Source organism: Podarcis raffonei, chromosome 1, assembly GCF_027172205.1.
Source record: "Podarcis raffonei isolate rPodRaf1 chromosome 1, rPodRaf1.pri, whole genome shotgun sequence".
NCBI classification, from domain to species: domain Eukaryota; kingdom Metazoa; phylum Chordata; class Lepidosauria; order Squamata; family Lacertidae; genus Podarcis; species Podarcis raffonei.
The window spans coordinates 46,608,136-46,679,031 of NC_070602.1; the positions used below are offsets into that span (position 1 = coordinate 46,608,136).

The 70,896-nt window shown below is 44.5% G+C and overlaps 1 protein-coding gene and 1 long non-coding RNA gene across 3 annotated transcripts; one reads left to right on the forward strand and one right to left on the reverse strand.

Moving 5' to 3' along the window:
• Window positions 1–18,623: 18,623 nt before the first annotated feature.
• TTC9 (tetratricopeptide repeat domain 9) lies at window positions 18,624–47,504 on the reverse strand. 2 transcript variants are annotated; one of them, XM_053384659.1, is made up of 3 exons: window positions 47,081–47,504; window positions 27,595–27,777; window positions 18,624–19,723 (listed from the first exon to the last, which is right to left on the reverse strand). In XM_053384659.1, exons 1-3 carry the CDS (start codon window positions 47,502–47,504, stop codon window positions 19,644–19,646), a joined length of 687 nt encoding a protein of 228 aa, XP_053240634.1. In that variant the 3' UTR covers window positions 18,624–19,643. The 2 variants fall into 2 exon arrangements, with proteins under 2 accessions (XP_053240634.1, XP_053240643.1); XM_053384668.1 differs by having other exon boundaries at window positions 19,668–19,754.
• A 448-nt stretch (window positions 47,505–47,952) lies between these two features.
• On the forward strand, window positions 47,953–55,351 carry LOC128411984 (uncharacterized). The gene is made up of 3 exons (XR_008329992.1): window positions 47,953–48,041; window positions 51,479–51,799; window positions 55,048–55,351. It is a non-coding gene; the product is annotated as an uncharacterized LOC128411984 (long non-coding RNA).
• Window positions 55,352–70,896: the final 15,545 nt, after the last annotated feature.

Sequence of the window (70,896 nt, forward strand, 5' to 3'; positions counted from 1 at the left end):
AGCGGGAGCGCACCCCGCCACGGGGATTCGAACCGCCGACCTTTCGATCGGCAAGCCCTAGGCGCTGAGGCTTTTACCCACAGCGCCACCCCAGACTTGGTCAGAAGATTGTTTCTTTCCTTTTTTCTTTCTTTCCATACTCTTTGATGTGATTCATTTTTATTCTATACTTTTCTTCTCCTTCCACTGCTTCCCATCTCAGAACACTCCATGCGGCTTAACATTCTCCCCCACCCACCTCAAATTGAATCCAGAACAATTAGTTTTCTTTTATTAATTCCATGAGACCCAGGCTGCATAATCTCACCAGCATTTGCTAATTTAACCTGTCATCTCTTGAATTAATTTAGAAGAGAAAGGCTGTAATCCTAACCCTCACCTACCTATGAATAATCCCTACTGAATTGATTAAGATTTAATCCTAAATAGATATGGTTAGGACAGCAGCCTAAACATTAATATTTCTTGCCATCTCTTAAATTTAAAAAGTACACAGTAGCCAGAAGATGGCGCTCACTGCACTATAGAAACCAATTTATTCTCCTGTGAGCCAAGGTGGTCTGAGCACTAACTCATTCTTTTCAGAATCTCCTAGTAGCTCCCCTAATATAATCTGATTAAGGAAGGAAAATTCACACTTCTCCATCTGACACAGCTAATACCAATGAGCATTGATTCCCCTTCATTTCTAATGAAAATGTGGTGTGGCTGGAATGTGGTTTGTTGGTTGTTGTTGTTGTTTTGCTTTTGTTGTTTTTAAGGGATGGCATCCAATTTCGTTGCACTTGTGCAATGTTGCACGTGTGTAATGACAATAAAGAATCTATCTATCTATCTATCTATCTATCTAAAATCTGACAGATATAAGCCTCTTTAGAGATGGGAGAATGACACTCACTGTCTTAAAGAAAAGCCGAATTAGTTGGGTCGGGGTTCTACTTTCTGTGCAGTAAAGCCTGCTGAGGAGGTGTACAATTGCAGATTTGGGAGGACTTGCAGTTCTATTATCTCTGTGTAAATTTACACAACCAGTCAAGCGCCTCTGCACAAAAGTAGGGTTCGAAATGTGAACACGCCTGTGTAACAGCAGGCAGTGCCTTAGGAGCCCCTCTCGGGGTGAGAGTGAGGGGGGTGCCGCTTTCAAAAGGGCACCCACCACCTGCAGGTTTTAAATAATTTTGTAAAAAATGAATTATTTCGATTTCTGATAAAATTAATTGATTCATGGGCATTTTATTCTTTTTAGTCTGATGAAAGGCTTTTAGTTTATTCAAAATAGCAACTCTAATAAGCTGTGCATTTGGTGAACTGAAAATAATGAAATGATGTTAGGCAGGAAATGAACTGCAGCACCCACAAAAGCTTGAGGGTTGTTTTTTTTTAATCTGTAAGGTTCCACAATACTTTGTGTTGCTCTTTTTCTGTGACAGATCAACACAGCTGCTCTTCTGGAAATGCTTCCCTTCCCTCTGTCTTTGCAAATGGTGCATTGCATTTAACTATGAGAGAACGTATTCATTCTATAAAATGCAGACTAGTTCTGTCCACTACATTTGTTGGTCAGGAGCAGCTTAGAACAGCAGTCAATTGCCAATGAGTTTCTCCTTTCGAGAACCCTAAGGGCTGAGGGTTGGACTAATTGGAAGCAACTGTAGGGGAGCTGGTGCCATTTTAAACTGTGTGAGCTCGGATTGTGGAGGTCTTTCTCATTTTAAGACTTTTTAAAAATATGTTGATGTAGGCGGCAGAAGAGAGAAGCATGGATGAGTGGACTCTGATAACTTGATAAAAATCCACATATTCTCGGGAGAGGGGAAATAAAGCAGTCCTATAAACTGATTTTAAAGGCACTGAAGGGGAAAGAACGGATGAACTCAAGATGATGATGAAATTAGTTTTGGAGATCAGGAAGAATGGATTAAGCGTGATGCATGTATCCAGCATGCATGTATCCTGGAATTAATCTGTTCTAACTCTGTGACATAATATATGGTAAAAACTTACACATGGGAATGAAAATGCCTTGGGGCTGTTGGTATAGAATTATCTTCAACTGATGCATAGCCATAGAAGCAGACTTCTCCCCCCGCCCCTTAAACTGAAGATGCATTCCACCACAAAGTCTGAAGGATCTAAGTTCACCTGAAGGATGGGATGTAAGTCATTTGACCCAAATTTTGACCTCCTTTACAGTGGTACCTCGGGTTACATACGCTTCAGGTTACAGACACTTCAGGTTACAGACTCCGCTAACCCAGAAATAGTACCTCGGGTTAAGAACTTTGCTTCAGGATGAGAACAGAAATTGTGCTCCGGTGGCGCAGTGGCAGCGGGAGGCCCCATTAGCTAAAGTGGTACCTCAGGTTAAGAACAGTTTCAGGTTAAGAATAGACCTCCTGAACGAATTAAGTTCTTAACCCGAGGTACCACTGTACTTGGCTTTGGGAAGGCAGCTTGAGGACTATGAAGAAGGGCATCAAATGTTGCTCAGGGCCGCCAAAAACAGCCTCAAAGACCACATGCAACCAGGCTGCATATTGAACCACCCTGCTCTAGAGCAGTGCCAGTCAAGCCCCAGCAAACACACAGGCCAACTTTTCCCTCTTCTTTTTTTACTAGAGTGGTCATTTTTCAGGGTTGACCCTCCTCCTTGGTGGTCCCCCATACTTATATCTGAGACCAAATACTACAGCTGGAGAGGTTTACTTTGATCTGTTGATAACAAAGTTTGAAATACACTGAACTCTGCATCACTTGGACTTAGGTAGCCTCTGTAGTCAGCTGTTCAGTGTTTCTGCAGTTCTGTATAGTCTGATAAGCAAAAAATGAAGCTCTGCTGCTGTTTGCTGTTTCACAGTGACTGCTGATAAAGGAGCGTTTATCTACAGTATGTTCAGGCAGCCCAAAGGTGGCAAAAATGTGTTTTAGATTGAAGGGATCACGGAGAGTATTCAGGATCTCCAGCTATAGCTGATGAATCGGCAAGGATTTAGATTCTGCAGTAATACATTTTGAAGAGATTGTGTCCATTGATTATGCAGCTCCATTAGACTTTTCACTGGATTATACCTAGCAACTAGGATTATTCGACTGAGATGTTAAAGGAATTGAAAATATCAGGTGTGTAGGGAATATCTATAAGCTTTTCCAGGGACTCTGTGAACTGTTGCTGCCTTAGCTTGAACAAGTCATGTGGAAATCTAATTTCTCTGAGGAGCTAGTCTTTTAATTCCCAGTGGTTACAATCCTCCTCGATTAGGTTTGCAAACAATGTGAATTTGGTGGGCGTATGGAACTTCCTTACTTTTGAACCTAAACTATTTTTCCACAACTACTCCTTGGGAATAAATCAGTTTCATGAATCAGAATACAGGCATATTTCAACTAATACACACTTATTATTTATGTAAAGCGATTGCTTTAGGTTGAGATCCAACTGCTAGACTGACGTTGCAAATTGAGCATCTCTGGAGAGCAACAGCATCCTTGAATATGGCCCTGGTAAAACTGGTGCTTTGCTTTGCAGAAGATAATGGATACTTTGCCTTAGTATATTAGGGAAGTGAGCAAGCAGCAGAAGTTCTAGGACACACACCCACGAATGAGCCATAGTTTTGTAGCAAAGCTAACCTGCTTCCACATGCCACATACACAGTCCATTACATGTGTGTTTGATACTATCTTCATGCAATAGCTCTGCAGCTTCTGCCTTCCCCACCCCAATTTGGAAGGTGACGTGTGGCTGGGGCATGGGTGTACCAGTTGTTTGGGTAAGTTCCAAAAGAAATTTGAGGAATAGAGTTGAGGTATTCTGGCTTTGTCCCTTGGAACCAGGGCTTTGTGTTCCAGTACATACATATGTGTGGTTACATACGCTTCAGGTTACATACGCTTCAGGTTACAGACTCCGCTAACCCAGAAATAGCGCTTCAGGTTAAGAACTTTGCTTCAGGATGAGAACAGAAATCGTTCTCCTGCGGCGTGGCAGCAGCAGGAGGCCCTATTAGCTAAAGTGGTGCTTCAGGTTAAGAACAGTTTCAGGTTAAGAACGGACCTCTGGAACGAATTAAGTACTTAACCCGAGGTACCACTGTATTGTTGTATGCCACTCCTATCTCTAAGAGGTGTGAGATTTCAAGGGTTCTGAGCACTTAGCCAGAGTTCATGTTTCTTTTTGGAATGAGGCACAGTGGAATCTGTGGTGTCTTTATGATATATTGTTTACACATACACATATATAGAACGTGAACCTACGATGGAGGGGTTCACAGCATCAGCAACCCAGAAGAGTCTTGCTTCTTCCATAGCCACAGCTTTGGATTCAAATAGAAATCAAACATTGCTGTCTGACCACGCTTTGCAGCTTGCTGCTTTGCTTCTAGTTCACATCACAGCCCCTTTCAATCCTAAACTCAGGCTTTTGCCTGTCTCAGAGTTGAAAGAGGGACCCCACCTAGTTGCCATCTGGCACAGAGCCCCCTTTCATTTGTAATTAATGGCCCAACAGGAAACTAGCCTGGCTTATATTTTAACACTTGATGGATGTAGGGATCAGAAGGCTTCACTAGATTTTAACGCTTGCTGTATTCAGGGGAAAGGGGCCTGGCACCCACAAACTCATAACAGTATTATTTGAATCCTTCTGTTTTCCCCAAGAAGTTCGTGACAGCCTTGCTGGGATTTTATCCTCAAAGAACATCCCTGTGAGTTAAGTTAGGAATGTTAGACTGAGAAATAGTGTTCTGAGACCACCTAGCAGAACAAGGATTGGATCCCAGCCCTCCCTAGTTCTATGTATTTTTAATCTTTTGTTGGAAGCCGCCCAGAGTGGCTGGGGAAACCAAGCCAGATGGGTGGGGTAGAAATAATAAATTACTACTACTACTACTACTACTACTACTACTACTACTAAACCACACAATTTTAAAGCTGTATTATGTAGTAGAAGCAGTTGCTAGACATGCCCCCCTATCCCTTCTCTCCCTCCCTGCTCAACAAAGTGAAACCTAGATAAATTCCTTAATTGCCAAATTTGTCATCAATTTAGATAATTAAATGAGACTTCAGAAACTATCTTAATTAATCTGTTGGTGGCATCCGGTCGAGAAATGCCTTTAATTTCCTGAGGGACGTAGTGACTGTGTGTAAGGAAATGGAAGATAAAACGCCCACAGGGTTTTGTCTCATAGAGGTTTTATGACAATGTAGGAAAAGATTTGAGAATATCTTAAACATTTCCAAGAAAGTTGGTTTCCAGGTGGAAAAATCTAAATTGGAAACAGAATTGCTAGAATCCAAAACTAAGACCTTGTCAAAAATGTATAACTTGCTGCTGAAATGGAATACTCAGGATGAGACGGTTAAATCTGTAATGATTAAATGGGCACAAGACGTTGGACATAATATTATGTTTGCTGACTGGGAACAGTTGTGGACCACCGGGATTAAATTCACGGCATGCAATGCCTTAAGAGAGAATATTATGAAAATGATATACAGGTGGTACATGACCCCAGTCAAGCTTGCAAAAATCTATCATTTGCCCGACAATAAATGTTGGAAATGTAAGGAAAATGAAGGTACATTCTTTCACCTTTGGTGGACGTGTCCCAGGATTAAGGCGTTCTGGGAAATGATATATAATGAATTGAAAAAGGTATTTAAATATACCTTCTTGAAGAAACCAGAGGCCTTTCTCTTGGGCATGGTCGGCCAAGTGGTGCCAAAGAAGGACAGAACTTTTTTTATGTATGCTACAACAGCAGCAAGGATACTCATCGCAAAGTATTGGAAGACGCAAGATCTACCCACTCTGGAAGAATGGCAGATGAAATTGATCGACTGTATGGGACTGGCAGAATTGACGAGCAGAATCCGTGACCAGGGAGAAGAGTCGGCTGAAGAAGATTGGAAAAAATTCAAGGACTATTTACAGAAATATTGTAAAATTTAAGAAAGTTAGATGGTGTTGGATTGAAATTGAGAGGTTTCTAGCTGCAATGATATATAAGAACATAGACAGGGGGAAAAGGGTTTGTAAAATAAGGTAATGTTACAAGCTGTAATGCTTGAAATGAAGGATTTGCTGAACAAATAATCTTAATTGGGATACAAGAAGGAGAAGTATGAGGAGGTCTGAGAAATTTGTTATTTAAAAGTATGGTTTATGAATTTAATGCTTTTGTTTAATGTTTCTGTTTGTTTTGTTTGTTTGTTTTGTCTAAAAATTGGAAAACTTAATAAATATTCTTAAAAAAAAAAAAGAGAATATCTTAAACATTTGTTTGTGAATGACCAGTCTCTTGAGATATGATCCATTTTCTACTCACTGCTTTTGAGGCTATGGGTTACAGCATTCTGGTAAGTTATGAACACATTAAAAAATATCCTGTTCATTACTTCTAATGTCAAGACAGTTTTTCAGCAGGCATCCTATTATTGTGTGCAATAGATGAGTGAGCATCAGAAGAAAATCCCACATTTTTAGATCAATCTCATCTTGAAGGCCTTTTGTAGCCAGGAAATTTATTCAGAGCGACTGAGTGCAGCAGACCATCACTTGCCTTTAGGATCAACGACAGAATAGCTAAAGTACAAATTTGCTCAAGGAAAAATATATGGAAGGACTAAGTTATATCAGAAATATGCCTAAATCCTCTGAGATTTAGAAGCACAAGAGATTATACTCTGTGGTATACTGGGGCATCAACTGACAACATTACAGACAGGTGTTTTGTTCTTAACCCCCCACTCAGCCGCCACCTTCCTTAGTCCCTGGTAAGTAACTCCTGTTTATCTCACATGAAGCTCTGTTACTTCAAGTAAAAACCATCCCTCCCCCATAACCAAAACCTTAGCACAATAAACTAAATGCTCTGATAACTAGATTAAAACATCAGGATTGGTATTCAGCTAAATTGTACCCTTGAAATTAATGGACCTAACTTGGTTTTAATGGGTGTACTTGGAGTAAAACGTGGTTGAAGACCACCCTAAAAGGACATACTGGGAAATTAGGAGGGGAATTCAATGTAACAGTCTTCTGATCGTTCCATCTGCACAAGTTCCCTCTGTGCCCTGTTCTGGGCGATATTCCTGACCCTCCAGAGTAGATTTGGGGGAGGCATTGTGGGAGAAGTGCAAGGAAGCCCCATTGTGCTAGCATGAGCCCTTGCGCTGGCTACTGCCAGTACGCCAAGTTAGTTAAATTGCAGCCCATCTTGCCAATAAGTGCTGCAAGTTGTGTGCCCTATGCTCTGCATCGTGGGTTTCCTTTCTCTTCCTTGTTCATGAAAAAAGATTGAATGGTTCAAAGTTAAAAAAATCTGATATGGATTTTCATTTAAAAAAGCCAACAACAAGCAGCTGCTTCCATATAATCTGACTGGACAAAGTAGACATACAACTGTACATGTATGTACAGGATCTCATGTAGGACAAATGTCTGATTTGAAGCATCACTGATTTCTCTTTCATTGTTACAGTTTTAAGTGCATGCCTTAAAATTTTCTGAGCAATTCCCCAGTGACTAAACTACAGCACTCAAGGAGATTTAGGGGTTCAAGTTAAAATGGGTTAAAACTTCATTAGTCCAGCTATTTTCTATCAGATGTCACCATTAAAGGTCAAGCAAAGAGGTCCCTGATAGCTTTTGAAAGCTTGGCGGTGAGGTCACCAGAAGGACGTGGTCTCTTTGATTTATTCTATCATTTTGGAAGCCTCGTTCTCTCATTTTATGGGTTTGAAGGCAGTCTGGGAGAGAGATGTGGGAGCTGACCTGGCTATAGCTCAATTGGCCAGATGGATAATGGTCCACAAAACCATTTACCTTTGTGCCAGCTTATATTCAGGAAAACTGTCTTAATTCACCATTGGTTTTACACAATAGTTTATGGCTCATATCCAATGCTCTTGTAGTGTCTTGTGCCGAAGAAATAATGAGAGTGGGTCTTTTGGCACCATTATGCTCATCATTGAAATCCTTCTGGCAGGAGGTTATAAAGGGAAGAGCTGCATTATTCGCAGACAGGTGGTTTTTGACCCTAACATGTCTATTGCTTCTTCCTAAAATCCCTGTACATTCTGGACAGCACAACATCAAACTACCCACATAGCTTCCCAGTAGCTGGTGTTTTCCTTACTCAATGTAAACTGCTAAACCAAACATAATAAAAATCCTTTTATCTATATGCCATTATGGTATAGGGTCATAGCTGTCAACTTTCCCCTTTTTTTAAGGGAAATTCCCTTATTCCAAATAGGATTCCTTGCAAGAAAAGGGAAAAGTTGACAGCTATGGATAGGGTAGGGTTGCCATATTTCAAAAAGTGAAAATCCAGACAGGAAATTCCAGATGTATGGCAACCCCTAGTATAGAACTACTTTAGCAATTCAGGTACCCAGGGTTTATAGCTTGCACTTTATCACTGAGGTGTAAATTGTTTGGCATCACGCACCAGTGTTTCCTGTGCAGCTGTATTCACTCTTCAGTCAACAGCAAAGCATCAGTACCCAGCAGAGACCTTTAAAGGTGGGGAAAGCATTTAAAAATAATTTCTCTCCCTGTGATTACAAAGGTTGCTGCTTGGGTGTCTCACAGTGGTCCTGTGAAGTGTAATCAAGGATTAAAAGCAGTTTTAAGAGGCTCATCTTACAAGAACAAAGCACCATTATTAAAAATGAAAACAGACTTGGGTGCTCATCTGGCATTATTGCCTGGTGTCTGATGTCATAATCAGTGGATCTGAAAGCTCCATCTGTGTGTTCCACTTGCTGCCGCCACTTCATAATTATGTTGCATTGTACACTGCTTTTGTTCGTTGACTCATTGGCTGTTCCTGGCTTCAGATGAATTATTCAGCATCGGAAGCTGTTCTTGTATTCAGCAACAATCGTAGCTTGAGTTTCTGCGGCTCCTTCCAGCTAGTTTTAAATGTGACGGAAAGCAATTCACAGGGTCTTTACTCACCGTTGCTACACGATGAAACACTTTGACATTTTATCTTTTTGGCAAGAGGTGTTTCTGACTACAGAAGCTCTGCATGTTCCTATTGAAGAAACAGGAGCACACATGTTTATTAAGACACTCTAGCACATCACCATCTATCTCTGCTTTTGCTTCCCTTGCTACAGGTGCCTTTTAATGACTGGTATAAATGTGTATATTCTCTTCCAATTAAAAAGCTGCCTGCAGTGGCAAAAAAACCCAGCAATGGTATATCTGTCCCATCCTATTAGGGGGACTGCTCAAGGATTTGCATGCTCAGTTCCTCAAACAACCATCTATGTAGAGCAGGAGGGATGAAGTGGAAGTTGCAGTCAGACTACATCCAAACTTCTGTCGGCCAGTTTTGACATAAGAGCAGAGGCACCCACCTGCCAATCACCTGATGTCATTTGTCATCAGGTGATTATGCTTCAAAGGAAGAATTGGGAGCACACTGAGCATGCACTCCCAAGTCTCCCATTCCAGCCCTTACTGTAAAAATAAGAATCTGGGGCAGGTCTTGCATTTGATGCTAAATGAAGTGCCAAAAGCAAGCCCAGCTGGAGGCAGAGATCACCTGTCCAAGGGAATTCTGATCAGGAGCTCTCATGGGCCGCCATTCCCAGTGGACCTTGTAGGTGATGCCGTATTGAAAAAGTCTGTATATGCAATGATCCAAGAGCCCATTTTCAGAGTCTTGTACTGTTTGCAAAGTGGCAACAAAGACCTTTATGTTTTTAGTTTTTAGTTTTTCTGGCCAGTTTGTGTAATACGTTTTGGGATTTCACACATCTGCTGAAGCAAATGCAGCATCTTTGGGAAAAGCTCTGTTAGAATAGCAGGGACAAGTAATTCAATTGTGCTATATGCACAAGCTCATATCATTTTCCACCAAACTCCCTAGGTTTTGTTTTGTATTTACCACGTCTAATGAAGATTAAGATTCCATTCTCTCTGTAAGAATGCAGTGGAACATTTGGACTGATCTTTCCCCCTTTCATTTCTCTTAACTACCCTGACTAAGTATACAAAATAAAGCAAATACCATGGAATAGGTGGCTACCAGCATGCGCAAAGGATTTTGTGGAAATCATTGCAGTTTTCTCAGCAATTCAATTGGAATGGAGATAAACTATTCCCAGATATCTCATGACTGAGGCATTCTGATTTAGTCTGTGTTGTGTGAACAGCGTGTCAATCTTGCCACCTGTGTTGACAGGACAGTGATATGAAAGCTTCAGTTAAGGGTCCAAACGTTTTCTGTGGGCTACCTCTCTCATCATCACTCCTGATGATTTGATTGATTGATTAAGATTACTTATATGCCACTTTTCCACCATCAGCTGTGCCCAAAGTGGCTTACAACAAACATTCAAAACATCATAATACAAATTTGCAATAATGTGGTGTTGGATTGAAATTGAGTGGTTTCTAGCTGTAATGATATAAAGGAACATAGATGGGGGGGGGGAAAGGGTTTGAAAAATAAGGTAATGTTATAAGCTGTAATGCTTTAAACGAAGGATTTGCTGAACAAATAACCTTAATTGGGATACAAGGAGGAGAAGTATGAGGAGGTCTGGGAAATTTGTTATTTTAAAGTATGATTTATGAACTTCATGTCTGTTTTAATGTTTTTGTTTGTTCTGTTTTTGTTTGTTTGTTTAAAAAATTGGAAAATTTAATAAATATTCTTTAAAAAAACAATAAATTTGCAATAATGCCTGGGGCTGATGAGAGCTGGAGTCCCACCAACATCTGGGGGACAAGACATGAACCACCTCTGATCTAAAGCCACTCCAACTGTAGGGATTGGCTCAGATGCCCTTACCCATTTATATTTCTTGTTCCTGCAGGTGTGGCTTCTATGTCACTTGAGTGTTACATCTTAACTCTAGTTAATGTGTTGTCTTCATTTTGGAAACTGCAGAAACGAAAGCCTTTGTGAATACAGAGTAGTCAAGCAGTCCAGGCAGAGTTTATGATGTTAATATTCATCCACCGCACAGCCACCCCTGGAGATTAATCATCTTTCTTCTTTTGAATATTTCCCATGATATGTTTCTAAATAGAGGACAGAGGGATTCCTCACCCTTGTGAAATCATAGCTGTTCAGATTCCGACAAGGCGCATTGAGCTGACACTTGCTTTTCCCTCTTTAAAGTCTGCAATCCCTTCTTAAAGTTAATGTCTTGTTAGACCATACAATAAGCTGAACAAGCAAAAAGAAATACAGAACTCATCTTCACAGTCCAATTAAGAACGTCTTCTAATTATATTCCCGGGACAGGGGCTCCTGAGAAATAGCAATATCTCCCTGTTCTGAGAGCTAAATCATATCTGCTGATGTTAGCACAGAAATACTATCTGCTGTTAAAAGCCCACTTGTTCTTTCCCCACTTAGTGAGATTGTCCGTTGTCTGCTAGAAGGAAAGGAGGAACTATACTGGCAGTCTGAAATAAGAGTAACTGTCAAGCAATGGAACTCTCTCATGAGTTTGTGGCTTAGATGGTGCTATAACCAAACTTCCAATTTGTAGGGGAACCCAAAACTGAATAAATGTTCTGCCAAGAAAATCTTAATTTTACAATTTGCATGAATTACGCTAATGGTATAAAATGAGCAAATATGAGAATTTGCAAAGTTATTCTGTGATTGCTTTTACCCCATCTCTTCTACTCATGGAGCACCCAGAACTGCTTACAGTTTAAATGAAATACAATACAGTGGCAAAGAATATGAATACAAAATAAAATCGGGGGGTTATTGTTTTCACTTGTAATTGTTGCATGCCACCCCAATCTCTGTGGTTTGAGATTCCAGGGGTTCCCAGGATTTGGTTTCCTCATAATGAGGGACAGCAGAGACTGTTGTGTTTTTATAATGTATGGTTTATTTGCACACACATACAACCTTAGTCTATGATGGAGGGGCTCACAGCATTAACATCCCAAGAGGGTCTTGCTTCTCCCATAATCAGGCATGGCTCTGTCTCTCAGCTGCCTAGCTTGCTACCTGCTTCTAGCTTCTAGCTCACACACCTCAGTTCTGGCTTTTGTATTTCTGACAGACAGTTGAGGGAAGGGGGCCAACCACTTTGATCTCTGGCACAGAGCCACTTTCTTTGTTGCCTTAATGACCCATATTGAGGCCATTTCCACAAAACTTGTCTGGCTAGTCCAGCAATTGGAATCCATGTTGGATCTAGGAGTTAGAAGGGACTCAGGCATACAGCCGACCCTACCCCAAACTTACAACATTATGCTGAAATGTATCTGCCAGCAGTGGAGACTGCGGGTTTCGCTTCATGTGACACTCCAGTGTGGTCTTTGCATTTCCTATGCCTGTAATATAAGTGTGCATTGGCTGCAATGGCCCCTTGATTTTCAAATGTCTCTCTTCTGCTTTCCGTCGCCTGAAAGGAGCGCTACCAAGATACAAAGCCTACTTTGTGCCATTTGTGTCACAAAAAGTTCTGCTGTTTTACTATGATTATTATTCTACGCCGTCATCACCCCATGGAAAAACTGAGCCATGCTGACATCTCTCCAGGCAGCCAAATACACGAGGGAGCTGCTTCCCAGGAGCCCATCTTTGCTCAAAGGTTTGGGCGAGAAAGACAAAGACAAAGTCCTGATTTTGTTCCCTTTTCCTAGAGCTATTGTGTTGTGAAAACACACCAAATAAAATGCTCTTTTTCTTCCTTTGGCAAGATAAACTTTAAGGAAGTAGTTAGCCTTCTTCCTATAGCAGTTGTTACACTTCAAAACACCCCAGGAATAGTTTTTACTGATTAATGCAATGCTGCAAAATGGCTCTGTATGATTTCTGCAAGGTTCTCTGAACAAGCTGACAAGCTGACTCCTACAATTTGCCCAGGAAGCTGACTCTCCCCAAGTTCGTTCCAAGCTGTCTGTCTCAGGTTGTCAAAACCTAGAAAGGAATGAAAATGGCTGACAAATCAGTTACCCTTGTGAGCCATTGTTGCTTGAAAGATGGCATGGGGGAGGAGGGGGAAAAACCCTTTGTGATTAGCATCTACCTCCAGCTTCAAATCCCCAGCTGCCTTTGCTAAGCAAAATCGGGAGAGACATTTGTCCATATGTTTCCTTCTGGGTAAGCTGAACATTAAAAGTTCTGTCAGCAATTACAATGCATTTAAACTGCGTGCTTAATGCCAACATTTGAGTAGGGGTTGCTGAGAATGCATGGATTTATAAATAAGAAGTTGTTCAGAGCAGAAAAAAGCTAACGGAGATGTCTGAAGTTGGCTGAAGCAAGGTTATACCACTGCTAAGGACACATTATCATCTCTATCAAGTAACAGAAAAGGAGAGAAACTTGAATCATCCATGGAAACTGCCCCACCCCTTGTCTTGTTATGAGTTTGGAGGGGGGTAGGCCCAGACCCTTATAATGCTTGGGCCCGCCTTCTAATTCTTGGAATAGCCAGGCCAGCCTGTTAATCGCCCCCCTAAGTATGAATCCTTAGGGAACAAAGGAAATGTCTCTGTTCCAGAGATGGTTCCCTCACTGTCTGCTAGTTAGAAATACAAATGGCCAGAGAGTTGAGAGTTGAGCTAGAAGCTAGATGAGAGAGCGGGAGGATGGCAAGGCAGAGAGAGACCCATGCTTGATTTCTGCTGGGATCCAAGGCTGTGGCTGTGGAAGAAGCAAGACCCTTTTACTGCTGTGAAGCCCTCCATCTTGTCATTTTTCAAGCCCTGAACAGTTTGGGGCCAAGCTACTCAAAGAATTGTCTGCCCCCATATGAACCTGCCCAGATATAAAGAACAGCCACGGAGGGATGGTTAGGTTGCCAGGCAGAAAAGATTTTGGGCAGTTACAGAATTCTCTTCCTAAGGAGATACATGAGTCTTGAAAATAGTTCTGTTTTGCAGTGCTTTAAGGAAGAGAGTAGGTTAGGCAGTTGAGGCTGGTCCATCAGTGTCCATGAGACACTGCCCCATCAATCTCTGCCTTCAAGTCAGCCCCTCCTGGCCTGCCTTCTTACAACCAGCCCAGGAGGTGGAGCTGCCTGACAGTTTCCCTCTTAGTCTCAGTGTTGCACTTGTAAATCTCAGCAGCGAAGAGGATGGGAACAAAACCAGAATGAGTTGGCTCTGCCTGTCATTGGCTCTGGCTGTTGATCTCCTTGCTTTCCACCCTACCAGTCCCAATGTGCGCCAACCATCACTAAAGTCAGGCTTGTATTATGTTTTTCTCACGGCTGTTTAAATTTTACGCTAAACTGAGTGGCTAAATTGAAATGACGTTATTGCATTTTCACCACTTTTTATTATTGTTCTCTGTTTCATAATGTTGATGGAGGTTTTCATCTATTTTTTTATTATCACTTTTTCACACTTTGCCTTGGGGGGAATTATTACTATTATTAGAAAGGTTGCTTATATACACCTCCTTCTTTGGCTGCAGAGGTTATCCCTCAGCATGTGATGGGCTGGAAGGAGCCACTAAACCTCAGGGCCGAGTCTAAATGTGCAGCTCCGCAGCCCTCTGTTGTCTGTGTTCCTTCAGGCTAGTAACATATGAAGAAAGCTTCCGTTGTTTTAAAAATTAGAGTGAGTCTATCACATTGTAATGCATAACAATCTTCATTTCTCCAAGGCCCAAATGGTGATGATGCACCCAGTGCTGGATTGAGGGTGGGGCAGGCAGTTCCCCTGCACAGGGTGCCCAGCTGAGGAGGTGCCAAAAAAGGGGCACAGGATGGAAGGCGAGAGGGACAAGGGCATGTAAAAAAAAACTATTTAGGGTGGGGCAGTCAAATGTTGTCCTCATTCAAGGCACCATATTACCAAAGTCTGCCCTTGGTGTACCTTCCAAATTCCCTTCTTAGCTGCATTGCCCTCTTGTCTAATCCAGGCTTAACTATTCCTGCATCATCCACATGGGAGTTTAATGTGGATTTGAAGCTACTTGTGCCTCATTTTTTTAGTGTCACCCACATGAATATCCCCCTGACCCAAAGGGCAGCCTGCACTTTCCCCTTGTTCAATCTGGATCTTCCTGATCCAGAGACAATCCAATCAGAGAACTGAATCCAATATAAAATTGCATGTTGCCCAGCTGTGGAGGCACTGACACGCCTTGTTTGGACAGGGGCTTCATTGATGTGTGTGGTGACGTTTCGCGGGTGCCGTCTACTGCCACACTCCTTGCTCCCATCACCTCAGAGGAAAAGGTGCTGCATTTGTGGATTAAAAATAAATGAATTAAAACAACTTTTTTGCTGTAGCGCAAAACAGCTGTATTAAAAAATAAAAATTGCTTCCTGCATGCGAAAAGGCAAGTGCAGTGCATGAATGGAGTGTGGGGCAGCGGGGGATGATTATACAGCCTTCAGAAATGTGAGCAGCTTTCAATTAGTCAATCTGCAGAAGCCCAAGACAAAGCAGGACCTCCCCTTTTCTCTCCCTTGTGGATCAGAGGTGCCCAGGCCCCCACCTGTCTGGCTATTCTTTGCCCTTGCAAGGCACTTCTGGGTGGGCTGCTGGTGTGGCTGGGTAGAACATACACTTCTTCTTCTTCTTCTTCTATTATTATTATTATTATTATTATTATTATTATTATTATTATTATTATTATTACCTGCTCTTTTGAACTGATCCGGTAGATCAAAAAATGTGTATTCATTTTTTAATTATTTTTAAAGAATGACTATTTTGTCTACATAGGCTTTGGTGGAAGTTTGTTGTTGCACAATTCCACATACATTCTTTTTTAATTTCAAAAGGTGTACACACGCACAGGTAAACAAATACCTGTGTGCATGCTCACAACTGACCTCAGGTTTTGGGAACTCACAGAAGTTGCAGAAGTACTGCGAGGAGGGGACAACAATGCACAGCATGAACACACACACCAAAAATTAAAGCACTGTCCACTGCTTATCCACTATTTTGGAGACATAAAACTGAAAGCACTTGTGTGGACAGCAGAGCACAAACATGCACATGGTAAAACTGACCCCACATGCACCTTAGTTTTAAGACTACTCAAGCACTCCTGCAATTGCCAGATTTAAATACATGGAAAGGGTTGGGTATTCCTTTCTGCATGGGCCACGTCCTTAGTTTGGTTGAAAGCCAATCAAGTTCTTATTCCTCTCATGCTTTGTCTTTGACGCACCCTGTTACTTTTCTCATCAAACTAATTTTTCAATTGAGTCTTCTTCATTTGCTGTGGCTTAAGAAACAAAACGGAAACCTGTGTGCTTGAATGCGCGCACACACACAGCCAAGCAGCTACCCACACATATATAATGGTTGACAGAAATTTATGCCTGCCCAATAGCAAATGTGAAGTGAGTGGTATCATTACATCTGCAGGTGTTCTTTCATTTCCACCTACGGTAAATATTAATAGAAAAAGCATCAAGTCACGCAATCATCTTCCACTTCAAAGCGAGTAACTTTCCTGTAGTTCACTTCTTTTCTTTGGAAGGCTTGTCAAGACCTGGATCTTTGTTCAGCTAGGCATCCTTCTGAGCAAGTGAATGAAGTCAAGCTAAGAACTTTATGAAGGTAGCCATTTAGAAACTTTTAAAGGGCAATTCCATCTGATAACAGTTAGAAGTCTCTGTGCAACTTGAGTATTGTTGTTTTCAATGGATAGGCAAGGGGAGTCAGTCTCTGTTTGTGCATCTACACTGCCTTCACTCGGGGCCCGTTCCAATCATGTTTTGTTCTACTCTGTCTGGGCAATGGCTTGCCTCTTTCTCTGTATGTCTTTGGTCTCTTCAAACGCAAGCAAATGCATGGTGAAAAAGCTGTCCAACGGCTGTAGCAATTTCACCAAACATCACCTGTGACTCCCCCCTTTTTTTAAGGGTGGGAGGAGTTGCTACATGTGTGTTTCACTGTATCAGGTTTGTGTAGTCAATATTATACTTGAAGGCACTCTTGTGTGTCTTCACCATGTCAAGGGGAAACTCTGAAAACTGAAATGGATTCTGGCATGCTTAAAAAAACAACCCATGGAGGCATATTATTTATCACACAGGGATGTAGGAAGGCATGATAGGCCAAGTGGGGTTTTGAACTCTGGTCTCTCATGTCCTAGTCTGACGCTTTAACCACTACACCACACTGACTCAACTTCCCACTGACAGCTCTCTGCTCCATGAAGAAAAGGCAACAATGTTCCTCGTGGCTCACTGATTCACAAAGCTAAGACAGTTTCTGCTATAAGTGTTGCTAAAAAGAGAGAAAAATCCAACCTTGCTCACCAAAAGTGAGGTCCCAGGTCCATACTGCCACCATACCCTCCAAGTGTCCTGATTTTCAAGGGACAGTCCTGGAATTATGAAAGCCATCCTGACTTCTGATTGGATCCCACAATGTCCTTGTTTTTCCTACGAGTGCTGCTGCCACCAAGCTCAGGGAGCAGGATGAGCTGGTGCTGCTTCTGAGCGGTGGCGGCAAAGGAGCATCCCATGCCCTCTCTATGGCCACTGCTGCTGGCCTCCTCTCTTGGGCAGCTCATAGCAGCTGCTGGAGAGCAGGTGAGGAGGAGGAGGAGGAGGAGGAGGAGGAGGCGGCTGCTGCCCCAGGGCTCAACCCCACATGACACACTGGCTCTGAGGCAGGGCCACCCTGGGCGGGAAGAAAAGAGGAGCAGGGTGGACTGCAAGGAGTCTCGATTTTTTTAATTACAAAAAAAATGCTTTCTAATCTTCTCTGTTTCTAAAATTTATTTACTGGTGTGTGTTTTTCTTTTTGTAAATCTAACAAAGAACAAAATAAAATCAGGATTAAAGGGTTTTCTCAGGATGGTGGAGATGTGCTACTACAGAACAAGGGGCACTGCACAAACCTCAAGAAAAATAAATAGCCCACAGCTTACAGAAGACTGAAAAACATGACCTACAAAATACTGTTTCATCATCGGGATGCAAAGACAGCATGAGGATTTTGACTGGCCTCCAGCCTATAAATACGGTTTAGGCCAATTTCATAGTGTTGGATGTAAAACCTGGTATATCTGTGAGGAGGTACTTGCATGGTAAGATGTGACAGGGACACTTGCCCATAAAACAGGACCGCTATTAACACTTAGCATGATAGGTTTCCGTCTGCTGCTCCACAGGGAGCTGTGTAAGAGTGCTGGGCTGTGCCCCCCAAAAGCATTTTTTTAAATGACGAAGTGCTACAAGGAAGAGAAGTGTGTTTCTATCATTCACACTGCAGAAAATGTCTGAGAGCTGGGTGATTATGACACACAACAGCATTCCACTCGGCAGTAATAAATGTGCCTCTGAGTGAAGAACTACATTTTTAAAAGGTGATTTCCATGAGAGAGAACATTAAGAAAATGTTTAGTTTCCCAATGAAATAAGTGGGCCTAAAAAGCACATGCGCTTAATATTGTAAACGGCCCTGTAGTCCTTGGATGAAGGGCGATATAGAATTTTAATAAATAATAATATTAATAATGGCTTGGGCCAGGAGAGGGATTTGGACGGGAGGCTTGCTCCATCCCTCCTGTTTGGCTCTTTGGATTAAGGCGTCTTCACTGCATAACCGTTTCCTGGCATCAGCATTCCCCGTACGAATGAAAGAGAGACGAGTCAGAGAGGCACTAATACGAGACGGAAGGATTGCAGACTCAGTCCAGCGTACCAATAATAATATTTAGCACTGTACAAACATCAACTAAACAAATCCTCACAACACCCCCTGTGAGGTAGGGAGGCATTCTAGTCCCCACTGTACAGATGGAGAAACTGAGGCACAGAAAGGGTAAGTGACTTGCCCACGGGTGGTTATCGAGATGATGGCAAAATCATAATTTGGTGCTCCAGTTTGCACTGTCTGAGCTGAGACTAGTTACATGGTCATGCTGCCTCTTCAGGTCAAAGGGACCAGGTGCACCTTCCAAAAAATATTATTATTATTATTATTATAATATATGGGGTTGCTGCCTGTTAAACAACATGTATTTGATATTAGTTAACCATTCCACAGTTTCATTCCCCAAACAATACAGTGTCCTTTCACATTCTGTTTCAGGTTCTTCCATATCCCTAAAGCCCCACCTAGTTTTTGGACTCTATAAAGTACTTGCTTAAAGTACATTTCTCCCCAGTGTGCTTTCATCAGAATGTATTGCCAAATAAGCCTCTGTGGGATAGGAGGCCGCTTTTTGCTGCAACTTAAAAATCTGCAGGTGTAGGAAGCTGCCCAACGGGGGTCTGGTTCTAGTGAGGCGGCTGCAGACTCTCAGCCCTCCTTGCTGCCTCTGGATTTGAGAAGAAAGGCTGATCATCCTTCTGTTTGCTGGTGAGTGTGACAGCAGCAGCGAATGGTAAAAGCACAAGGTGGAGGAGATGGCCTTCCATTGCTCCCTTTGAACCTTTGGCCAGAAGTCCCGGAAGGCCATTGGCTGTATCGATTGTGCTTTGAGGGCTTCGATTTGTGCCGTCAAGCAGCCAAAGCCAGAACCAGGATTTTGAGTCTCTTCTTTCTAATACCAATGAACAACCCCACCCCACCCCACTCCAGCTGGGATCAAAAGTAAAGCAGGAAGTTGGTGGGAAGAGACTGTCAGCTAAGGTGGAGCCATGAGAGAGGAAAAGTCCGCTTGAGGGGCGTTCAGGGGAGGAAACATCCTCTCATGCAGTCCGACGCCTTCTCACAAAGCTTCTTTTTCCCTCTGGGAACATCTGCTCAGCTTCATCTCTGTCAACTGGATGTACCGCACGACGTTGGTATCTGCAGGGGGAAGAGGGTCAAAAGACACCAGCTTAGGCACAGCCACCAGTCATATTAGAGCAGGCATAGGCAACCTCAGCCCACCAGATGTTTTGGGACCACAACTCCCATGATCCCTAGCTAACAGGACCAGTGGTCAGGGATGATGGGAGTGTAGTCCCAAAACATCTGGAGGCCCAAGGTTGCCTATGCCTGTGTTAGACCATAGTTGTTAAGTGTGAAATATGCATGATTGAGACATTGGGAGGCCATCAGGTTGGCGAAGGCTGGTCTACATGCTGCAGGGATCACTAGCAACACCATGGCAGACATGTGGCAGGCTCTGTCCTCCAGATTATCTGCTTTGTGCCATAGAACTCAACAGGAGCCGCTGAGAAGTGAGTCCATTCCAATCAACATAACCCCACCCCTTCATCTGCATAACCCCACCTGGTTCTGTTTCTTGGACCTATTAGACTTTGCTGAGTGACTCCAGGTGAACATGTCAGAAAAGCAACTACAGCCTGAGATGTATCCTTCATGGAAGAGAGGAACTGGTGCAGAGCAGTGGGGAGGACACACACACACACACACGGGAGCACAACTCTGGGACTTTTTCCAGAGCAGGAGCAATGATGTCACCTGCCAGAGAGCCAGGATAATTGATGGGCCCTCTTTGCTGAGTGAAGTGAAAACCTTTGCATCTGACAGGTTAGCACAGAGGGAGCCAGAGAAGAGGGAGATCATCAAGAAAAAGCTGGGTGCCTCTTTTCCTTTCCTACCTTGAGCTAGCAGTTTAAATGTGAACACTTCTTTGTGCAATCATTTTCATTTCTAATTAAAAGCTCAAGGTTGCATTTCAGCTGGCTGAAGGTCTTTTGTTAACGCTCACTCTGTTTAACAAGTTGAACTTATGCAGTCAGAAGTAAGCACTGCTGAGTTCAATCAGCCTTACTCTCAGGTCGCTCTGCATGCTAGAACTTAAGAAGACACCTGCTGGATAAAAGCAGGGCTATTTTTCAGCCGGAACTCAATGGAACTTCTTTCCACCACCTCTCAGGTGAGCGCCATTGCCGTTATTAAGAGAACAAGGGAGGCATTCCTGGAGAGTTCTGGCACCTCTTTTTCTAGAAAAATAGCACTGAATAAGAGCAAAGGTCGGTAACTTGTCTTCACAGTGGCCAACGAGATGCCCACAAGCAGGTCCTGCGCACAATAGCCCTTGTCTTCTTGCACCTGCTTCTGAGACACAAGTGATCCTAATAAACTGATCATTATGCTATGTAATGATTTTTTTGTGGTCTGCATTGTGTGTAAGCATGGATTAATGCGACTGCCTGAATTTTTAGATTTTGCTTGGGGCACATCTTGGAGGGCACTGTCATGATGAATCCTTGCACTTCAAATGCAACACCAGCTGTTTTATCAAAATGCACTATCAAATGCCTCCTAGCCATGGTCAGGCTGTACCTCTGGGTACAAGAGGGGTGCTGCCTTTGCACCTTGCTTGCAGGCCTTCTGGAAGTTTCTGGCTGTTTAACTGTTGGAAACAGGATTCTTGATGGACTTTTAGACTTGACAGTCTAACAGGGTTCTTGGGTTCTAGTACTTGCTTCACAGAATATGGCAAAAAATGCTTTCTCTGTCTCTGGAACTGTTTGGAATTGTGGCCTCTGTTGCCTATCTTTTCTTTTCCTCTACCCATGCCCTTCTTCACCTCCCTTCTCAATTTCCCCCCACCCATCTTGCTAGGTAAATGTTAAATGCTCAGGAAGTTATGATACTATGCAGATGCTGCTGCAACCTTGCAGTGTTCCCGGCAAACTGTGCCCTGTAACGTGATCATGCATACAGGAAGGGTGGTTTTAATTACTGAAGTCAAGTGTGCGCAGATTCATTGTCTAAGAAATATGAAAACTGAGATCCTAGCAGCTAACCTTGGGGGGAGGGAGACAGAAGAGAACAAGAAATCTGATTCTCCACCTGCACTCAAGGTGAGCGCCCGTGACATTTTGCAGTCCAAAGTGACAATACTGCATGATCAAAGAACTGTACCCAGGGATCCCTTACAAGGTCTTAAAAGTTCTTGGGCTACATATCTCCATTCACTTTAAAAAAAATTCTGATGACCTTCCCAGTCTCAGTACAGTTGTACCTCGGAAGTTGAACGGAATCTGTCCATTTGACTTCCAAAACATTTGGAAACCAAAGCGCAGCTTCTGATCTGCAGCCAATCGGAAGCCACAGAAGCTGCATTAGACGTTCAGCTTTCAAAAAAAGTTCGAAAACTGGAATATTCACTTTCGGGTTTCAATTGTTTGGGAGCGGATTCATTTGACAACTAAGGTGTTCAACAACCAAGGTATGAATGTATATATTTCAGAACTTCACTGTTGTTTCTCTTTAATGCACCATCTCCCTCTGTCTACTGGTACTGAGGTGTAGCCTGAGAAGAGTGATAATATGGGTCAATGCACCGAGCTGTTAACCAGAAAGGTGGCAGTTTGGGCTCACTCAGGGGTGGCTGTGGGCAGGATTCCTAGATGACCCTTGGGGTCCCTTCCAACTCTACAATTCTATGATTCTATGGTCTGTATATCTAATTCTTTCCTAGCCTCCCTTGGTGACCACCATCATCTTGTCAGCTGGATCTTTGGAGCTATTTTCTCCGTTTAAATGCTATATCCTCAGTTCAAACAGATAAGAGGTATCATTTGTTGGGCCAATAGTGCAGTCTTTGCCAACTTGATACAACAGGGGCTGAGGAAGTTGTAGCCAAAAAGACCTGTGCACATATTGAGTATATCTATTTCCTATCTTAAGTGTCCCAGTTTTTTGTTTTTGTTTTAATGTGGGTATTGCTGTTGTACTGTTTCCTATTTTTGTATTGCTGTTTTCAAATTTTATTGTTTTAATTATCTGCACACCACTTTTGAGAGTCCTTGGATGGAACAGCAGGATCAAAATAAATAACATCATGGGCAATTAGGAAAATCTGTGCATGTTTTACTAGCTCTGTGGCTAATCAGCTCCCTTCAGCACCCTTCATATTAAGGAAAGAAAACCGGATTTGACTCCTTGCTGAAAATTTCAAATACGTGGAACTACAATGTAAGTCATTATACTCCTAATGGATCCTAACCCCCAAATGGAACCAAAGTAATGAATGTAGCTTCCTCTCTTATCCTCTGTAAATTTCCTCATGACATACATTTACATCTTGAATGTATGCCAAGTGAACATAGTGTGCATTAATTGCCTAGGAATGCTAGGAAATCACACATGCTGAAGCTTGCAGCAACCAGATACCTAAATGTGGAGGGAGAAGGGGGAATAGATGAAAGTTCAGCCCAGTAATGTGTCAATTGGAGACCATCAGCACCACAAAAAAGAGAAGCAGTGACCCACCACAGCACATATCCATCCACGTAGATAAATTATCAAAGACATTCTGTTTTCAAGAGCTAGGGGCAGAATAGAAGCAAGTTAACATGCCAGAAGACAGCCTCAGTGCTTGCTAGCTAAAACTCTCTCAGGCAAGTCTTAGCACAGAATCTCAGACTTTTTTAAAAAAACAAACAAACCACTTATATTCTCAGAAGCAAAGTCTGAAAGATCCTGCAGGGCCTAGTCCTTCCCCAGCCACCTGCAAGCCCCTATCCCCGTGAAAAGAAACTCTTCACTGAAATTTTGATCCAGGCTCTTTTTGCAAACATTTCCATTGATAATAGGCCCTCTTCTCTTCTTAGGAGTATGAATGGCTTTGCATTCAGTTGGAGTTGATAATACTGCAACTTAACATCCCTTACCTCTTTTCCATTTGGTTAATGCCTTGCAATGCTGCATTTTTTCATCAGAAAATTTGTACCATTTTATGTGTGTGCTGGGGCACCCACAAGAGTGTTTGCTGGTCTGGGAATGTGTGCTGCAAAGGCACCAAGTGTGACTGCAAGCACGGCAAAGTGGTCACAGCCCACATCACTGCTACAATATTTTGTGATGGCCACCGACTTGGGACAGCTTTGAAAGTGATAGACAGATTTCTTCATGATAAGGCTACCAATGGCTGCTAGTCTTTATGGTCGTGTACTATCTCCAGCATGCTTCCGAACACCAGTTATTGGAGAAACACCAGTGGGGAGTGTTGCTTCTGTGCTCCTGTCCCACTTGTGGGTTTCCCTGGGATATCTGGCTGACCGCTCTGCGAAGAGGATGCTAGACTAGATGTGCCTTTGGTCTGCAGGTCTTATATTCTAAAGGAGCTGACGTACTTGGGAAATAAAGAATGCAAGTAAACAGTACATTGCTAAACTGCCAATAGTTCCACCCTTTCTCTGTTACTGCCCCACATGCTTGATACTGCCTCCTTGAATACCTGCGTGATGCAACATCTCTTAATTCCTTCGGTTCCTCCTCCATACCACCTTTTTTGTGAAGCTTTTGGTACAACCTCCTAGTCTTCATGAACCTCTGCGACCCAGCCTGTAACTAAGCCTAAGTACCCGCCACTGAAATAGCTGCACATGACCCCCTTGTTTACCCCTTCCTCCCCTTCCCTCTGTTGTTTCCCATATGTCAAACTGTTAACTCCGTGAGGCAGGGACCCTATCCTCTGGTATGTTGAAAAGTGCCTTGTACTCTGATGGCGACAAGTAGAAGAGGAGTAAGAAGAAGACATTATCACCATCACAGTTCTAGTAATAATATCCTCTATTCGGCCCCTCTCCTGTAAGTTCTTGGATTCCAAGTCCCATCTGCCTGGCTGGTGGTCAGGGATGGTGGGAGCAACATAAAGAGGAGGCCTTTCCACTTTTCTGTAAATATAGGACTGATGGTTGGGGCCAGCCTCTGCCTACCTTTCCAGAGAGGAAATTGCCAGAAATTAGTTTCCTGTTAGGTATGCTGAGGCTCTCTATACAGGGAGATCCTTGCAGAAGAAGAAGGGTCAAAAGTTTCAGCTGTACCAACAGCCTAGCTCATATCAGGAGTACGAGAAGCTACCACAACTTTTTAATGGCCTCCTGTCCTCCTTCAGATTGCCTTGTTTAATGAGGGAACTGCAGAATTACCTCAGATCCCTCTCAGCTTGTTTTGTGGGTTGAGGTTAAAGGGCAGGGAGAAAAGCAATTTGGGCAGGTTAGTTTTCAGCTCTGTAAGCCTTTGGCAGGAAAATAAATAGCTTTAAGAGATTTGCTTCACCACCAGCAGGCTTTCAGAACAGAGGAGCCTTCTGTGAAGCAAACTCCTGCTGGCCATTTAAGAAATTCTTTTGTTCGGGGAAGTAATTTTCCACCGGCTTGTCCTAATGCATCCTTATTAAATAGATATACTCAGACAGCACACTCTTGGGATACTTCAAGCGTGAGGCCTCACAAAAAGCTAAGGAGAAATAAATGCCACCATTTCACAGACAGAAAAACTGGGGGCAAGGAAGGCTAGAATGGTAGTTAGAGTCATAATAAACATTTATATAACACATTACTGTTGAAAGTGCTCCAAGTTTCTTATATCACCACTCCAGCCTTTTTCTTTTTCTAAAAAAGAGCTGTCTCAGTTCTTCTTGGCTGCACCACTCTCCCCTCAAAATGCAGAGATCCAGGAGACATTTCCAATGTTTGGAAGACACTGACAGGTATCTTCCTCTGGCAAAGCCATGAGGGGCAACTGAACAAGGGCTGGAGGACAGGAGGCATCCCTGTAGCCAGATATCCAGGACCCAAATAGCTAAAGCTGGGTCAAGCAGGGCAGGACCAGGGACAGCTCCCAGGGCAGACCCACAGCAATAATGGAAGCTAAATAAAAGCCTTGAGGTCAAACAGAGCATCTAAATTAAGGGTGGCTAACCTGTGGCAACTGGTCCTGATTTTTTTGAAAACAAAGAGATGGACCACCATGATTTGTTGGCAGTTTCAGATCAGTTCTCTTTCTCTCTTTACATAAACAGAAACTCACTCTAGTCTTTAAACATTCTTCTCAAAAAATGTGGTTTAGAGGCAACTTATTTTTAAAAAGTAAACAATCACCTATTATATAAATGAATAAAAGCAGGTTGTATGCCATAAAAGGGAAACAGAGATGTGTAGAGGGGTTATAATTCTGATGCAATGTACAATGGCTGGAAAAACTGACCTGTATCTGAACTTTACGTGGACCTCAAGAAGAAGAATTGAGCGTAATTCAATTCTCTCCTCTCATTAGTTGTCATCTTCACGAGGCATTTCCTGGAACTAACTGAAAGGCAGAGGAGGGATGGTAGCCTCTAATCTAGCCAGGCTAGTTGAAAGGGTGTATAAACACACTGGCTGAGTATGTATAGGGTGTGCAGCTGCTCAGGCCAAATGGAAACCGCTTCAGGCAGAATGCTGCCCAAACACGACAGATGGAAACAAAATGCCTCACATGGGATATTAAGAGGACAGAGCGAGCCTAAATTTGTTGCATGTCTTGTGGAAAACGGAACACCACGCATCTTGCATTTCTTTGACTAAAGTAGAGACCTTGACCTCAACCCATCTGGATATTAGAGTCCCAATCTATGGGTCCTTATGAGCAGATCCCGCCCCTGCTCCATTCATTTGCCAGTCAGATGCTTTCTGGTGGCAGTTTTGATCGCGCTGATAACTGATGGAGGCGGCATCATGAAGGTGACTCAGCACCTCTGTCCAAAAGAGGTCCCTGTGGAACACCTTCCCATCAGATGTCAAGGAAATAAACAACTATCTGACTTTTAGAAGGCATCTGAAGGCAGCCCTGTTTAGGGAAGTTTTTTTAATGTTTAATGTTTTATCGTGTTTTTAATATTCTGTTGGGAGCTGCCCAGAGTGGTTGGGAAAGCCAGCCAGGTGGGCGGGGTAAAAATAAATTATTATTATTATTATTATTATTATTATTATTATTATTATTATTATTATTACCACTACTACTACTACTACTACTACTACAGTGGTACCTCGGGTTAAGTACTTAATTCGTTCCAGACATCTGTTCTTAACCTGAAACTGTTCTTAACCTGAAGCACCACTTTAGCTAATGGGGCCTCCTGCTGCCACCGCGCTGCCGGAGCACGGTTTCTGTTCTCATCCTGAAGCAAAGTTCTTAACCTGAAGCACTATTTCTGGGTTAGTGGAGTCTGTAACCTGAAGCGTATGTAACCTGAAGCGTATGTAACCTGAGGTACCACTGTACTACCAAAATGGACTCTGCCAGCAGTCTTTAGGTGATGTGCCTGTAATGCAGCGAGGGCCAACGCATGTACTATCCTTGGTGCGGAAAGGATTTATTCTGGCAGAAAGCCAATTATTTTTAAAACATGTGCCACAGCTTAGTGGTCCCCATGACATGCATAGGTGAAGTTCCCCAGGTCCATTCCTTGCCAGCCTCACTTTTAAAGTCCTCCGGTACCAGGGCTGGGAAAGACCCTCTATCTGAGGCTTCAGAGTTGATGCCTCTCAGAGCTGAATGGGTTAGAGTTGGGTTTTTGCTTCTGAGGATCAGCTTTGGAGAAAGTGCTCCAAGAGGCAGGTGAAAGCCCTTCCTGCTAGCAATTCCCTTTGTGAATTGTGAGTGCTCCCAGCTGTCTCTTGAATCAGCACAGGAGGCCTATCCATCATAGCCTATCTGTGCGGAGGCACCATTATGTTATGTGTTTCCCTGCTTCTATCATTATTTGTTGCTGAAATGGTGCAGGGAAATGCTGCATGCGATCATGTTATGACACGAGTAAACGGGGAGAGGGAGGAGAAGGCATCACATTGAAGTGGCAACTCCATCCCAAGTTTAATACCTCCTCCTGACTTTTGTGTGTGCTCTCTGTGGATGACAAATGTGAAAGGAGCAGAAGAGAGCACAAATTCAGATGCAACCTGACAGTGGTTCCTCCTCACCACCAGTACCTGTTGGCTGTCGGGACCTTGCTTCTTTCAAGTAGTAAAGTGCCTTGTTGTAGTCTCCCAGGTGGTAGAACGCTACGCCTGACCGATAGAGTGCCTTGAAGTTCTCTCCTTCCTTCTTCAGTACTTTCAGGCAATATTCCTTGACTCTCTCATAATTCACCAGCTCAGCTTGAAGGAGGCAGGCTACGAGAGAAGAGGAAATGAATGACAACGTGAGGCTGTTTAGAGAGCTGCTCTTTCCCCTTCTTCACCACTGCTGGGGGAACAGTGAGCGAGAGGTGATGCTGATGACTCAGGAAATGGCACAGCCATTTAGCCTGAGCATCAAATCCAGTTTGTCAGTCCTTAATCTCAAGAGAAATGGCCTATTATTAGATATTTCAGTAAACATACATTGGTAGGTGTTGTTTTCCTTGTAAAAGAGGCAGGGATTCTCTGTGGGCTAGGAAGCAAACATTAGAAAAACAGGTAGGTGGCTTTGAATTAGCAAAGGAAAAGTGAATGTGGGCAGTGAATTGTGACCGGCAGTTTCAAAGCAGAGCAAAACAAAGGGAGGACTTAAAAAAACAACACCTGAACATAATAGGTTACTGAGTACAAAGATACACATTATTCCTAATCTTTCTCACTCTTGTGATTTCTCTTTTGATGTTGTGAGTTATGACTAGAGAGAATTAAAAAGACGACAACACACATGCACTAGCAATGCTGCTTCCTTATGTTATAAGGCAAAGGGGATTTCTAAAAGGGTGAGGATAGGAACCCAAAATTTGTTCATTGTTCAAAGTTTGCTTTGGGCAGGTCTTATTCATGGACTGCACCTGCAGACTCACCCAACTCTCTATACCCCTCTAATAATACTACTACATAGCACTTTAAAGTAAAGCTTTTCTCATACATTATCTTAGTATCCTTTATCCAAGTTGCCGGGTCAGTATATAACACCCCCCCATATTGCAAATGAGGAGCGGACTGAATTGCCTAAGAGTTCATGGGAGAGACAAGATTTCTCCTGGGCACTCCCAGCTCAGCCTCTGAGTCACTAAGAGCTACTCAACAACTGCTGAAGAAGCAAACCCACTGCGTACACAAAGTGGCAATTGCATAGCAGGAGGTTGTTTTCAGGCTTTGTGGGCAGGACTCATTGGTGGGGCTGCGGTTCAGTGCTAGAGCACGCTGCATTGCATTGCAAATGCATATTTAAAGGTCCTGTCTTAGTTTGGCCCCTGAGCTGATCCAAGCAGAAGAAGACTGTGCAGAGCAGGGACCAGCAGGGGTGACACTGTCCAAATGAAGAACATCAGTGCCTGCAGGATCAGGCCAATGGCCCATCTAGTCCAGCATCCTGTTCCTGTAGTGGCCAACCAGCTGCTCGCAGGAAGTCCATGCATACAGGACCTGAGGGCAAGAGCACCCTTGCTGCCTGGGATTCCCGACAAGGATTGCCAAGGAATTGTTTTGCAAGCTTCCCATGCAGCTTTAACCCTCTCTTCACTTGCTCGTCTTATGTCCTTCGCTTCCAGTTCAGTGCAGCCAATCATGAAGCCAGCAGGGCAGGAAGCAGCTGTCTGGACTAGTTACATCTCAGAGAAATGAGCTTTACAGACTGTATCCCTGTGGTGGTTGTGGGGAGATGTAAACCTGTAAAATGGTGGCTGTCATCAGAGAAGGGCACACACAGCAGATTTCCATAGCAAACTATGCTGCGGTGCAGCCTCAAAAATGATGTGCAAAATGTTTCTTTTATTCACTACTATTCTCTCCTGCTTGTCAAATGCTGATTTCCTGTCCCCACTTCTAACAGAGCTTGAAATGATCTGCCTAGGCTTCCTCTCCCCCTCCCTCCCTCAACACTTTTGCGTTTAAAGTGTGAATTTCATGCTAGAGCCCTTGACAGCTTGGCGACTGCTATTCTATATTTATGTGTCGAATAACAGGTACAGCATTGGCAGCAGCTGCCCTTGAGGTATCCAAGAGGCCCGTTCAACAGCACTGGAGAGCAATCCCTCAGCATGGGATAGTCTCAGAACGGTCCGGAGAAAGCAAACTTATACGAAGTGTGAAAGGTGAAGAAAGGCAGTGCTACGGGCATCAACACGTTTAGAGTTAATTATCTAACAGGGAGCTTTCTTTGTGCCAAGTGAAGACATCAGTCCATTGAGCTCAGGGTTGTCTACATTTAGGATGCAGAACCTGGTGGCCTCCAGATGTGGCTGGATGGCAACTCCCACCACCCCTGCCATTGGCCATCGGGGCTGGGGCTGAGGAGTTGGAGTCCCAACAACATCTGCAGGGGCCACAGGTCCCTCACCCGCTCATGGACAGCAGCTGTCTAGGGTTTCAGAGAATAATTTTCTCCAGTCCTACCTGGAGATGGCTGGAATTGAACCCATGAGTGTTTGCATGCAAATGACATGCTCTGCCACTGAGCTGTACCCCTTCCCTTACAGCAAAGACCTTCAGCCTTCCAGATGTTGTTAAACAACAAATCCCATCAAGCTCCGCCAGCAAGCCAGTAGAGGATGATGGGATCTGTAGCCCAACGACATCTGGCAGACCCGCCCCTGCCTTATAGAGTACTGCATTATACTGAGCAGCTGCTCAATCCTAGCAACTCTGTCAAATCTTCACTGATGAGAATTTGGCAGTTCCCCTGAAGAGAGACTGGGCTTCAGTGTTAGAAAGGAGACAGGCCAAGCTTATGGATCCCACATCACCATTCTGATTTTGGGCGTGAGAGCCCCAAGCAGGAGGGCTACTTTTTGGAAATGCAACTGAGAGTCAAGAGGGCTGGGCTACATGTCTCAATGGTCTGACTTTAGCATAAGGCAGCTCCCAGTGTTCATCTGATAGCTGTATCATACTAAGGCCATAGCTAGGGAATCTTTCCCAGCTTGAGGTGCTTTATTCTGCCATGGGGAACCTTTCAGGGGCCACTTGCCAGGGGCTGGAAGGGCCAGAGGTAAAAGTGAGTGGTGCAATGGACGTGACTTTTAACCTTTACAGGGTAGGCTACATTCCAGTCACACATAAATCACACACACAGAGAGACACCCTTCTCTATCCAGGCAAGCAAGAAGCAGTATCACAAGGACCCATTCCAGCCAAGCAAAAAAAGTCAAAGAGAATGTAGAGCAGATGCGGTGGAAGGTGTAGTTTGGAAGGGAGCATGGCTTAGGAAGCGTCCCAGGGGCCACACTGATAAGGCCCTGAAGGCCACACGAGGCCCCCAAGGTCTGAGGTTCCTCACCCCTGAGTTAATCCTATAGGCATCCTTTCCCATATTGACCCAGTGCTGTCAGCATTCCTTAAAAAGATCCTTTGCATCGCTGTCCATATTACTAAGGACTCCAAAGCACGTCTCTTTAAGAGGTTTCCCATTGCTATCAGCTGCAAACAAAGAGGGTTTTTCGACTGCCTCACAAATGACATGCTACTTACAGCCTCCTTGATCGTGTTTGGCATTAATTAGATCCGTTGGCTATACTACTGCTTGGCAGACGTACTGTGGTAAATGGGAAAATTAAAAAAACTAAGTGCCACTTTCCAACTAGCAGCTGATTCATTTAAGTTTCCTATTAGTTTATTAAAATTATGTTAGCTATGCCCTTCAGTGTTCATACAATGTGGCACTAAGTGCAGCAGAATGTGTGTGAGCCTGAAAATCTAGCCAGAATTGATTTGTGCTGCACCAGGCAGGATTCAGGGGCCCAAAGGTAGACTTAGCAATTTGGGGTATGGGGTGAGTGGAGGCAACAGCAACAACAGGGTGGAATGTTTTCAGCTGTTTCTTCTCTGCTGAGAGATGTGTTTGGAAGAACAGGCTCGGAATGGGGAAGGAGCTGGTTCATTTATGCCATTTTAAATTTGAAAACCACCCTGCGGCCTTTTGGTAAAGGGGTGGCATAGATATCCCGAAATGTCTTGAATAAATAAAACTACAGGCCAGGGAACGGAAATTAATACTAAGGTAGCTGGGACCCTAAATTCTGAATTTCCCTGCAATCGTGGGATTTCTGGGAGATAAAGGCTTTTGAGGCTATAGCGTCTGATGTGCAAAGATAGGTCAGTGATGGGTTGAAGCCACCAGCCTGGCATGCTTTACTAAGATATGGTTGGATGAAGCAGGAGAAAAACCTACTTTATCTCTGCTGTCTCCCATTGAGTTCTCATGTCTGCAGCAGCCTAGGGAAAGAGTGTGGGAGACAGCGGACAGTGCAGGGATGAATCTCCACCATCAGCTTTTGCATGGGGAATGGTGACCTATGTTGTCTCCTTGTGCCCAGTTCTGGATCTGGGAGACAGAACAGGGATTCAGCTAGTGCATCAACCACCCCACCACCCAACAGAAACACATAAGAAGAGCCTGCTGGATCAGGCCAATGCCCAATAGCCAAGCATCACAGTTTTCACAGTGGCCAACCAGATGCCCGTTACAAGATGCTTGCAAGCTGGACCTGAGCATCCTTTCCACCTGTGATTCCCAGCAACTGGCATTCAGAGGCATAATGTCTCTGGCAGTGGAGGTAAAACAGAGCCATCATGGCTAGTAGAAGGAAAACCTAAGTTGACAAAAGCTGTTTCAGGCTCAATTTTGAGGACCCTGACTCTGCTGGTAGAAAGGGACATCAGCATCCTTGCAAGGCCTTCTTGTCTAGGATAGATGAGGGTTTCTTTGCCACTGTGACAACTATGGGACTGCCTCTGGGTGCAACTGGACCACCGCATGTCGCAGGTCAGGCACTGGGTTGTCCGCTTTATGCCACGGGCCCTACTTTGTTCCCTGAGAGGCTCCGGAATCATGAAAACTTGACTAAAGTAAGTCTTAATGAGAACCATTTGTCAATTGAAGCAAACAGGTGATTTGTGGTAAGATTCATTTAAAAGGTCAGTCAAGTCCATTCTGTTCAGCCCAGGCTTATGGAAAGGCAAATGAGAAAGCAAGTTCAAGGAAAGAAAGTGTGGCATAGGAAAAGTATGGGCTTGGATGCAACTTCAAAGGCTACCCAGCTTAGAGGAAGTTTTCATCTTTCGTCTTTCATCACATGCGCACAGTGCCTTCTCCAGGGTTTCTGCGGGTTGCAGTTTCACTGTGACTTTTAGCCTTACTTTGTTTGGGTACTGCTCACATTGTTAAAAAAGCTGAAACCATATAAATAATAGGAACTCAGTAGAGGCAAGACCCAGTTCTCTGTATTAACCAGCTTATGTTGCTTTGATGAATATCCCCCCCCCGCCCCCCACCCATCCAACCTCCTCTGCTTTCTGGCCAGTTTCTACTGTTCCTTTTGATTCTGGTTGTGGATTTTTCAGTTTTTTTGTTACTGTTGATTAAGCAGGTTAAATGCCCCGGGGAGTTTCTTCATCTCTGTTCCTGTTGTGTGTGTTTTTTAATTACCCCAATCTTCTCTGCCCTCGCTTTTATCTTTCAGAATCAATATTCATCTTGTAGAGCCTGCTGAGGCTCTTCCTTTTCATTTCCTGACTTACTTTTCCTCCTTTTGCAAGGCCTGTCAGGAAGCAGACTCTTAGGTGGGTGTGGATTGGGGGATTGGGGCTCACAATGGCGAAGCTCTGCCTCCACAGCAGAATACCAATGGCTGGGAACCACAGGAGGGGAGAATGCTCTTGTGCTCAGATCCTGCTTGCAGGTTCCCCACAGGCATCTGATTGGCCACTGTGAAAACAGGATGCTGGACTAGATGGGCCACTGGCCTCATCCAGCAGGCTCTTCTCATGTTCTCATCATGCATGCAGGTTTTTGGGCAGCATCCATGCAATGTTGTTGGCATCAAAATATCAGCCCCTATTCCTCCCCACCAAAAAAATCAAACTGGAGCTTCCTTATCTGGAGAAAACCAAGCAAGCTTTTTAAAAATACCTGTTGCCAATTTCCCATTTGCCATATCTCAGTGACCTATTTACAAACTAAGTTCCTGCCTGGAAGCACCAGAAGACTGGCTGAAGAACCCTTTTCTTTTCTTTCCTTGTTGCTCTTTGCCAGAAAGATCCCTTACATTGTTCTGCCCTTTCTTCCTTCTTTCTCTTGGAACCAACAGTGAGACTATTTAAAGAAAACCACTGAAGTATAATTTGACTGCTCTGATTTCAGGATCTATGTTTGCTTGTTTTGAAATCTCATTCCCTGCTCCTGCTGGTGTACACATACACATTTCACACACCTGACAAAGCAGGCCCTAGTCTTGTCCATTTATGCCATAATACTGTGATCATCTCCAAGGTGCCAGAATACACTGTTGTTTTTACTGCAGCAGATGATCGTATTATCCCTAAGGGATGCTAGTCTCTTGTGAATGTCTTTGCTGACTGAACCCTATGGAGAAGCTGAGAGCTTCATTACCTGCATTACAACAATCCTGACAGAAAAAGACAGGACAAAACTCATGATGCCTCAGAGGCTCACCAAGGCTCCCTGAAGTGGTCCAGTCATGGTTCTCTGGCTATTTTGTATGCTCTGTCTGAATGAACCTCTCAAGTAAGTGGCTGACCACACTGCTGTTGTTTGCAAAAGAAATGGGCAGCCAAGTGGCAGATAAAGCCATAGAAAGTCTGGTTTTGATGGTTCTCACTTCCATGTAATGCATTTAGGATTTTAGTGCCTTAAAGGTGTATGTATGGGGTGTGTGAGGTGTTAGGAAGAAGAAGAAGAAAAAGAAAAAGAAGAAGAGTTTTGGTTTGATATCCCGCTTTATTACTACCTGAAGGAGTCTCAAAACGGCTAACATTCTCCTTTTCCTTCCTCCCCCACAACAAACACTCTGTGGGGTGAGTGGGGCTGAGAGACTTCAGAGAAGTGTGACCCAAGGTCACCCAGCAGCTCCTTCTGGGGTAGTTTGTCCACCCTGCACTCAGCAGTCACACCCTGGAAATGGCTTTGACAGGCCAGCTAAAGCAGGTGAGGGTAGCCGATGGGTTTCAAACTCTTGGTGAGTTAGGGACTTCCCTGTTGCATCCTCCTCATGCAGCCCTCGCAAAGCAGTGTGGGGTGGTAGAGGCTGTTGCACCCACCAAGGGCCATGGGCAGGCAGAGGCGCAGCACAGCGTATGGCTGGCGAGGAGTAAAATGCATCCCTGAAATGTGCTTGGGGCCACCGCCCCTCTGGCTCTCCTCATGCGATGCCACTGGTACCATGGGAGCATCATCAGCAAAAATCATGAGGATGGGTGAGGGTCAAAGGAATGACCAGAGGCACTGTGGGAGCAGCTGGGGGTGTTGCTACATTAGCTTTGGTATCCAATGGATTCTTGTGCTTTGAACTTTGCTTCTGGGAGAGCACGGGATTGTGACTAGTATGGCACATTGGTGTAAAGCTTCAGGGTTAATGTGTCCATAGTATCTGTTAAAAATGAGTAGTCCTAGGAACAGAATAGTTCCTAGCCTTCATGCCAAGTGGACTGAAATCCTTTAATGCCACAATGGGTAGGACTGGTTTGTTTACACATACAAAGGATGCTTATCCACAAGGCTCCAGGATGGCTGGCGTGGTGTTGCTGTGTTACTCTGACTTCCCTAGAGGATACTCACACAAAACCAACTTGAACGGTTCAATTGTTAAAGGACAGAGCAGCCTTGGATTTGAGCTGCAGTTGCTACAAAAGAGAAAGAACACACCAAGAACCATTTGCCCTTGGAGACTGAATCCAAAGGGAGAATACAAGTCCCTTACTCATAGGCTTGGTTCAGACATAATGCTGAGCCAAACCATGGCTGAGGGTGAAGCAGCAGACCTGCAGGTGCTCAAAGGGGAAATGGCTGCCACTTTGCTCCTTCCCCAATGTACACTACCTGGAGCTAAGCTATGGTTTGGCTCAGCATTATGTCTGAACATAATGCTGAGCCAAACCATAATGTTACAGTCCGTGTAGCTCTAATGAAGCCATGCACTTAAGCCAATGTTTATTCTTGGCTTACCACTTGTGCTTTCTCTAGATGACAGATTGTGAGTCTTGGTTTGGACCACATGCTGAACCAAACCATAGCTTAGCTCTAGGTAAGCACAGCAGGACCAGAGCTGCCATCATCTTTCCTCTGGGCACCTACATAGTTGCATAACATGCCAATTTATTGCACACCTCCCCGATTGCAATATGCCGTGAAGGCAGCCCATCATTTTGTATTGGTTACTCCCCATCCCGTCCTCCGTTTGAGAGGACCATCGGAGAATATATTTAAATCCCAAAGTTGCTAATTTTGGTCTTCTGATTGTTGAATGCTAATCTAACCATAATGCTAATGCTAACCATAACCGTAAGCCTTTGCAGTTAAACACAAGCAGCACCTTCAGCCACGGTGCCTAATGGCCCTCTTCAAACTCTTTAGATTAAAAAAAAAGAAACATTTATTCTGTTAATTAAGATGAAGATTGGAATGGGTGTAATTAATTAATTAAACCTTGCAAACCCCCCCACTGAGATGGTAAGTAAGCTTCATTATCTCCTTTTGATAGTGCCAGCTCAAGATCACAAAGCCTGTGAGTCAGGAATAAAACCCAAAGCTGTTGATTCACAACTCTGTACTTAATATGCACAATAAACATATTTGTTCTTTTCTCCCTTTTGGCTCTTGCATTTCTCTGAGCATTGGGAAATGGACAAATGAATGGGCTATTGGGTTCTGCCAAGTCAGGGTTGATTTTAGCCCTAAGGTCATGTTTCTGCATGGAAGGTATTTTATTTACTGATAATTGATTGATTTGTATTTCTAGCCCACACTTGATACAATGAATGATCCCAGGACATGTTGCTGGCATCCATCTGTCTCGATAGACAATGGAGTGTGCATCTGGGGGTGAAGTCAAACAGCTGCGTTAGCAGCCCCAAAGTGACCTCCTCTGGGTACAAGTCTGGGCAGTGTGTATGGAGGTTCTAGGCTACCCAGGTGACAAGACCTCCAAAGCACAAGAATCCATTTGAAACCAAAGCTGGTGTAGCAACACCACCAGGCAGTCTGGTATAGGGAGTGGTATCTTTGTCCTAAATCATTTAGGGCTTTATAGAATAGCATTAACACCATTAATTGGGTTCAGCATATAGGCAGCCAGTTCAGATGCTTTTGAATCATCAATATATCACATGGTGCTTGTGGAATAACGGTACCATTTTTTTAAAAAAGCTGTAATAAAAGTGATAAGGGATATAGTGGATGTCGGCATTCAAGCCAAAAGTCAGAGCCTCCAGCTTAGCTCTTAGTCCAGAGGAATTTGGCCACCCTCCAGGTGCCCGGCTTGAATCCTTGACCTCCCCTGCCAGCGTCTGCCGGCAAGATCAAAGGAGGTCTCCAATCGGCGATTCTCCTCAACGTGAAGGAGAACACACCACCACTCCCCCTCCCATCTCCGGGGGGGGGGGAATGAGACAGACAGAAATATATTTACATGTCTTTATTTCTGTCTTACAGCAGTACAGAGAAACATGTCTGTACACTCTGATTCCCACTGCAGAGAGAGAACAAACTCCACCCATGTACTTCCAGTACAGGGTCATGTGCTGCTCTGAGGTAACATCCGGCTCTCAGAGCACTTTACAAACTGTGCCTGGTTCCCACGGTACAATCCAATAACACCCGCATCCTGTTTACCATTCCAGCCACCTGGTGCTTGCTTCTGCATTGCTCCTTTTTCGTAACATCCTCCCCCAAAAGAATCAATGCGTGTTGCAGCAAGCAAAGCATGATCCAGAGAAGAAAACAAACAGTTGTTATACACATAACACTCCCCTGTTGTTTCAGTTCCACCCTTGGAACTCCCCGCCACTGGTTTCCCCAGTGTACCTCTCTGGTTGTCTGGTTTCCAAGGAATGAGTGCATCTGCATTACCTTGGCTAGCAACTCTCTGTTGTGTCTTTGTCTCTGACTTAGACACAGCTTCAACCTGTCCTCGGTTGTTTACAACAGCAACACATGCAACAGCTAAGTTAGCAAACTCTTTTGAGTACCTCTTGGGTGGTTGACCCTTTGTAACTCTCTCAGACCTACGTATGAGGTGCTGATCCTCTCTGCTCACTGGTCCAGTCTCAGGACTCTTTGGAGAACTAGTTCCAATGGTAAACAGTGGTTCATCCTTCAGTTGTGAAGGCCTATCCATTGTGTGAGACTTCCTCTCAATGACTGTGACAACTGAGCTCTCCGAGCTATCAGTGTCATCACTTTCTGTACAGCTGAAATCAGTGAAATCATCATCATCTAAATCGTCCTCAGTGGGAAAAGTGTGTACTATCACTCTCTCCTGTTCAGGAGCACTCTCTAGAAATTTTGTGAGAATCACCTGACCAGATTCAGACAAAATTACTCTGTAGAGACCCTTTTCATACCCCACAAAAATGCCTCTGGCATTCTTTACTCCACCTGGAGCTTCTGTTCTCACATGAGACCCAAAAACCTTGAAATGGGCAACAGAAGGTTTTCTGTGGAACAGTTTCTCAAAAGGAGAACTTCCCAACTCTTTTGAAACCTTTCTCACTTTCGTATAACAGAACGACACCAGAGACTCGGCCCAGTACTCATGTGGCAGATGTGAACTAAGCAATTGCGCTTCCATCCCCTTTTGCAATTCTCTGTTCACCCGTATACAGACACCCCTGTTCCACGCTTCCGCTGAAACAGAAACCTTGTGTCTTATTCCCTTCTTCTGCAGGAACCTCTGGAAATCCTGTAAAAGAAAAATCTGCTTCTTGTCTGTGAATAGACAATCAATGTTAGCATCATGCATACTCTTAACTTTGTCACAAAACTCCTGAAACCTCTCCAAGGCTTCCTTTGGCTTTCTCAACACATAAACCCAGACATAGTTAGAGAAATGATCCACACACACAAGATAATATCTTGCATTGCCTCTAGATGGTTCTAGAGGACCAATCACATCAGCATACACCCGCTGAAATGCTCTGTTGACTCCGGTCTTCTTCTTGCTCACACCTGCAAGAGAAACTAGGTTAGACACAGATGAATTACATTCCATGTAATCACTTTGTGCAAAAGTCAACAAATAAAGTCCATCCTTCTCCCTGGCTGAAAGAAATAACTCTCCATCTTTGTAGATCTTGCAGCTCTCAGCATCGTAGGACACTTTCAGTCCTTTCTTTGCAATCTGCGAAACACTCAGCAGATTGAACTTCAATTCAGGAACCAAGTAAACATTGTTTATTGTCAAGTTCAGACTCTTAAGATAGACAGTCCCCACGCCGGCCGCTTCTAGCTCCTGACCATTGGCCTGTGTCACAGTGAAGCTTTGCTTCTTAAACGTTGAAAAGAGTCCTCTGTGTGGGGACATATGAAACGTGCAGCCCGTGTCAATTATAAACGCGTTCCCAACATCTGGCGTGGTTCCTTTCGCCATCAAAGCCTTTGCAGGTTCCACCATAGGCTTGGTCTGACCTTTGCCTGACGCCTCAGGCTTTGCTGAGCGGCCCTTCGCTCCTTTAGGCTGACGTGGCTTCTTGCAGTTCCGCTGAAGATGCCCAGCCTGTCCACAACTGTAACACTGGACAACATTCAAAGCTACAGCATCCTTTCCAGTAGCCTCATCGGTGGGGGAAATAGAACTCCGTTCCTCCCTCCCCCTGTCCTTTTCTTCCAGTGCAGCATGCCGGCTGTGTTCTTCTAGAACCACGGCACTCAGGGGCACTCCCCCCTTCTTGGCATCCATGCTGAATCCAAGGGTTGGCTTTACACTCAATCTCAAGCCAGCTTTCACTTTTCAAGCCAGTAAAACTCCAAAAGTCTCTGTTTACTGCTTCACTGGCAGGCTTGCCTTTGGGCTGTTTTTTCAAAACCCTTGCACAGCTGCGCAGATACACTTTCGATTTCCCAGGCTCTTTTTAGGCCACTTAGTAACTGGCAGACGTTGCCTAGCAACCTGCTCAGGACGGAACTCCTTATCTAAACCACAGGAATTCCTGGTATGCAAGCTTGCTCTTTCAGAGCTGTTTTTCTCAAACGCAGCTTGTGAACCAGAAAATAAATCTTTCTGCGTTCATTCTCTCTTGCCCGAAATGCAGCATACCTTTTTTTTCAGGCTCCGTTGCCTTGAAACACACTCCTCTCGGTGTCCAGCTGTCTGTTCTGTTTAGCCTCTGGCTGCAGGCAGACGCTTTTCTTTATCTTCTTAGGTGCAGAGGATGGCAACGATTCATCGACCTCTCACCTCTCATGCAGATTCTCACAGATCAGATATCCACCGGTCTGCTACCAGTTGTCGGTATTCAAGCCAAAAGTCAGAGCCTCCAGCTTAGCTCTTAGTCCAGAGGAATTTGGCCACCCTCCAGGTGCCCGGCTTGAATCCTTGACCTCCCCTGCCAGCGTCTGCCGGCAAGATCAAAGGAGGTCTCCAATCGGCGATTCTCCTCAACGTGAAGGAGAACACACCACCACTCCCCCTCCCATCTCCAGGGGGGGGGAATGAGACAGACAGAAATATATTTACATGTCTTTATTTCTGTCTTACAGCAGTACAGAGAAACATGTCTGTACACTCTGATTCCCACTGCAGAGAGAGAACAAACTCCACCCATGTACTTCCAGTACAGGGTCATGTGCTGCTCTGAGGTAACATCCGGCTCTCAGAGCACTTTACAAACTGTGCCTGGTTCCCACGGTACAATCCAATAACACCCGCATCCTGTTTACCATTCCAGCCACCTGGTGCTTGCTTCTGCATTGCTCCTTTTTCGTAACAGTGGATTATAATTTCCCTTTGGATATTACTACTACTACTCACCTTTCACCAATAGGTCTCAGGACCGGTTACAAGAATTTAAAATTCATAATGAAAAACAGTTAAAATAATGAAAAACAGTTAAAACTGTTAAGTATTCTAAAAATACAGTTAAGATATTTAAAAGATACAGTACCTAAACAAACTTTGGCGCTAACGGAAAAGCTGCTAGTAACTGCTAAGTTCAGGAAATGCAACAAAACGTCCTTACCTTATTCATTCCCAAAGAGTCTTATAATGGGGAGCGGGAGATATTAGGGTCAGCAATAGTCCCATTTTACGGATGTATACAGACAATGGACAGTCCCTAAGGATGATCACACGCTCCATCCGTGCATGAAAACCACTCAGGAGGGGATTGCAGAGCAGCCTAGCCCTGCCCCTGCCACACCCACCAACCAGACCTCACCTGCCAGTCATACATTCAGCAACTGTAAGAAGGGACCCTATGCAGACATGAATGTGCACATGTAGATGTAAGCGGATAACCTAGGACAATCTGGAGTTTACCTCTACCATCCGAGGCAGCATGCTTCTGAATACCAGCTCCTGGCAATCACAGTTGGGGAGAGAGCCATTGGGCTCATGCCCGGCTTGCCAGCTTCCCATAGGCATCTGGTTGGCTGCTATGAGAACAAGAGGCTGGACCAGACACAGGCCTAATCCTGCAGCACTCTTCTTAATATTCTTATGCAGATCCATTCATACATGCCTAAGGCCCCTCTCGTGTTCACTGAAGATATGCTTAGAGGAAGATGTAGCCAGCAAGCAGAGAAAAACACTTGTTTGTGAGATGTTGGTCTCTTTATGCCTGCTATTAACATGCGAGGGAACTCCTCTGAAACTCCCCTCTCTTGTTTTCCGCTTCATCGATGTTTATTGTTCTGATATGTTTACAGGAGATAATACTTTCCACATCAGAAGCAAGGTGGGCAGGAGATGGAAAGCAGCAAATGGTGAACAGCGTGCCTTCAATACCGCCAACAAGAGGTTAAGGACAGCTCAAGAACAGAAATAGATGGAGGGGTCACCTGTGATTCAATAATGGATAAAAAGAGCAGGCAAAACAGTGGAAATGAGCAATTATTCACTTGAGCCGTTATTTGGTTATTTGTTACTGACTGGGAGAGGGCCATTAGAATCTAACCTACTGACCCAGCTAATCTCAGTTTTGTGGCAACATCAAGACGTCGTTCCCGCCCCTTCCCCCTGTTGTTTGTGGTTTCATTCTGACAGAGGCAAAAGAAGGTCAAGTCCTTCCCTTGCTCAAAGTCACAGACAGGCAATGAGTCATAACCAAATGGTTGCTCGGAGCTCTGTTTGCCTTGTAATCATATGCAGACATGATGGGATTTAGTTGTGAAGGAGGGATTTTTTGGTTTCGTAGGACCTGCCCTAACCGTTTCAGGAAGCAGCTGCCTTAGTTATGTGGTGATAGTGATCAGTAAACTAGCTTGGGCTTTGAATCCTGTTCTCTCCCAGGTCCACGTACTCTACTTAGCAGATCAAATGGGCAACTTGTTCAGAAGAACATAGTCAAACATCTTTAAGAGGAATACAGGTGTAGCCAAGGAACTTCATTTCCTAGGACTATCAACAAGCAGGCAGTGGTGACAGCAGTGAGGAGACAGGCCTACTGGTGGAGGGGGCACCACTGAGAGCACCTTGCTAAAGTCCCCAACCACCCCAGATCTGCAGGCAGGCACTCACAGCGGAGAAGCAGCAGGAGAAAATGGGTGCCTGCTTCTGCCAGCCTAAAGAGTTCCACAGACCTTCTGCTCCCCTCATCCTTTTTAATGAACTGTGTGTGTCTGCAGTGTCACCTGCTCCAAGGATGGGTAGATGGGAATGCATCCTAAGAAGCATCTTTAGCCATAGCAGCCACCTCCTCACACATTATCCCTTCTTCTGGTACATCAACTCTGCCACACACAAACACAAAATAGGCTTCCAGTGATGACGATTTTAGCCTGCCCTGTTTTGTTTGGTGATGGGCACTCCATTTTGATATGCCAAGCATCCTTCAAATACACTGTGACACCCCCCGACTTGAAACACTGCGCTGAAGTCACTACAGCTGTGCTCCCTTTTGTAGCTGGAGACATCGGAGGGGCAGGAGATCACGCGTTACAGTCAATTTTTTACAAGGTATGGAACGGTCGCCAGGGAAACCCTGTTGGCTTGACCCACCAATAAACTATGCCAGGTTGTTTGGATGTCAGCTAATTTAGTCCCATTAGTGTCAATGCGTATCTGTATTTCAGTGATTTGTGGATGAGACTGTCCTTGCTGCTAAGGTTAATTATGCTGTCCTCTAACAGGCCGGTTGTCTTGCACTGACATGGCAAGGTGACTTGGGATGTCAAGCTATGCAGAAGGGAAGCTGGGTGCATTCAGAGGAGCCATGGCAGGCAGGTGTACTAAGATGTCAGAAATAGGAGGAGATGGATCAATGGAGTTGCCCTGGATAGGACAAAGCAGGTCAGAGCGAAAGGCATCTTTTATGCCATTCTGAAAGCATTCTGACCCTTATGAAATCATGTAGGTCTACACAGACCTGTACACCTGATCTACAGCAGTGTGTACTACTGCGGGATTCATTCAGAAAGGACGGCACACAAACTTGTCTCACTTGCATGGTACACAAAACGATGGGCTGGTAACTGTCAGTGGGCATCCTTGCCACTCCAAGGCAAAAAGCCCTGTGGGAACATCGAGGGAAAGTGCAAGAAATGCGCTCTCCCCTCTGTTGTAGTAAAATGTGGAAGGAACAATAACAAAGCCGTACAAGGAATTAGAAAAAGCACGTCGTATCATACGCCGCTATTGTGATGCAAAACAGTTCCGAGCACCCGGGTAGACATTTTCAGCAAGGGAACTTGCAGGCTCAGCGGAAAGGCTACCAGCACTGCCAAAACGTCACCCAAAGCCATTTCAGATCTGTTTGATTGGCATCTCTGTACTGACGATCATGCAGATGTTTTCCAGTTAACAATATCTATTTTTCAAAACTAGGGAGCACTTCAGCATTTGCTGAATTATTAATGCCGCAGCCCTGATAATGTATATAGTACCTTGCAAGCACAAAGTGCAATAGGAGAGGGAAACAAATCAATGTGTGTAATGTTGCTTCTTTTCACAAAAGAGGAAGAATTAGCTTTGGATAAGGATAGCAATGTTGCAGCATTTATACATATACAAGAATGAATTGGGGGGTGGGGTGAGGACAACCCAAAGTCATTTGATGTTCTCTCTCCAAAATGTTCCACTACAGCAAAAAGAAAAATTGCATGTTGGATGAAAAGAAGGGACGACATTTCACAAAATCATCAAATGTGTTTTGAGAGAAGCTAATTGCTGCTTTGACTTGCAAGTGAAAGAGTTTCAGCCTTATAGCTTCAGGGGGAGTTCACACATATATGTTTATCGTTCCTTGACTGCAACATCCCAGGAGGGGTTGAATGCAAGAAAAAGCTACTGCAGATCAAACGCCATAAAGAGACCTTGCATTGCCTCTGACAACATTCAAATGCCAACCTTCTCAAAGGAGGCAATTCACATGTTCGGCAGTGAGCATCAACTGATTTACAGGCACATGTTAAACGGTTCCTAGGTGTATGGAGATCCAGCAGACCTGAGAAACATGCAAAAGGTAGACAGGAGAGGAGCAAGAGAGCTTTCTGAATTCTTGGTTTCTCATGCCGCTGTTCTGTGAATGCAAAGTGCAATTCATAGAAAGATCCTTTTCTATGAGAAATTGAACCCTTTTCCAGAGCTCCTGTGGGCACAAAAAGGCTACTGTGCCCTGCTCCTTTCCCCACCCATGTCAGAGCAACCCACTGGCCACTGTTTCTTCCTAAGAGCTGGAGAAGGAGAATTGGCACCCAGCAGCGCAAAGGATCCTGCTGCACCGAGCAGGGCTGGATAGCTCTGCCAGCACAACAAAGCAATGAGCTGCCTTTTCGTCCCAAGGTAGGAATCCCATTGCCAGACCTTTGGAGCTCTGCCACTCTCAGCCATCGTGGCCCACAGGAACAGGCCAAAGCTCTCTCGTTCAGCTGACCCTCTCTTGACAGGGTTTTCCATTTGTCTTTGCCCTACTCAAAGTGTTTCCGAAGTGCAAAGACTGGATTGGCCAGTCTTTGCCACCTCGTAGGTAACAGTCAATATTTTTTGTTATTAAAAATTGCATGCCTTACAAAAAGCACAGAAACAAATCTGCCAGTATAGAACAACTGCCATCCTTTTCATGGGGCTGTCACACTCTTCTCTACACCAAAGTGCTTTAGGCTTCTTATACATTCATAGCATATAGTCAATAAAAAGTGTATTTAAAAGCTTGAGAATGAGGGCAGGACAAGAAAGAGAAACTTGCATATGCTCCCCACTGTATCATATCTCTCTCCCTCCCCCCCCTCTCACACACACACAAACAAACACACAGAGCTAAGGTCAGTTTTGGTTGGAGTAAATACTGCAGGAACAGAATACAACTGTTTGTAAGTTGCACATCCAGGCTTGGCCACAAGTTCCTGTTGGTTCCCCACAGCTGGCACAAATTAAAATTTAACTGACCTATTTGATATCTACAATTAAATCAAAAACACCCGACATATATGATGGTGACTGATCCTAGGACAGACAAGTACTCTGCTCCCCACTGCAACACTCCTCATACCAAATGACTGAACTGAAGCCATGGTAAAAACAATTGCAGGAAACAGGCAGGCGGAAAAAGCTGGTGTATAAGCTCGGAGGACGGAAAGCACTTTCAAGTCCCCCGACATCAGAGCAGCTGCCCCACAGAACTGCAGGTTCCTATTTACACAGCTCTTGAAAGACATAAAGAACAGAGACGTTAACCCCACTGCATGACGGGTTTTAAGAGTTAGAACATTGCTAGGCACCATAGTTGACTTTGCTTGTTTTGTCAACTGCTGCAACTTCCAAGAGAAATCTGCTGGATGCTACCCCTCTGTTCCTGTCCCCCTCTCTTCACCACACAGTTATGGAAATATTCCTTCCCCCCCCCACCATTGGATTTCTTTCAATTTCTCTCTTCTTTAGTGGAGCCTCTGGCTTACCCTCTTGGTCTCCTGACACAAATTATACACCATGACCTAAGAACTTTGCTGTTGCTTCCCTATTCTTTCCAAACACACATTACTGCGTGTGTAATGTGTGTGTGTGAGAGAGAGGGGGGTGGAGAGAGAGAGGAAAGGAGGGAGGGAGAGAGGGAGATCTGCTGCCACAGGACCTACAATGATGCTAACTTTCCCTTGGTGACCCATTCCAGAGGCAGAGCTGTGTTATTTGGCTGCAAAGAAAAACAGCAGAAAGAACCCGCAGATCTTAAAGACAAAGGACCTCTCCTGGTGTCCCCCTTATTGCACATCTTATGGTTATTTGTAAAAGATGGTATAAGGACATTTATATGCAATCCTATTTTCAATCCTACCAACACCTGCAAGAGTTTCGGGGTAGACAGACTACTTCGTTTCCAGCCAGGGAACGTCCTGTAACTTCCTGACAAAATCCTGTGACTCTTCATACACCCCATGTTCCAGGGCTGTTTTTGCTCTGCTTTTGCAGCTCTGTGCGCAAGAGCGCACCCCCGGAAAGCAATAATGCAGTATCATTCAGGAAGCATCGCAGAGCGATTAATAAAGCAGAATGATGTGTGGACAGCCGGGTATAAATCCACCACTAATGCCCTGTTATTGCTTCGATGACATGTTGCAGAAAAACACCCGTCTGGAGGGGCCCTGACAGATTTATTGTGGCTTCAGCTTTCCTGGAGCAGGGCCCGCTTTGGCAGATGCATGAAGTGTTACTCACAGTCAACAGATACCTATTTCTATCTGTCAACTAGGGACAACACATCATGCATCTGACAGGATACTGCCTTACACGGAGTCAGATCATTCGGCCATCTAGCTCAGTATTGTCCACACTGACTGGCAGATGCTCCCCAGGGTTTCTCTCATCCCTACCTGGCAATACTGGGGATTGAACCTGCGACTTGCAGCATGGAAAGCAGATGCTCTACTGCTGAGCTAGGCTTTCCCTTGACAAAGCTGGCTCTTGTCCATGAAAGCCTATGCCAGGAGAAAAATGTGGTCTTTACGGATTGGACAAGACAGACATTTCCTCCTCCTCTCTCTCCCTCTCTAATATGAAAATATAAATGGCAACCTTCTGGGGCAGAGACCTACCTCCATGATTATTTTACTTTGAGAAAGTTCCCTGATGTATTGACCCGCACGTTTGCACACTCGAGCATTAGATATTGGGGCTCCTGGCAGTAGTTCTATCGCCTGCTGGCTCTTGCTAATATATAAGACTAGGAGGCAACATGCAACGGAGACCTGGGAGAGCCGCCTGCCATCCTGAGCCAGAAGCTTTTAATCTGCTGCCTGGGGGGGGGGGACACACACCTCCTGAAAGGCCTTGGAGAGGCGGCTTCTCCTGACCCTGGGGAAACAGGAGGGCGGCCTCCATCTGCACCCAAGTCCGGAATTCCGGCCATGGGAAACGGCACCTGTCGTCGGCGCGGCGCTTTCCAATCGACCTTGCAAGTAGGGGGCTAGACTGGGCACATTTCCCCATGATCCCTCCCTCGTTCCCCGGCGCCCCTCACGCTCAGCTCTCCGGGCAAAGTTTATTTCCAGGTGCCGTCGGGGCGAGAGCAGCGGAACGGCGCGCGCCCCTTGAGTATCTCCCGCCAGAAGGAACGAAAGAGCCCCTTTGCTGACCTGCCAAGCTGTTGTAACAGTCGATCTCGATGCTCTCCAGCAGCTGGCTCTGCTCGCCCGTGAGGCTTCTGCCCAAGCCGCCGCCGCCGCCGCCAGATGAGGAGGACGAGGGCGAGGCGGCGGGGTCTCCGTCCCCGACGTCGTCGTCCTCCTCCTGGGCCAGCAGCAGCCCCTTGAGCTCCAGCAGCGCGCGGTGGTACTTGCCGATGGCCTCGCGGAATTTCTTCTCCTTGTAGCACTGCGCGCCTTGGCTCTTGAAATCCAGAGCCCTGCGGATCAGCTCGTCCGGCTCGGCGCTCTGGCTGCCCCCGCGCTGCAGGGCGCCCACCGACGACGACGACGGCCCTGCGCCCCGCGCGCCGTCCGGGGCCGTCCGGCTGCCCGCGCTGGGCTTCCCGGCCGCGCCGGAGCACTGCCGCTCCATGCCCGCCGCTGCCTCGCTCCTCGCCGCCGCCTTTCGCCCTGCCTGCCCGCCCGGACACTCAGGCGGCGCCACAGCCTCCCGTCTGGCTGCGGCTGGTGGTGCCACCTCTCGGCTGGGCTCGGCTGCTCGCTCCCATCCTCCCGCGGCCAGGAGGGAGACGCCGCCGCCGCCGCTCCTGCTGCTGCTGCTCCTCCCCGCGCGCGCCGGGTGTCTGGCTGCCGCCGCCTCCCGCGCCGTGTTATGCTGGGGCGAGGATTGCGAGGGGGGCAATTCTGGCTAACCCGGAAGGAGCTTCTCGCTCCGCACGCGGGAGGGGAGGGGAGGTGGGGGCGAGGATCAGCTCAGCTCACTCCCCGAACACGAACTCATTCACCGCCGCCAGGAGAAATGGGCGCTCCTCAGGGGCAACGAGAAAATCTGAGGAGGCGACGCAGGCAGGGGAAGAGTAGGGAAAGGAGCGCGCGGCAAATCGGGGGGACGGACGCCGAGCCACGCGCGCGCCGCGGCGACCCACCTTCCTCGCTGTTTACAGCCTAGGTACGCGAGCTCTTAAAGACGCAGGCGGCGCTTTCTGATTAGGGGCAGGAACCGGGGAGGTGGGGGCTCTCCGGCGCCTGCGCTTGGCTGTGGGAGAGGAGCGGGCGGCGCCCGCCTATGGCACGAGGGAGACTTCTGCGGAAAACGCGCGGGGTTCCCGCGAAATGGGAGCTGCGCTGAGCGGCTGGAGCTGGGGCGCGAGGGCACGAAGCTCAGGGGGGCAGTGGCGGGACGGTTGAAGTCCAAAAGTTGGAGGGCATGATCGGTCCATTTGGTTTCAGAGCCCAAGAGCTGCCTTGCGCGGAGTCTCGTCGGTATTGTCCACATTGAGTGGCAGCAGCTGCTTTTCAGAGGACATTACCGGCCCTACCAGGAGCTCCTGGGGGAATCCAGCCACCACGGGCAGGAGGGCAGCTGCTCCCCCCCCCAATAAAATAAAATAAAAAGAATCAATACAAATCTGAGGTTCCGCCCTCCAACAAAAGCCTGCCCCCCCAAACAAAAATCCTGTCTATGCCCATGGATCCAACCTGGGGCTTTTTGCATGCAGAGCCTTTTCTTTCGTCCTCAAATGGCTCTGGGTCTTTGGAAGGTATGTCCTTCTTGTCATAGAATCAAAGAATTATAGTGTTGGGAGCAAGGGTCATCTAGTACAACCCCCCCTAGTAGTAGTTGTTATTTTATTTATACCCTACTCATGTGGCCGGGTTTCCACAGCCGCAGGGTGGCTTCCAGAAAAATATTAAAAATAAAAAAATGTCAAACATTTAAAAAATTCCTGCTACAGGGCTGCCTTCAGGTGTCTTCTAAAATTTGTGTAGTTCTTTTTCTCTTTGACAAGTGATGAGAGAGCATTCCACTGGGAGGGTGCCACGGCCAAGAAGACCCTCTGCCTGGTTCCCTGTAACTTCACTTTCCACAGTGAGGGAACCTCCAGAAGACCCTCAGAAGTGGACCTTAGTGTCCAATAATCTCCTTCCTGTTCCCACTGCCATCATAGCCATCATCATGGAGATCATAGCCATCATGACTACTAGCCACTGATAGCCTTTTCCTCAATGCATTTGACCATCCCTTTTGTTGGCCCAGTTGTACACACTGTCCCATTCTTATCCACAACCCCCTCAGAACAGAGTCACAAGACTCTTCCAGTCCTACAAGTTTCCACATGCTTCCACCCTGCCCAGGTCCTTGGCCATATTAACTTCTGCTTAAGGCTGTGTCCCCTGTGTTCCCCTATTTCCATTGTGACTGGATTCAAGTTGCCCAATTAAAGTGGATTTGGAGCTGTTGTGCAATGAACCACTCCCCCCCCCAAATAATTAGTTGTTTCTTGTGGTAAATAAAGTGACAAACTGCACTGGGAAATGTGGGGTAACATTTGTGACATGGCATGGTGGTGTAACCCCTCCACAAACAACTCAGATTGAATGCTCACTAAACAGCTGTTGCCTTATAACCTCTATGCAGACTTTGTGCAAACAGGTCAGGATGAATGCTTAAGCGCTCAGCAATTTAGTTCTCAAGGTGGCCTGTGGGAAACCTATAAGCAGGTCCTGAGCTTAACAATACAGTCTCTGCCGAAAGCGTATTCCTTAGTACAAGCGTACTTGAAAGCCTCATTATCACCTCTTTCCCTTGCCAGAGCAAGGAGGCTCCATAAATTATCCCTGTGCTCCCAACTGGTGATGTCATTGCTCCTGCTCTGAAAATATCCCAAAGTTCTGCTTCCCTGTGTTCCCCCTTCATTATGCCACAGTTATTAACTACTACCAAAGCCCAGCTGCCCAGCTGGAAAAACTTTGTCCCCCTCCCTTCAAGATTAGCAGTTCCCCCAAGCTACAACAACAACAAAAATGATATGAAGGACTTCCATATGCATATGTGTGCATACATGGACACGTGAGATAGATTGTTTGCAAATATAGGTTAATTGAAAGAAAGTAAAGGCTTGAGGGGTGTTTGCGTGTGTGTTTCTGCAACAAATAATGGTGTGTGTGGTAGAAACCAGAGACAGAACCTGTGAGCTTTAATCATATAAATTACTGATATGGTGTGTGGGTGTGTCATAGAAGTAAAAGAGACGAAAATCCTACTAGACTGCCGTTAGTCATCTTTTGGCAATTATCTCCTGTTCAGGTATAAAAGACTCAATCAGTCTCTTTGTTGATGGCATTTAATTGCATTTTGATGAATTCCATGCAATAAAATGCACAGTGCTGGATTTTAGAGTATTCTCTTTGCCTAAGGAGGAAAAGGAAATTGTCCCAGGGAGTTAGCGATACTTTCATTATAATAGGTGTCAACACTTATCTGACATTGTCCACAACAAACAAGGCAAGCAGTTCCTACAAGGGCTTAAGGGGAAGATGGTAGTGCCAGGCAGACTTTCTCAAACATGGCAGGATTTACTAGTGCAGAAAAAGCTAGACAGATAAAGCCTGGAGAAGGAGATAAAATAAGTGGGTGGAAGCACTTAAACAACAGATAAAGAATTTTAGCATCAGCATAGCAGGGCTATAGACCATCCAGATAAAAGTCTCTGTGTTTTGCATTATAGACTTGTTACAAATGTCACATCCAACACACACACACACACACACACACACTACTCTGGCTAGTCACAGCTAGTCTTACAATGTACCGTCTAACTGAGCAAACATTTTCTCTGCTCAAAAAGCTGCTGAAGAACATCAGTTTTACTATGTAGAGTATCTTCCTTTTGTATGATGGCTGGCCCAACGAACAGAGTGTCAATCTTGGACCTGAGACCCTGCTTCCAAAGTCAGGCTCAGCCATGAAGTGACATGATATCCACCATTGGCAAGTTGCTCTTAGTTTCCTGTTGGTAAAATGGATCTAGCAGAGATGGGGATGGGAGGGAGCCTTATTCCATGTTAGACCGTTTGTCTGTCCTAGCCTGGCATTGTCTCTACATAATCCCATATATAAAAATAATTTCAAATCTATTACAGACTGAGATAATCTTCTTCACTTAAAATGTTTGTTTCCTCACAACAACTCTGTGAGGTAGGTTGGGCCAGGAGACTGTGACTGGCCTAAGGTCACCCAGTGAGTTTCATAGCTGAGCAGGGATTTGAACCCTGACCTCTCAGGTCCTACTCCAATACTCTAACCACTACACTATGCGCACTCTCTTTTAAACATGATTGCAATCTCTCTGTTGCTCTTTGACCACCAGGGCCTTAGTCCCGGCATCCAGATCTTGTGTTTATTTGTTGTTTAAACCCCACAGTGCACATGCAGGGCATTTTGCAGCATGAGAATAATTAGAAAGTAGTCAGGCCGTTTCCTCAAGGAGTTGTCCTGATGCTGTCAGCATCCTGATGCTGTCAGCGGCTCCTAGCTGGTCGCCCAGGAAAGTATAAAGAGAAAGGAAAGTTTCTTACAGCCCTTTTTTATTTCAATCTTTACAGAACCCAGCCTCTTGGATAATGGTGTTGTCGCGAGTGAATCTCCACCCCGTCTCTCCCACTTCCTCATTCGTCACTTCTACAGGTGCTGCTACGTGCCCTTTGTCTTTGAGCTCTTTGCTCTCCTACTTTTAAGGCTCGCCAGGTTCTGGGAGATGGAGGGTCTGGAATGCTCTCTAATGATAGTGTGTCAGCTGGGTGTTGTTCCGGCTCTTCCATGATTTCCCAACTTTTCCCCTCATCTGCCTCTGAGCTGTGACCTCCCTCAAACCCCTGTTGCAAATTTATACTGTCTTCCTCTTCCTCCTCACTGGAAGGGTCAGGGTGGGGAGGCAGTCTCTACCATTCCTCCTCTGCCCAGTCCCTGACAGGAGCATACAATCTAAAGTCTGGTGGAGCTGGGGTGAGAACAGAGGGAGGGGTGAGGCAAAGGTATCAAGGGATGAATGGGAGCCCAGGTAGTTTCATGTAAGCGTGTTGTTTTCTTGCAATTACTTAGTTTTAAAGAATTAAGAACAGATTGGTACATCTCCTAAAGCAAAACAGAAGAAGAAGAAGAAGAAGAAGAAGAAGAAGAAGAAGAAGAAGAAGAAGAAGAAGAAGAAGAAGTCTGGGCAGAGGGAGGGGGTTGGGCGATGACTAGGACAAGGATATATTCAGCCTTTCCTTGTCTGTGACTATCGACTTAGTCAGCATGTTTCTGGCCCCAAAAGACAGTGTTTGTTGACTTTAAGAGTTTTAAGGACACAATGCAAATGGGACAAAAAGTCTGTCCATGTCCAAACATGAATGGAAACGTCCACCAAGGTATTTATTGTAGAGACAAGCACATTCCAGGGCATGGCTGAGACTTTTTTTTTTAAAGTTAACACTGGGTTGATTTTGAAACTCAGGTAGGTAGCATATAGATTACCAAGCAGGGGAGTCTAGTCTATGGAGTAGACGTTTATTGGAGCAGCTATCTTATCATAGCCTACTTACAAGGCAGAGACCTGAGAAGGTGTTTGTGGATGAAGGTTTAAGCTAAATATTTTTGGACTGGTAGGTTAGAAAGTACAGATTAAATGAGAGAGACAACTCACTCTGACCTGGGGGCAACCTGGCTTCTGTCAAAGGAGTGGTTGCCTAGGTCATCTGAATGCTTGCAGTGCAATTTCAGAATGAGCCATCCTGATTCAGAGAAATACTAGACATGCACACAATACCTTACGGATTATGGCATCATCATCCAGTCTATGAAGAGGACTGTATAGATTTACCCAGGTCAATATCAGATCGACTCCAATTCTTTGGGCAGAGAGGTAAGAGGGGGCAAATCCCAGCCACTGCATTTGCCAGTGTAACATTTAAAAAAGCACAACATTTCACCACTCTCTACAAGGAGGCTGATTTTGCATTAAATAAGTGGAATCTTTTGTATGTGATATACATATTTCTAAACAATTGCCTAAACACTAAACACTTTAGAAACACTGGTTTCTAAATGATGAAGGCTGCAGTCTGAACAATGTACAGCTTATTTCCGGTTGTCTGGTAATGTTTTGGCATTTTTGTCTGTTTAAAATGAAGGTTGAGACTGGATCCTCCACTGCCCCCACTTTAAGATCAGCCACTCTCACCATTCATTTCATGTTTTAAATAATAGTTCATAGAATCATAGAATCATAGAGTTGGAAGAGACCACAAGGGCCATCGAGTCCAACCCCCTGCCAAGCAGGAAACACCATCAGAGCACTCCTGACATATGGTTGTCAAGCCTTTGCTTAAAGACCTCCAAAGAAGGAGACTCCACCACACTCCTTGGCAGCAAATTCCTCTGTCGAACAGCTCTTACTGTCAGGAAGTTCTTCCTAATGTTTAGGTGGAATCTTCTTTCTTGTAGTTTGGATCCATTGCTCCGTGTCCGCTTCTCTGGAGCAGCAGAAAACAACCTTTCTCCCTCCTCTATGTGACATCCTTTTATATATTTGAACATGGCTATCATATCACCCCTTAACCTCCTCTTCTCCAGGCTAAACATGCCCAGCTCCCTTAGCCGTTCCTCATTAGGCATCGTTTCCAGGCCTTTGACCATTTTGGTTGCCCTCCTCTGGACACGTTCCAGTTTGTCAGTTTGTCATGCTGTTCATCTTATATTCCAAGAAGGATTCCACTTTTTAAATTCACACTGGGAATAGATAGGATCAGTTGTTTTGTTGTGTTTTAGATCAGGCTTTATAAGTTTACTGTTCCTACTAGAAAGATCTGATACTGGCAAAATCTAATTAATACAATACAGCATTGTCTGCAGTCGACAATCAAATACTTGAAATTCACCTTGCTTCCTCACTAATTAACAATGTCAAGCATTTGTGTATTGAGCTTGTATTGTTACAGCATATCCCCCTGCTTCCTTCATTGTTTTTCTTTCAGTGGTGCTCTGCCTTTGCCACCCATCTAACCCATCTTCACAGAAGACTAGAATCATAGATCTTGCAGAACCTGCTCTTGATGCGCAGAGAACAAGATTCCATTGCTTTCATATCTCTCCTAAGCTTCACAGGATGTCTCTTCTACAATTTTTGACGTCTTTAAAACCTGCCACTCATAAGTTTCAGGTGCCAAGAAATCAGACAACACATGGTTTGAGTTTGCCACCTCTTGTGACTTCCTGTCTCATATTTTAATCTCTCAATTTCAACTGGATGCTTTCTTTTATTTCTGTCTTCTCATTTAAACTGTGTTGCAGTGTGACAACAGTATGCCATATTTTACCCTCAAGGATGGACTGCTGGAATATTTTAAACTCAGAAATTTTTATTATACCATATACTAATAAAGTAAGGTAAAGGACCCTTGGATGGTTAAGTCCAGTCACAGGTGATTATGGGGTGCAGCGCTCATCTCGCTTTCAGGCTGATGGAGCCGATGTTTGTCCACAGACAGCTTTCTGGGTCATGTGGCCAGCATGACTAAACCACCTCCGGCGCAATGGAACACCGTGACAGAAACCAGAGTGCATGGAAACTTCGTTTACCAGTATATACTAATAAACACAAACATATATATACACAATACAATACAATACAATACAATACAATACAATACAATAATAATATACTAATATTGTCAGGCTGCTGTCAGCAACTCCCAGCTGGTTGCAACGAATGTACAAAGACAAGGTATTGTTTCTTACCATCCACTTTTTAGTTGGTATTTACAGAAAGAGGCTATGGAATCCAGCCTCTTGGATAATGGCGTTGTCCCGAGTGAATCTCCACCCCCCATCTCTCCCACTTCCTCCTTTGTCATTTGCATTGTCACTCCTATGGGTGCTGCTAAGTGCCCTCTGCCTTTGAGCTCTTTGCTCTCCTACTTTCAAGGCTCTCTGGGTTCTGGGAGATGGGTGGGGTGGGGTCTGGAGTGCTTTCTAAAGACACTGTGTCCATCAGCTGTCGCTCCCCTGGTTCTTCCTCTTCCTCCTCCCCTCCCATTATTTCCCAACTTCCCCCCTCATCTGCCTATGAGCTGTGACCCCCCTCAAACCCCTGTTGTAAATCTAAACTGTCTTCCTCCTCCCTGGGAGGGTCAAGCTGGTTTCCTCCTCTGCCCAGTCCCTGACAAATACACAGATTCCTGCAAGGCACTCGTGGATGGGGCTTCCCTTGAAGTTTCAACAGTTCAGTGGAATGCATCGCCTTCATCTTAACAAGGTTGGGTCTCTCTTTAGTAGCATACGATTCCAGCATCCTTACTTAAGAATATAAGAACATAAGAAGAGCCTGCTGGATCAGACCAATGGCACATCTAGTCCAGCATCATCTTCTCACAGTGGCCAGATGCCTGTGGGAAACCCACAAACAGGACCGAGCTCAAGAGCACTCTCCCCAAAATAGATATGGAACCCTGCGATTAAATATTATTGGAACCCTGCGATTAGCCAAGAATACCTTCTTAGCATCAAGTTCAAATATCAGGCTGTTCTATGATCGTTGTGCTCCCTCCTTCTGGAGATTTGTCAGAATTTACAGTATCTCTGAATTCTTTGCAGAAGTGTTGCAAAATTTTGCTATTATTAGGGCTGATTTGTGTGTGTGTGCTTGCAACTAAGTGAGCTGGGATAGAAATAGAAGCACATTGCCTAGTCTGCATTCATATTGCATGATTTCCTTCATGTATCGCAGTCGGCTTGCCAGGGTCACACACAATTACCTCTGGACTGTGGCCTTTATGTGACACAATCTATTTTCTCTTTGGCTTATGCATTGCCTACCTTTTATACACCTTGGGTTCCCTCCCTTGTGGGCCATAAGGCACACCAACTATGCTCCCTTCTCCAGCAACCTGTCCCTATGACCAGGATGATATGTTCTGCATACCATAGTGTTTTGTCATTTGTGGAAGGTGACATTTGATTAGTTAAGGAGTGCCACAACAATACTTGGAAATCCTCTCGGTATGAATTCAGATACACCCAAGTTTTATTTCAATCTCTTAATCCACAAGAAGTGGGAGTCTTTCCACTCCACCCACAGGCGTAGTCGTCTTCAAAATAAGATGATAAAATAATACTGACACAAACCTCCCCCTCCCCATGGAATAGGGACTAGAAAAGCTAGATGACTTGGTACTCCCTGTGATGTTTTCCTCCCAATTCAGTTTTTCAGACTGATTCTTTTGGAATTGCCACCAAGTCCTGTGCTGCCAGAAGATCTGACTAGCTAGGAATGCAACGCTGTTTAATTTTTATTTATTTATTGAATTTACAGTGGTACCTTGGTTTACCAACTTAATCCATTTCGGAAGTTCACAAACCAAAACACCTACTTCCGGGTTTGCAGCATTCTTAATCCAAGTTGTTCATAAATTAAGCTGTTCTTAAACCAAGGTACCACTCTATACCCAGAGGTTTCAGGGTGGTTCACAGAAAAGATCACAATATATAAAATAAAAATATGAACAATAACCCAATAACGCCCCCCAAAAGAGCCACATTTTAAAAGGGTATAGGATGTCAATCAGGTCAACCAAAGGAACGGTTTTGCCTGGCGCCTAAAGGTGTGTAATGAAGGTGCCAGGTGAACTTCTCTGGGGAGAGCATTCCATAGACAGAGAGCCACTGCAGAGAAGGCCCCGTTCTTGTGTTGCCACCCTCTGGACCTCTCAAGGAGGAGGCACACAAAGGAGGGCCTCAGAAGATGATCTCAGGGGACTTCCGGGTTAGCACCATCGGCAATGGCAGAGTTCCTCTGACCGAGAGGAACCCGCTCCGCAAAAATTGGGTCTTGCCGCTGCGGCGAAGGCGGAGACCCTTCAAAAATCCCAGGCGGAGGAAGCCTGGGAACATGGGATTTGGCTGACACCAGGAGCACCTCCCCTACTCGCAGGGAAACCCTTTTTCGGGGATCCGAAGCGACGTGGGGTGAGCGGCGCGGTATTTTGAATTGACTGCTATTTTTACGGAGTGAAGCCGCACAGCCGTTGCCGGAGAGCGCTGACTTTTTCCTGTGGACAATTGGACTCTAAACAAGTACCCGTGAGTAAAACGGAAAATTGGATTAAGAAACATTTTAATTTGGCACTGAAGCGGGAAGGTTCTAAACAGGAAGTCCGCCTTCCGCTTTTGTAAATAGACTGAAGCAAAAATTGTGCAAGCTAAAGTCTGGAAAGTCGTATATAAAGGTCTAAATTTCCTTCAGTTTTAACCACCAAAACCCCTCTTGGAAGCAGGAGTAAAGAGGGGGAATTTTGATTGTTCAAGCCTGCGGAGAAAGAGTAAAGAAAGATAAATTTCCACCGTCTCAAACCTGGGAACGGGGTGTCAGAGACAGAAATTTTTGGGGAAGTTCATTGACTGTGAATGGAACGTCTTTTGACAGATAGTTAAAGAAGAGAAACAAATTGATTCCAATGTTGCCTTTTGCATTTAAAAGAAGCAAAAAAAATTGAAAAATGAAAGTAATTTTCTTTTGTTAGACCTGCTTTCAAAAGATGGATACAAATAGAAATTGTCTCCTCTAGAGGGAGCTTGTTAAATTGTTGCTGGAGTCGATCTGGGGATTTCACAGCTGTGGAGATTAGGATCGTGGGACCAGACTCTGACCTTGAATAAAAATGTGTTTAGAAGAAGTTTTGGTGCTTGCTTTTTGCAAGACAAGTGCTTTGTTGGAGCAGATGCATGAGAAGATGGATTTGATGACTGTTGCAGTCAAAAACTTTGGACAAATAGTGAATATTTATACAGAAACCATTCAGGAACCAACCCAGGAACCTGTTTTGACAGGGCAAGTGCAAATGCGAAGACAATGGAGGAGGTTGCTGCTGAACCTCAAGTAACACAAATGGAGAGACCCGAGGCCCTGCAGGAGCATAAGCCGCTGTTCTTGAAGATTGAATTTGGAGTGGGCCAGGGGGGGTCTGGAGTTGTGGGGGCTCTTAATTTTGGAGGGACTTTGAAACATGCTTTTAAATACTTTCTGGACTACACTGCTGACTGTGGGGAATGGGACAGTGGGGAATGGGCTGATCTGCTAAGGGGAGACGGAGAGATTTTTGGGTTGGAGTCTCCCCGAGACCTACTCCTCAATGAGAAAGGAAAGAAACTAAGAAAGAGATCAACAAAAGACAAGGTAAAGTGCAGGTATAAACAAGAAGATAATCTGCAGAAGGGACATGGAAAAGACTTAAGAGCCTCGGACATAAGATTACCAGGTTGATGGACTAGATGGAATGGACAGTAAGGACTGACATAACCCGAGACCAGGAAGAAGAGACGTTGGATGAAGATTGGAAGAAAATTTTTAAAAATTTATTTTGGGAATTAGTGTAAAATTAACGAGTATTAGGAAAAATGTTGGAATGAAACTATTTGGCTTTAGTAGAAATGATATAAGGAGCTAAGTATAAATAAGTATTAAGTTTTAAGCTTTAAGGTATTTTATGGTAAGATAAGGTTAAAATAAATTAAGGTAAATTGAACGACAGAATATAGTGAAAGATGGAAAGGATTTGCTGAGTTAATTAATAGGTTAGAATGTTAAGATAAATTACCCAATAAAAATTGAGAAAGATGGAAAGAATTTGCTGAAACAAATATCTAAACTAGAATACAAAAAGGGAGGTGTGAGGAGGTCGATGAAACAAGTAAATTAAAGATAAAGATATGGAATATTGGATGTGTGTTTTTTACTGTTATTGTTGTATTGGATTTTATGTTTTTTTTCCTTTTGTTTTTTTTATGTATTGTAATATATGTTTTGTTAATTTTTTTGTTGTTTTCCCCCCCCCCTCTTCTTTTCTCTGTAATCTTTTAAACTTCTAATAAATATCATTAAAAAAAAACAGAAGATGATCTCAGGGTTTGGGTAGGTTCATATGGAAAGAATTTTATTTCTTCTCTTTCTTTGTTAAAGATGTAAAAAAGAGAGCAAGAGAAATTCAATCTCACACTTTAAACAGTCTTACAGAACAATCCACTTCCTAAGTCACGAAGATGTGTTGCTCTATTCAGCCCCATTCACATGCTCATTCATGTAGATATGAATGTGTGGAAGAAGAGGATCATGGCTACTGAATCTGATTGCTATGTGTTCATTATTCAAACTTCTGAACAGAGTCAGGTGCATATGTCACAGCACGAGTGTCTCCTGCAACAATACAAAACAAACATGTACCAGCTCCAGATGTACACATCTTAAATCACAGATGGGGAACCTGTGGCCCTCTGGATGTCTCAGACACTAGCTCCCACCAGCACCATCACTCATGGCCAACTGGAGTTCTGGAGGACCCAAGGTTCAGTTGGTACAACTGAAGCCGAACTCTGCCCTATCATAATCTTTCCCATCCTTGCTCTTGTCTGCACCTTCCCCAGCACACATTTGTGGTTCCTCTGCTGACTCTTGCCCTCTCACTGCAGTCAAATTATTAAAACATATTGTGGGGGAAAGCAGCATAGATCTGTATTTTGACAGCTTGAACTGCATGCCTGGAAATTATGTTCTGGAAGGACTTCTTAAGCGGGCAACTCCATCACATGATTTCTGTAATAGCAACACGCACAGATTCTATTTAAATTCTCATGCGAGGCTTTTAGACAAGTTCTTCAAGGGAGGGATGTGCCTGCTTTGCAGGTGAAAAGGTGCCAAGTAATGAATAAAGAAGCATAAGTAAGTATCGGTCACACTGGACTTCCTGTCCCCAAAGAGATAAGGACACACTGGAAGTTGAGCATAAAAACCTCAAGGGGGGTGTAGCGCATTGAAAGGGCTGCAATGGGACGGTTCTCCTGGCTGTGGGCTGTCCAAGTGGGTCCTCAGAGCTCTTAACAGCATCAGGGCCTGTCCTCAAATTTGCTTCCCCACAGCAGAACGTATGAGTGACTGAAATTCAGAGACATGGAGAAGTATGGAAAGAGAGCTCACCAGGGTGGCACTCACACATCTACAAAGTGAGGGGGGAGATGAATCACACACGAGTTTGCATAACATGCTGATTTAGATGTATAGATGTGAATCTAGAAATATTGGAGAAGGCAGTGAAAAGCTTCTGGGAAATGATATATAATGAGATGAAAAAGATGTTGAAATATACATTTATAAAAAAACCCAGAAGCATTTTTACTCGGTATTGTAGGGGAGGATATTAACAAACAGGATAATAAACTGTTTTTATATGCAATAAAGGCAGCAAGAATATTACCGGCACATAAATGGAAACAAGAAGAACTACCGACCAAAGAAGAATGGCAGACGAAATTAATGGACTATGCAGAATTAGACAAGATGACAGGAAAGATTAGTTAAGGATAATTAAAAGTAATAGAGAAATTAAGAAATGTAGATTAAGTGATAAAGGTTGAAAAATCTTCAGATGTGGTTGATGGAAGGCCAAAACATTGTATAAGATAAGAAAGTATATGATATGATTTTTGGAAATTATTTGTAAAAATCTCTCCCCCCCCCCCCCCTCTATATATAAATAAATATTGGAAAAGGCAGTAACCAGGCGCTCAAGCTTCCTCAGATGATCAACTTCAAGGCTTGTGCTTACGGTTCTTTAGCTTTAAACTAGACTCACAGTTTTTCTTTATCTTTAAACTAGACTCACAGTTTGTGCAGAGGGGAAAGTGTAGGCAGAGCAGGAGTTGAGTACTTCTCTCCCACCAGACAATTCTCCATGACACTCACACCATGCAACTCACCAGTCCAGTGTTTTGAATCACTCTGGTGTCTTAGTGCCTGTCCAATTGCTTTGGCTAATTTCCAAAGATGTCCTCACCTCCAGATCTTTTTATAGCTTGGGATACAAAAACTACTTGACATGACTGAGTGCTTTGGCTGCATCCATGAAAATGAGAAAAGTGCCAATAATGTATTTCTGGGAATAGTGAAACACTGTGAGTAATCTTACAAAATTATCTGGCCATTTGTCATTTCAATGCTCTTTTGCAGCCTTCAGTGATGAGCATGCATGCCACAGATGTTCCACGGTGCTGAAATGCCGAAAGGCAGGGGTCCCTATTTGGCAATTTCCACCAAACCCTGCCCCCCTGCCCCACCCCTGATGCCAGCAGAGGAGGCTCCCTAGCCAATCCCCACTCAGTGGGGTTCACTGATCAACTGATTAGCACTCCCAGAAAGCCCTTCTTGCTGGCATCAGAGACCTGGATTCAAATGCTGACTCACAAATGAAACTCATTGGGTGACTTTGGACCTAACCTCACAGGGTATTGTCGTGAGGTTGAAATGGGAGGAAGATCCACTTATGTCACTCTGATTTCTATGGAGGGAGGAGAGATATTGTATAAACTGGAAGGTGGCCCTGCAAATTTAGTACTGTTAAGCTCCAAATACCATTGCCAAGATATAATGAACAGTCTGTTATATGTTGTGAATTAGTGTAGCACAGTCACTCAGAAAGTAAGCTGTGAACCAGGTAGCCATTGTTCTAACTTCACTTTTACCATGAGTTCACTTGGCGATCTTAGCTTGGTGCTCTCTGCCTCAGGTCTTATTAGCAATGTAGGGATAATAAAAGGTCCCTGGGTGGTTAAGTCCAGTCAAAGGTGACAATGGGGTTGCGGCGCTCATCTCACTGTCAGGCCGAGGGAGCTGGCGTTTGTCCACAGACAGCTTTCTGGGTCATGTTACCAGCATGACTAAAGCACTTCTGGCACAATGGAACACCGTGATGGAAACCAGAGCGCACGGAAATACTGCTTAACCTCCTGCCACAGCAGTACCTGTCTATCTACTTGCACTGGTATGCTTTCAAACTGCTAGGTTGGCATAGAGCCAATGGGAGCTCACCCCGTCGCGGGGATTTGAACCGCCGACCTTCTGATCAGCAAGCCCAAGAGGCTCAGTGGTTTAGACCACAGCGCCACCTGCCTGTACTGACTTGCAGTATGTCTCTGAATGACAGTTGCTGGAAGCTGCAGGAAGGGAGAGTGCTGCTGGGCTCAGGTCCTGATTGTGGGCTTTCCTGAAGTATTTGCTTGACCATGGTGAGAACAGGATGCTGGACTAAAAAAGGCCACTTATCTGATCCAGCAGCCTCTACTTTTGTTTTTAGGAGATGCATGAAACAGTGTCAATGTGCTAAGCCAGTGTGGTGTAGTGGTTAAGAGCGGTAGATTCGTAATCTGGGGAACCGGGTTCGCGTCTCCGCTCCTCCACATGCAGCTGCTGGGTCACCTTGGGCCAGTCACACTTCTCTGAAGTCTCTCAGCCCCACTCACCTCACAGAGTGTTTGTTGTGGGGGAGGAAGGGAAAGGAGAATGTTAGCCGCTTTGAGACTCCTTCGGGTAGTGATAAAGCGGGATATCAAATCCAAACTCTTCTTCTTCTTCTTCTAATGTATTAGTTTTATTTATGGTATTTTATACACCTATGAAGCAAATCCCATGGTTACTTTACAAAAAGAAACCCCATGAAAAATAAATAATGCAATAAAAATAAACTAAAGCAATGTTAATATAATATCTGTAGCAGCATAAAATAAACAGAAATAGCTATGAAACCAACCCAAGACACATAAAACCATCATAAAAAAAACAAGAATAGTAAATGTCACGGATTTAAAATGCACTAAAATTCAAAGGCTTGCGAGGAATAAAAAGGTCTTCACCTTGTGTTAAAAGGACCATATGAACCTCTCTGGGGAGGGCTTTCTACAAATGAGTTGCCTGCATTTGATGTCTTATAGATGCTAATTAACATAATTACCATTTTCTTCTGCCTTCCCTTTTTTCCTGTTTCTTAAATAGGGAAGTGAGAACCCTGACCTGTATGAGAGTTGTTTGCCTATATAAATAAGTAATGTTCTGTGCTACGTTGCTTCCGTCCTCCTAGAAAAATACTGATTCCCTGCAGGTTGCAGAACAATTGCATTGCACAGAGAAGGATGAGTCTTAATCTGGTATGGAAAGCAGGAAGCCACTATGGAACTTTAATTATACAAATTAGGCTCTTTGCATAAGAGCAGGTTAGTTATGTACTTGGAACACATTTCTTTTCCGTGTACTGTGAGGCTAATTAATTACACGCACCCCCGCCCCGAATTATTCCTATTCTAAATGCTAAGCAACCGGCCCCATCTGGCCCTGCAGAGAGAATTCCACCACATGGAAATTCACTGATGTGTGCAAAGCATTGGAAAGCACCCATCTGCATCTCAGGGGCCTTCCCCTCACCTCTCATACTGGATTGTTACCAGCTCTGCATTTGGTGGATCAGCTGCCTTCCACAGTATGGGCAGAATGGCAAAATGCCTGTTTCAAATCACATGCCCTTTTCCTGGCGATTTACAAATTCTGAGTTCGAGTTATCGTACTTTTCCATCTATAAGACGCCCCCATATATAAGACACCCCCTATTTTGGGGGACTGAAATTTCAGAAAATGGGGGGAGGGGATGGCAAAAAGTTGTTGAGCTTTTTTGGGGGAGGATTACTGAGAGCTGTTGAGCTTTTTAAAGGAAAATCGCTACATGCATCACAAAATCCGCCTCCCGTCTGTCTCCTCACCAGCAGAAGCTCCCAATTGCCCGCCCAATTGCCGCACCATCGGCCAATCGACACCAGCCATTGATGCAGCAACCAATAACACGCACAATAGCTGCTGAGAGCCGCAGCAGCAACCAATCAAACGTCCACTCTATGCACTACCCATGTATAAGATGACTCCCACTTTTAAGCATGGTTTTAAAGGGGGCGGGGACATTGTTTCTTTGTTGGAATATCAGGTATATTTGTATCTTCCCCCACCCCAATAGAATAGGCCAGGCCTTTGTGCCTCTATGCTAGTTTATGGCTTAGTCCCAATGAGGTTGCCCTGGAGGCTTTGTTTCCCAAACTTTGGACTCCAGATGTTTTTGGAGTACAACTCCCATCATTCCTAGCTACCAGGACTAGTGGGTAGGGATGATAGGAATTGTAGTCCAAAAAAACACAGCTGGAGACCCAAGTTTGGGGGAACACTGGTTTTGAAGGATACCCTGTATTGTATCATGGCTCACTGAACAAAGACTGCACAATATCCCTGACTTTTGAAATTATATTGCTATAGATTGTTCTAACAATTAATAATTGGTAGGATTTTGATTATTTGGAGTACTGAAAGGAAGACTGCAGGCCAGTGGAAAGGAGGGGCTCAGCTTTCTTTCTAAGCCAGGGCCTCACCTGGGATCAACATAACAAAAGGTATTGATAGCCCATCTGAGAGGAATTCTTGGACCTGACAAAACAGAAGGTTGCCAGGGTAACTGGGTGTGAAGTGACAGGAAAAGAGTCTTTAGAGGAAGGTGTGCTGGGAAGAAAAAGCGGAGAAAAAAGACTGACTGGGAGGGATGCCTTCGACTCCAGTGTTGCATTGCTGAGGAGAACAAGCCCAGCTTGAGATGACCATGCTATGTGAACTGGTTAATATATATATATAGAAAGCTACCTTATAATGAGCCAGACCATTGGTCCATCTCTTCTTCTTCTTCTTTGGCAATCACTTGTAGCCGAGTAAGATTGTCTTCCATAAACACGGTTTTAACAATGAGTCCGTAAGTGACTGTGGAGGCCAATTCTGGATCCACACGTCCTTCCACAGTGGGGACATTGGGTTCCGGGCGGGAGTTGATCACGGTGTGGATTTACCAAGCGTGCCTTCCTCTTAGCACGTTTTCCCCTTGCGTCCTGAGTTCAAGTGTCTTCAAAGCCCATGACACCTTTGGTAAAGGCTGTTCTCCAACTGGAGCGCTCGCAGGCCAGTGTTTCCCAGTTGTCAGTGTTTATACTACATTTTTTTAGATTTGCCTTGAGACAGTCTTTGAACCTCTTTTGTTGACCACCGGCATTATGCTTTCCATTTGTAAGTTCTGAATAGAGTAGTTGTTTTGGAAGACGATAATCAGGCATCTGCACAACATGACCAGTCCCACGAAGTTGATGTTGAAGAATCATTGCTTCAACACTGGTAATCTGTGCTTCATCCAGTACACTGATATTAGTTCACCTGTCTTTCCATGTGATGTGTAAGATTTTTCGGAGACACCATTGATGGAATCTTTTGAGAAGCTGGAGATGGCGTTTGTAACTGGTCCATGTTTCCCAAGCATACAGTAAGGTTGGTAGTACAATAGCTTTGCAGACAAGCATTTTGGTTTCCCTGCGAATGTCCCGGTCCTCAAACACTCTGCACTTCAATCGGGAGAAAGCTGCACTCGCAGAGCTCCATACTGTCTATACTGATTGGCAGTGACTTGCCAGGGTTTCAGATAGGCACCTCTCCAAGACCTAGCTATGGGGCAGAATCCACAGGGAAGTTCTTCTGCAGAAGCCCCAATGGAAAAAGAAGTGCTCTTCTACATTTCCTCAAGTCTTGTGCAGGATAGCATCCTGCTAGGATTGTTTCCCAAGTTAATTGGTGTGGAAGGGGGAGGGGCATCTGTATTGTCTTCCTCAGGCACCAAAATGCCTTGGCCTGACCTTAGGGTTACACTCAAAATTACCAGAGTGCTTTATCGGGTTCACATGGCAGAGCCAGAGGCAAAAGTAGGCAGGACAGTTAATGTCAATTTCACTTTGATGCAGTAGATTAATGTCACTGGGAGGGGGGGTGCACAGCAGGGCTGGTGAGGCACCGTATTTTTTGCTCTATAAGACGCACCAGACCATAAGACAAACCTAGTTTTTGGAAGAGGAAAACAAGAAAAAAAAAGCCCCAAAGAGCTGCACACATGCTCCACGCGGCTCTTTAAAGGGAGCGCTGAGCAGAGCCTCCCACCTGCATTTGCTCCATAAGATGCACACATATTTCCCCTTCCTTTTTAGGAGGGGAAAAGTGTGCCTTATAGAGCGAAAAATACAGTATATGGCCTAAGGAGAGGGTGTGGCTTCAAGGGGCCAGATAGAGAAGCTTGGAGGGCCACAATTAGCTCCAGGCCTGAGGTATAGCTATATATACCACAGACTGAAGTAGCACAAGTTTCCCTTACACTAAGCAGGAAAGTTTGTTTAGCACATTCTGCAGTAACCCCCAGGGGCTTGTCAGGCAGCAGCTACAGGGCTCTGTTGCTCAACTCTTTTTCTGTAGGGGAATATCACAAAGATATGCAACCTATCTTTTCAACCTAGGTTAATTAGGAACAGTTTCCTCTGGCCATTTCTCACTAATTGCAGCAGGAGGGAGAACCCAATTAAATAGCCACTGGAAACCCTGAGGGAAAAGTTAGGTCTGCCCCCAGTCCTTGTCACATGCAATAACAATGGGGGAAAGGGAAGTACAAAGCTATATGGAAACCAGGGACTTGGCTAGACTGGTAAAGAAAAAGCGATTCACATGCATCATATGTGTGATATAACATTGTGCCACCAGATGGCAACGTGGTGTCCCATTTTTATCTACCCGTTTTCCCTGTTTAAATTTACAACTGAAAATTTACAAATTTAAAATGAAACGCTTCTTTGTTGTGTCTAGATTCAGCCCAGGGACACAATGTCTCTTCTCCAGATTGCCACAAGCTATGGCTGCTTGTTCTCCCAGTACAACCTGCCCCCCATGCTTTTCCTGTGCATATGGATATAGAATATATAGGGGCACACTCAAAACAAAGGATATGCTTATTACGCCTGGTGTGGAGGCTGTCTGTGTGGGAGCAAACACAGAGGGGAAACATGCTGTGAGGAAGGGCCCTCACTACAAACTGCAAGGCACAGCCTTTTGGAAGTGGAAGCATGAGGGTGATGCCGTGTGATGCTTGAAGACATGAGGGTGAAACCTTCTGCCTTCTCAGCTGTGTAAATTTTTCTTCCCCTCAGTGGGAAAAAAGGTCATTAAACGGCTTCTAATCTCTTGCAAAAGCAAAACAACAGGCTGAGCTCCATATGCTGGTCACTTGGCAGTCTTGGAAGAGATAGCGTCAAAGAGGCGCAGATGGTGAAGAAACATATTACAGTGCGTATGAATGTTATCATGTATTACAGGGAGGGGAGCAGGGGGTGGAGGAGGAAAGGAAATTAGTGAGAGAGAAAGATAGAGGTTGGGGTTACCAGGCAACCAGAACTAGTAAAGAATAACATGAAAGGACAGCAGGGAGGAAGGCTTCAAAGCAAAGAACTGGCGGAGCAAATTAGATTTCTGGAAAAAGTGATTAATTTATTTGTCACATTCCATAGAAGGTTAGGAAATCCGTTGAAAATATATCACTGGTACTGAGGACCATGGAAATAAATGGACCAACAGGGCACAAACCAAGATGAAAGTTAAGCAGAGGGCGGGGGCAATTTTGCTGCTTCACAGAACATAGATGGGAACATCCAGAGGTTGTTGAGCTCCAGCTTCCATCAGCTTTTATTTTAAGAAGCAAGTAATATTCTAAAATAACATATACTGCATACACACAACTACATAACATAGCCACATATCATAATGCATAATAACATCAAATCCCAGGTGCAGGTGAGGGGAAGGATTTCTATATTATATATTTGCATTTCTCTGCCATTTAGGTCATCTTGGGGACTATCCTTTAAAGTAGCATCTTCCAGCTCTGGACTGCTATTGCAAATTTGAATGAACCTTTTATGAGTCCCATTTCTGGGTCTGGTTGGGGATTCCCGATTAACAAAAGGATTTCCTGTTTGTTTGTTTGTTTGTTTGTTTGTTTGTTTGAAGCCTTGGCTGTGTATGTTCCCTTTACTAAACTGGGTAGAAATAAACGGTCCAATATTATTACCTGCTTTTGCAGATCATGGGGTGGGGGTGGGGCATTCTGAGAGATGGGGTTTATTTAAGTAATTTCTAGAGTCCCCCTTCAGTATTCCCAGGGCAGTGTATAGTTGCTAATAAGCTTACAATAAAAAAACATACAAACAAATAAAAGACATAGAACTAGTAGTCATAATACCAATAAAAGCCAGCAAAGACATACTATAAAATAAAAATCAGTCATAAAACATGCTGAAATGCTTGTGCCCTATTTTTAAAGGTCTAATTCCTCTACATTTGAGAACAAGGAGCTGAGGCTGAGAGAGAATGGCCAAAGACAGCCTTGCAGTGCAGACCACTATAGCAATCTCCAGATTGCTGTTTCCTGAGGCCACCAGATGGAAAAGCAGAAACACCCTGGCACATCTCCATCATGTCTAAATGCAGTTCTGTCTGACAGCCTCTACTATGCATAGGCACTAAATTACCCTGCAGTTGTTTGAAACTCATTATCTGTTGAAATGACCAGGAAATGACTTGCAACAACTCTGTAACACAAGTCCACTGTTAGTATCCGTTGCTGTAGACTGGGGCCCATCAAACTACAACTCCCACCATGTTTATGTCAGAATATGAGATCATCGCAGCTGCAGACAGCCAGCTTGTTGACACCACATGATGGGGCTGACTGTGGGAAACAAGGTTACAGTCAGTTCACAGGGCAGTTCACCGGAATTTGCTCAGAGTGTAATTTGAGACCTTCCTCTTGCATATGTACAGGAAGTCTTTCCCACTTGTTTGCTGAAGTTTGAAGTGTACGGACATGTTTTCTGTAGTGCTAAAAGGTCATAAATAAACGATGTAAATAGATGCTTCTGACTATCTCCTTTCCCTGCCAGGGGAGCAGGAGGGAGGGGGTGTGCATCTCCCACACTGGGAGGTGTCGCCTATTGAGACCTAGCCTGGAACCTGCAGGAATTGCAGCCAGGGAGGTCACCGTAGACCAAGCTGGGAGCCTGGGAGAGTTGCCAGCTTCTCCCGAGGGGGCTTGATTTACAACAGTTTATATGCTCAAAGCAGTATAACATTTAAATAATAAATAATAATAAATTATCCCTGATTGTTGGCCATGCTGCCTGGGGCAAGGCTGATGAGAGTTGTGGTCTAACAGCTTCTGGAGGGCACCATATTAGCTACCTGCAATATTGGGGCAGTGCTGGCTGTACATCAGTGGCTCTTGATAATCCCTCCATGCAGTCCAGTGTTATCCCTACAGATAAATGGGTGGGCTGGGGCAGGTAACATATGGCCACTCTGTTGCAATATGGTGCTCTTGCCATTCACAACAGAGAATGACAGAGAGCCAAAATAATACCAGGAAGAAGAGTGTTCCTCTCAAGTCCCCCCCCCCATCTTTGTATAGCTTAATTTAAGGTAAGAATGAGAGAAGTTAATAAAGAGGACAACAAAATATAGATATAACCATTTTCTCCGCATCCTCCAATCAGTATCAGCAGAAACTAGAAAGTCACCAAGATCTGTTGCCAGACATAGAGAATCATAGAGGTATAGTAAGTGTTGCTTCCCAGGATGTTTCTAATTAGTCTTTGGTGGACATTGTTTTTCCCCATGATGCCCAGGTGTTACAGGTGCTTCTGTAGCTTTTGAGGCCTGTAATTTAAACTTTGCTAGCAATGCACTTTGAAAGCAATATAAAACATGAGCACTGATTAATCCCTACTCACCTCCACCGAAGAGATGCACCACAAGATATAATTATTGCTATGAAAGATTCTTGGATCAAAGACATGTAAGTGTCCATCATTATTTAGGCTGGAATCTTTTCCTATTTACCTGAGCATGACCCATTGAATTCAACAGGACTTACTTCTTAGTAGACATGGATAGGACAGTTTTTGAGAATGACCAGCCCTTTTGTCGTTCTCATCGGCATCATGAACTAGAACGAGACTATCAGCTTTGTTGGTCAATGATTTACAAAATACTTTTGAAGTTTGGAAGGCAGCATTCCTAAGTATTCTTCCTATGCCAGTAAATACAAACTATGTGCCATGAGGAAACTACAATCTGTCATGACATGTTTGAAGTCTGTTTGAATCCAAGGCTTCAGCTATGGAAGAAGCCAGAGTGTAATGCTGGGAGCCCCTCCATCACAGGCTCAGGCTGTGTGTGTGTGTGTGTGTGTGTGTGCACGCAAATAAGCCATATATCATAAAGACACCACAGTCTCTGCTGTGCCTCATTTCCAAAAGGAAACAGGAACCCTGGGCAATCACCTGGACCCTGGGAATCTCTTGCTGCTCAGAGATTGGTATGGCATGCAACACTGGTGTCAGAAGTGCGAGATGACACAGTGCCATCTAAAAAGCTTCCTCCCACCCCCAAGACTATTAAACCTAGAGTCTGAAATTACCTAACTGTACCACTGTCTACCATAGATCAGTAGTAGATCTATAGATCTCTGCACTGGATGTGATTTGCAAACCCAATAATTCCGATGTAGATTTTGGGCAATCCCCTACCTCTTGTTCCTCTGCAGGTGCCACACATGCTTACCTCCTTCCATTCTGGAAGCACAGCTGAAAAAACACTGACTCAGCAACATGGGTCTGGACAGTAGAATGATAATCATGAATACAAATTAGGAAACCTTAACCTATAAACACTTGATGAAATGCATTCGGGTCTGGGGAAAGTGTGTGTGCAACTTTTGAGAAAAAAATAGTGGTTACAGGTGTTAAGCAGCAGACAATCCATTCTAAGGCTGCAATCCTACATCCACTTATATTGGAATGTACCCAACTTAACTCAGTGGAACTTATTTTTGAAAAGACATCTCAGTGTAATACCTCTCAAGAATGTACCCTAAAAGAAGAGAGGTCAGATCACAAGCAACTAAGCCCAGCCAACTAGTTTAGGGTGCATGATTTCAATGGGCTCCATAGCACATTTTTGTAGAGTATTGGTCTTAAGATTAAATATTTTGTAATTAGAGTGGCAGACCTTGGGGCCTCAAATTTCAGCCCCACATTTCATTCATCATAGTAGTGGCACCCCTGTGGCTCCGTGCCCAGCACAACCGAATCGATTAAGGTTGCCAATTTTTGTTGTTCACGAGTTTCTGCTTTTTTTTTTTTTACTTCAACTAAATTGAAATTTAGCAGACATGAGAAACGCCACCACTCCCTGGTCCTTATTTCCATGCCCCAAAACCTGGTTTCT

Excerpts from the sequence above, each read along its gene's own strand:
- TTC9 (XM_053384659.1), bottom strand. The coding sequence starts at position 47,504 with ATGGAGCGGCAGTGCTCCGGCGCGGCCGGGAAGCCCAGCGCGGGCAGC. Across the intron at positions 27,778-47,080 it reads CTGTTACAACAGCTTGGCAG|CCTGCCTCCTTCAAGCTGAG; the intron begins GTCAGCAAAGGG and ends CTTCTCTCGTAG. Across the intron at positions 19,724-27,594 it reads AAGGTCCCGACAGCCAACAG|ATACCAACGTCGTGCGGTAC; the intron begins GTACTGGTGGTG and ends TTCCCCCTGCAG.